The 72,089-nt window shown below is 42.9% G+C and overlaps 1 protein-coding gene and 1 long non-coding RNA gene across 2 annotated transcripts; one reads left to right on the top strand and one right to left on the bottom strand.

Moving 5' to 3' along the window:
• Window positions 1-9,638: 9,638 nt before the first annotated feature.
• On the top strand, window positions 9,639-11,330 carry LOC128315435 (uncharacterized). The gene is made up of 3 exons (XR_008298181.1): window positions 9,639-10,084; window positions 10,876-11,020; window positions 11,208-11,330. It is a non-coding gene; the product is annotated as an uncharacterized LOC128315435 (long non-coding RNA).
• A 19,118-nt stretch (window positions 11,331-30,448) lies between these two features.
• TMEM170B (transmembrane protein 170B) lies at window positions 30,449-67,570 on the bottom strand. Its single transcript, XM_027040292.2, has 4 exons — window positions 67,252-67,570; window positions 49,188-49,358; window positions 35,306-38,489; window positions 30,449-35,260 (listed from the first exon to the last, which is right to left on the bottom strand). Exons 1-3 carry the CDS (start codon window positions 67,568-67,570, stop codon window positions 38,359-38,361), a joined length of 621 nt encoding a protein of 206 aa, XP_026896093.1. The 3' UTR covers window positions 30,449-35,260; window positions 35,306-38,358.
• Between the last annotated feature and the right edge of the window lie 4,519 nt (window positions 67,571-72,089).

The following is a 72,089-nucleotide window of genomic DNA, read 5'->3' as shown; positions in this document are numbered from 1 at the left end:
ACACACAGGAACTTTAATCCTCTGTCTCTGGCTACAAAGAAGGGCTATTCTCCTTTGGGGTCTCTCTTCCTCAGCCACGCTCCCCTCCAAGTTCCACGACCTTCTCTCCTATCTTTCTTCTTTCAGACCTGCAGCACAGATAAACCATGTTTCTTGTTCACATCACAGTGCTGAGAACCAAGGGCTTTCCAAGGCATTTCTGTTCCACATGGAGACTGAAAACTGGAGGGGAGCTATTGGAAGGAGCTGATGTCATGGGTGAAGTGAACAGACATCGGTCCTGACGTCCTTCGTTCCCTTGCTTAGACCCAGCTTTTTATCTGGTGTTTTTTGCCTTCTGCCTGCAGGAGTTCCTTGACCATGTCTTATGGCGCGGGTCTACCAGGGATGAACTCTTTCAACTTTATATGTCCAACACAGTGTCTATATTACCTTTGTTTTTGAAGGTTATTTTTGCTGGTAGAGAATTCCAGGTCAACAGTTACTTGTTTCTTTGCTAGTTTGTTCCTTCAGTACTTTAACGTGAGGCTCCATTGTCTTCTAACTTGCACTGTTTCCAAAGGGAAGTCTTCTAAGATTCTTACCTTTGTTCTTCTGTATATAATGTGTATGTTTTTCCTTTGGTTAATCCTAAGCTTTTTCCCTTTACCAAGATTTTTTTAATCTAATCTAAATTTTCAAAATTTTCATGGATTGTGCTCGCTTCAGCAGCACATATACTAAAATTTTTCATGGACTTCATCCCTACCGCGAGTAGAATTTGATTATGATGTGCCTTAGAGTCTTTTCTTTTTCCATTTTTTTCTGCTTGATTTCTGTTGAGTTTCTTGGCTCTGTGAGTTGACAGTTTTCTACAATTTGTATGAAATTTTCAGTCACTTTTTATCCCCTCTTTCAACTTCAATTCCACATGCACGAAGCCACTAGTGGTTGTCCCAGGGCCCACTGATTTTCCGTTGATGTTTGTTCATCTTTTTTTTTCCTCTGTGTGTTCCATATGTTTCCTTTTTTAAAAGTTTATTTATTTATTTGTAGAGAGAGAGTGAGTGTGTGAGCTGGGAGGGGCAAAGAGAGAGAGAGAAGGAGAGACAGAATCTCAAGCATGCTTTATTCTCTCAGCACAGAGCCTGATGCGGGGGTTTGATCTCACGAACTGTGAGATCATAACCTGAGCGGAAATCAACAGTCAGATGCTTAACCAACTGAGCCACCCAGGTGCCCCTGCTCTCGCGTGTTCCATTTTGAGGTTATCTACTGCTGAGTCCCTAGGTTCACTAATATTTTCCTTCACTGTGTCTACTCTGCTATTAAAGCCATCCAGTGTAATCGTGTCTCAGACATGGAATGTTCATACCTAACTAGGTGACTCACATTTTTAAAAATATTTTTTAATGTTTATTTATTCTTGAGGGAGAGAGAGACAGAGTGCAAGTCGGGGAGGAACAGAGAGAGAGGGAGACACAGACTCCGAAGCAGGCTCCAGGCTCCGAGATGTCAGCACAGAACCCGACGCAGGGCTCGAACTCACGAACCGCGAGATCATGACCTGAGCCGAAGTCAGGTACTTAACCGATTGAGCCGCCCAGGGGCCCCTCATCTTTTTTATTTTAAACTAAATGTTGCATTTTTCCTTCCATACATTCATAACTTCTTCTATCTTCTTAAATTTAAGGAATGCATTTCGAATGGGAGTTTTAATATCTCCTCCACCTCTTACTTGGTGTGCCACCCTTGCAAGGCCTGCTACTCTTTACCCAGGCAATTTTTCAGGACTGTTTTGAAGCTGGTCACTTGAGAAATGAGTCAACACCTCTTCCTGACCAAGGCACGAGATATCTTACTGTTTGTAGTGGATCCCCTACGTTCTGTGTCGCTTACCATACAAACCCCCCAAGTGGCATCCATCTGGGCCACGTTGCGTTTCCTTGGCGAGAGGTGGCCTATGTTGTCTGCGACACCATGGATGATAGGGTCCTTTTTCTTTGAGCCGAGAGTCTCGTAGCTTCTGCCGGCATCCAGGAGACACTAACAAACTAATTTGTCAGCTTGTATATATGGTAAAAATCAAACCCCAGGCCCAGCAGAATGCAACGGTGAAAAGTGAATAAAGAAGTAAGACGTGGGGGCACCTGGGTGACTCAGTTGGTCAAGTGTCCGACTTCAGCTCAGGTCATGATCTTGTTATTCATGAGTTTGAGTCCTACCTCGGGCGCTGTGCTGACAGCTCACAGCCTGGAGCCTGCTTCAGATCTGGGTCTCCCTCTTTCTCTGCTCCTCCCCCCTCGCCCTTTGTCTCTCTCTCTCTCTCTCCGTGTCTCAAAATAAATAAATATTTTTAAAAAAGTAAAAAGTGGTCTGGTCTTTTAAAAATGTCAAATGAAGCTCAGGCAAGTGAATGCACATGTACTCTCACACTTTGTTCACTTAATATGAACTTTTAAAACCAAATTGATTCAGAAAAAATGGACTCCTCCTCTCAACGGCATTGGCTCAACCGCTACCTTTTTACCAACATTACATTTCACAAGTGCTCATGTGCATTCACCAAAAGCAAAGCATGAGGATTTGCTGTGTACCTGGCCATCCACGCGTATTTCCTGTTGACTCTCTGTATAAGCGATTTCCTGTCCCCAGCTAAGTTCCTCAATTGCCACTGCATTCCACAAATCCCCCCATTAGTGCCCCAGGCCAGGAAGGCAGCTGTATGGTTGACGTGGGACACACTGAGCCAGAGAAGCTGGAGAGGGAAAAAACAACAACAAAAAAAATGGAAACAGACACTAATGCCTGAAAAGGCAGAAAACAAAGACAGAAAATGAAGCAGATGAAGACGAGAAGACACAAGATAGAGAAAATGAAAAAAAAAAAAATCAGTGGGACAGAGCAAGAAAGTGAAGTCAGGGAGGATACTGAATCAGAAGAAAGGCGAGCAAAGAGCACCAGGAACTCACTAGAATGCGATCTCGGGAAGAAGACCACAGAACGCGGCGTTTCTGAGCCACAACCACACAGCTGCTCTTGCCTCTGCTGCAACCAAACCAAACACCTGGCTGCCGCGGAGGAGAAGAAGGTCAAGTCCCCGGTCGCTCTCCTGCTTGAGACACAAATGAAGAAAGTGGGGGTCCAGCTTCGACATTTTGAGGAGCAGGAAATGCATGGACAGAGAAAGAATCTTCAGAAGGACAGAGGAGCAGGTCTTTACTGCGTGCCACAACTTGCACGTGGCATGGCAGGCATACCCCGAGTCGTGAGCTCGGCAGCCAAGGGATGGAACCCTCAACAGGGGCACTGGCGCTCAGCAGGACCTGGCCCGGCACCACTTGGAAGAGCAGGGCACCCTGGCATGATGTCCCATCAGCAGCCCCCTCCCTACCCTCTGATGCATCACCAGATGCCACCACTCATCCTCCCCGGCCAGGTCAGGTACCAGGTCCCATGATGCCTGGACAGCCCACACCAAGCCCCTCAACTCCCATCACTGCAGGCATCTCGGCCCCTCCTGGGAGCGGCCCTACGCCTCCCGCATTCCCCCAGCTCCAGTATACATCTCAGAAGTCCAGGTACCCCACATAGCATCAGATAGTGTGTGTCCTGACATAGTTTGGGCCTGTAGTTCAGAAGCTTGTGGGGGACCCACCAGGACCATCCCCCCCTGTCAGCAGCTGCCTCCAGTGATGCTCTGTGGCCCCGGGAGAGTTGGTTAATCAGCAAGAAATCATTGCTCCCCTATTCCGTGTCCAGCGAGGCTGAGCACCATGAGAGTAAGAAAAGAGGACACAGAACTTACCCAGGAATGAGCTTCTCATGTAAGTAAAGAAATAAAATTAAGAGAAATCCATTAAAATACAATGAAGGTTTCAAAACACCGCGAAATCAAACATAATTAAGTTCTGGATGGGGGGGGGGGGGAAGGTCAAAAGTAAATCAGCTTGGACCTGGACATACGTTGGGCCGGTATCAGTCATTTATGCCCCAGTGGGATTTTTCGGGGGGCTGGGCAGTATATCTCAGACCCCTGGGTAACTGGGGCATTGGGAAACCACAAGCCAGGCCAAAGTCATCAAAGACTAAATTCCTCATAAGGTCCGACGCTGGCCTTTGGTGAGTGGCACAAAGGTAAGATTCTCTTTCCAGACCTCCTGATGGACTGCGGGCTCTCCTTAGCAAATCTGTGCTAGCTACACATGAACTCGCAACCTCTATTAGGATCCACTGTATTTCTCTACTGTCCTGAAAGTTTCATCTCATTCTTCACAGAAACACATATGATGCCATCATCTAGGACCCCTCTCTATAAGGACTCTTATGATTGTGTTTTTCTGAAGCTTCATCCAGGCAGAGCAAAGATTCATCATTGTTTTATTTTTGTCTTTTTTTCTCCACCGGTCTCACTAGTCATTTTAACAGGTATCTCTGATCTGTATAGGATCTTTTATTGCTTGACGAATGGCATAGATGCTGTTGGTACCCTTCCCATACCTGCAATACTCTGTGATGGTAGCCATGAGCAGAACAAGCCAGAAATTATATATAATTAATGGTCCCAAGAATAGCCTTCCTCTAAGGACAGGTGGAAAGTTGAAAGACAAATACCCCAGCTCCCTTGGTCTTCATCTGGGGTAACTGTGGGATACCATTTTCTCTAGGGGTTCCCAGCAGGATCGAATTCCAGTTCCCCACAAAGGAAACTAGTTTGATAGCATATGGTTAATTGCCTCCATTCTCTCTCTCTCTCTCTCTCTCTCTCTCTCTCTCCCTCTTTCCACACTCCTACACTTCCCTATTGGTGTTTTCAGGGATCATCTTCCAAATACATCACTTCCACTCAAATCTTTATCTCAGGGTGTCCTTCTGGGGGAATCTAAACAAAGACAATCCCTAAAATGAAATCCTAACTAAACGTGCTGTGAACATTATGATCAGGGTTGAATCTAACAACCACATTAGGTGTTTCTACAAACTTTTATATTTATCATCAGCTACCTACTTGGTGGGGCCCAGAGCAAAATGAAAAAAAAAATTAATGTTTATTTATTTAAGAGAGAGAGAGAGAGTGAGCATGCACATTGGGGGAGGGGGAGAAAAAGAAATAGAGAGAGAGAGAGAGAGAGAGAGAGAGAGAGAGAATCCCAAGTAGGCTCCAAGCTGTCAGTGCAGAGCCCAACATGGAGCTTGATCTCATGAACCATGGCTTCACGGACTGAGCTACTCAGATGCCCCAAAATGAAAACTGTTTAAAAGCAAGGGGGGAAAATGTTGTTTAAGGTACTATAATATAGAGCTTTTTCTTTTCTTCTGCAATCTCTCAACTTGCCATGGTGTTTTTATTACTTGTTTATGTCACCGTAATAAAGAAAAATGAAAACTTTTCATTTTTAGCCTGAATTTCACCATTCTTCTTTATGTGTGCGATGCCAGTTTTAAATGCAAATGTAAGAGTGTGTAACTCATATGCAGGATCACCAGAATTACATAATTCATAATTTGTAGTTCATTTTGTTCTTCCCCAAACAGTGGAAATGCTACAAAAAACTAACTCAACTGTCTCTATTTCTTCTCATGACATACACAGATTTTCCCAACAGTCCAGACCTCTGGCTTACTGGTGAGTAAGAAAGAACTGAAAAGAAAAACAAGTATCACTTGCTCTGTCTTTCCAATTCCTTCTCTGCCTTCATCGTCAGCCCAAGTGTTGGCTAATACGGGGAAGAAACAACAGTAAGAAAGGACATGACATGGTTCTGTGCTCATTTGTGTTTCTTAGAAAACCACTGCCTTCTTCCTGCATTGAATAAGTTCTGTGCCCACTTGGAACGGTCGGTGCCCCTCCTCCTTTCCTGCTCCCAACTTAGTCATAGGCATGCTTACCTCCTATTTGTTTCAAGTCTTCCCTGGGCTCTGGCACATCATGAATCCTGTGAAATTCCATGATCATGGGGGAATCTCTAATGGCACAAATAAATAGGCAGTAAGAACAAGAACCAATGGGCATCCATATTGCATGTAACTACTCAGCCCACATGAATCCTCTGCCATCCGATTGGACTTCATTTACAAAACGCAAGTTCAAAGACAACATTATTAAGAATTTCAAGATGGTGGGGCATCTGGGTGGCCCAGTCGGTTGGACGTCCAACTCTTGACTTCAGCTCAGGTCATGATCCCCGGGTCCTGGGATTGAGCCCTATGTTAGAGTCTGTGCTGAGCGTAGAGCCTGCTTACGATTCTCTCTCTCTCTCTCTCTCTCTCTCTCTCTCTCTCTCTCTCCCTTCTCTCTCCTTCTGCCCCTTGCCCCAACTTGCATGCTATCTCTCTTTCTCTCTCAAATAAAAAAGAAATGACAAAATTAAAGAATGAAAAAAAAAAATTCGAGACGGTGACAGCAGAGTGTAAAAACAGAAGGTGTGGGTCCCTTCTGAGAGCAGAACCTGGACCCCGGCACCGGTCACCTGCCCATGACACCAGCACTCATCACCAGCCCGAAGAGTGGATGAGGCACACTGAACACCTGAAATGGGCATCATAGTTCTGCATCACAACCAACGGATGACCCAACAGTTGACCAAGGGCAAGGCACAACTTTTTGGTCATCAGAGTCCTAATAGTTTTTGTCGTATTCTAGCAGGTCTCATTTAAGACCTAGGATGAATTTAAAGAACCCGTCTCTCTCTTTGGGGCTCCCCTCACCCTCACTGGTCCCACTTGGAAAAGTGAAAAAAGCCTGGCAGCTTTAGAACATATTGGACAAGAGCAAAATGCTACCTAGATGCTAAGATAAGTTCCGTGGTTATGTTTCTCTGAAATGCTTACACTTTGCCGGCTTTCCACTGAGTAGTTTTCAAGCCTGAGCATACCCACGAGACACATTCGTATGCCCTTGGCTTTGTTTAAGCGCCCACATCCGCATGGCGGGGTCACTAAGGCAGCTGTGCCTGTGGACACAAAGCTTGTTGTGTTCTCTGACTTCCAGCTGTGTTCCCTGCACCTGTCTTTACCTTCTGTTCTGGACGTTGCTGGAATGTCTGCTAGTTTTCCGTATCAACCCTGTGGAGGAACAGAAACATGTTGCCTTTTCTGAACGAGACTTTGCGTGTGTGTGTGTGTGTGTGTGTGTGTGTGTGTGTAACTTCCTAGAAACCAGAAATGTTTTCTCCTGCCAGGCGCCACAGTGGGCCTTCCTGCGCGGGAGGTCATTTCAATAAGGACTCGGAGCTTAGTAAGTGGAGAAAAGAAGGTCGTTCTCAGACAGGATGTTGGGAAGACGCCCCGAGTGAGCCTTGCTGGGCAAGAGACGCCAACAGGACCAAGAATGTGGACCAGTCCCCCAGGAAGTTATTCATGAGCCTGCGCTGGATGATAAACAGGCAACCAAAGCCTTTCTAAACAACAAAAGTCACAATGCTTCAAATTCCAGAAAATCCTTGAACAATGACTGGACATTCCTTATCTCCGATCTGCTTATTTGTGCACTAAATACTTTCAAAGAAACCAGAAAGTGGGGTTCTGACTTGGGGTGCAGAGCTGAATGAAGCATACAAGGAGATGTGTGGCCAATCGCCCTGCTCCCCTGTTCCATCCTCCTTTACCGGGAGCACGAGTCTCCTGTTGCTGGGCTAGCTTCTCCCCTTCCTCCCCTCCCCGCCACCCACTCCCTGTTGCCTGGAGTTACCTTTGCCCCCAAAAGCCACCTTGGGCTGAAGGCCAGCATGAAGTTGCTTCAAGCTTGATCAGCAGAACAGGGTCAAAGGCAGCAAGTTGCCTCTGCTGTTCATGTTACCAAGAGATGTGAGCTGATCGTGTTAGCAAGTTCTTCCGGAAGAAACAAAAAGACAATTTGGGCAACTAGAAATTTCATATATATGGGAATATATATCCACCTGATTTGAAAGAGGTATCAAAGCGCCTTGATGGTACATTTAAAAAAATTTTTTTTAATTAAGTTTATTTATTTTTGAGAGACAGAGAGAGACAGAGAACGAGCAGGGGAGGAACAGAGAGAGAGGGAGACACAGAATCCGAAGCAGGTTCCAGGCTCCAAGCCGTCAGCACAGACCCCGACTCGGGGCTCGAACTCACAAACTATGAGATCATGACCTGGGCCGAAGTCGGACGCTTAGCCGACAGAGCCACCCAGGAGCCCCGATGGTACATTTTTAAATTAAATTACAGCACATGTTATTATGTATATGTATATGCATATACATATATGTGTGTATATAATCATGAAATGATATTCTGAATATCGTTTTCTAAATAAATATAAATATCTGCAGAATATAAAATTTGATTCTGCAGACAGTGATATGTGTACCACTGCCCGATACTTGTTTATTGGCCAGACCCCAATTCTTCATGACAGGGAACATCAATGCTCATTTGTCATTTGTTTTACAAGTTGAGTTCAAGTTGCACTTGAAAATGTTACTACATTTTTCTTTTCCTGAGCCCAAATGTCCATCAACAGGTGAATAGATAAAGGAGATATAGTATATATATATACAATGGACTATTATTCGGCTCACAAACAGAATGAAATCTTGCCATTTCCAACAACGGGGATGGAACTAGAGTGTATTAGGCTAAGTGAAATCAAGCAGCCAGAGAGAGACAAATATCATACCATTTCACTCATATGTGGAATTTAAGATACAAAACAGATGACCGTAAGGGAAGGGAAGCAAAAATAAGATAAAAACAGAGAGGGAGACAAACCATAAGAGACTCTTAAATACAGAGAACAAACTGAGGGTCGCTGGAGGAGTGTTGGGTGGGGAGATGGGCTAAATGGGTGGGTGATGGGCGTTAAGGAGGACGCTTCTTGGGATGAGCACTGGGGTGTTACATGTACGTGATGAATCACTAAATTCTACTCCTGAAATCATTATCACACTATATATTAACTACCTCGGATTTATATTTTAAAAATAATAAAATGATAAAAATTTAAAAATTTTTTCCTTTCCCCACTCCCTCTGCCCACCAGATTCCCCTTTACCTACTCTAGTTTTGCTTCTGTTGTCTTTCTGTAACTTCTAATGTGCCACCCAATGTCTTTACGGTTTATTGTTAGCCATCTGTCTCCCACACTCCCCTCCCTCCCTTATAACGTGAGCTTTCACGGCAACAAGTTTTGTTGTTTTTCCACGTGTTTCAAGTGCACAGGCCAGTGACCGGCACATACTAGACATTCAAAATTAATTTATGAGTGAAGGAATACATGAATGAATGAACTGAATGAATGACTGACTGAGTGAATGAATGAATGAGTGAATGAATGAACTGAATGAATGACTGAGTGAATGAATGAATGAGTGAATGAATGAACTGAATGAATGACTGAGTGAATGAATGAATGAGTGAATGAATGAATGAGTGAGTGAATGAACTGGATGAATGAATGAATGAGTGAGTGAATGAATGAATGAATGAGTGAATGAGTGAATGAATGAACTGAATGAATGAGTGAGTGAATGAATGAATGAATGAATGAGAGTGAATGACGGCATCTGTCTCACTTTCAAAATCCAACAGCTTCAGATACTTACCTGGCACCGGTGAAGACAACTGGTCAGTGTGGAAATACATGGAAGGTGGGGTTGGTACCGGATGGGGTGGGGGGGTTACTTTCTGGAGGATGGACGGCTCAGCCACCCAGGCACTAATTAAGATTTGACAAAAGAGGTGTCTGTAGAGCAAACGGGCAGATTTTACGAGGGCAGGGGGAAGAGCTTAGATGACAGGTGTTTAAAACTAAAGCCATTTTTCCTGGGATGGGCACCCATCCTGGCATTCAGCCCTGGCACACTGATGAGGAGGTACAGGGCTTGAATCAATAGCTGTGGGCTTCTGTTCGGAAACCCTAGGGCAAGCCCAGAGATCCCCTAGGAGGCATAATGGCCTCATTATTATGTTAACCAGAAGGCTGAGGTTTCTGAAAAGGGCACCTCCCTTTCCTGGGTTTGTTTCACCCAATTCCCTGCACTCAGCTGAGCGCCCTCGGGCACTGTCTCTGGAGGGCAGGCGACCCACTGGATCTTAAACCAGCTTGTGGCCTCTGGACAAAATGTCCTCGAATTAAAGGAAGGTAAAGGGAAGGGGGAGGGGAGGACGCTGAACGTCGGTGCAGAGTTGGTTGACTCAAAGGTTAACCACCCACTGACACAGAGGAGAAATAACCTTTCTGGAGCCCAGTTTTCACTAGCTGCTTGAGCTGCAAAGGAATAGAGAGATTGCACGGAGTCAGAGCTGAAGACAGCCTTGATTCGGTTCACTGGATTCTAGCTTGCCAAAACAAGCTTGCCAAAAACAAACAAACAAACAAACAAACAAACAAACTGAAGAGGCTGGGGGTGAGCAGCAGCTTTTATAGAGTCTTAAATGTAAAACCAACCTGCCACGTATTGTGTTAGAAACATGCACGCCTTGGTAGTTCTGTTGCCATCTCTGTTTCAATGGTCAGCATGGCCCATTTCAAAGACCTGCCCCAGTCCTCCCTTGCCCCAGCCCCACTGCATTTTTCTGAATAAACCCTGTGCCCAGGGTCCAGCGCGCCCTGCTCAGAGCGAAACTTGAAGAACTCGAAGGCAATGACTTCTCTCCTCTCCCTCTTCTGGCTATCTAGCTGGCCACGGATTCTCAAGTTTGGCTTTCACTTGAGCTGACCCAGGTCTTGTTTTCCTGGGACTTACAGTTTTTTTTTTTTTGCAGGTGGTTCCCCAGGAAGGCCTCCAGTGTTTCCCCATTCGTGATAGCTTTCTATTCTATTTTCAGCCTCTGCACCAATAACCCTTTTTGTTCTCTCTGGAGCCCCCATGCTGACAGGGCGTCCTTCCTCCTTTATAATCTGTCTGTCTTTCTGTATATTTATCTCTGCAGGAATGTAACTCCAAAGAAAGAAAAGTCAGCTCCAGGTTTATTCCCTGCAGCTCAGCTGGCTGTTTATGTCTCTACAAAGCATTCACCCCAGAAAGGAATGTGTACAGCTGGAGGCATCACAGAAAACAACACACCCCAATGTCAGGTAACTGAGTCAGGTACACCGGGAACTCAAAACAGATCTATTTTTCCCTTTGTATGAGGACAAATGGAACCGTGAGTGCCCAAACTCCAGTGGGAGAAAGCGGCTGCGGGGGGGAGAGGGGGTGTTGGGAGAAACAAAACAAGTGGTGTTTGGATCTGTTTTTTTTCTTTTTTTTTTCCTTTCCCAGGGCTCCTGCACCCCGCCCTCAGGGCAGCCAGGCCAAGAACAGGAGTTGATTCTTGACGGGAAAGCTCCAAATGAGACCGGACCTTGAAGGTTCTGCCCTGGAGCGCTGGAGGCTGGGGCGGGGAGGGGAGGGAGGGGGGGAGGGGGTTGTGTGAGTCCTATCTGTGGCTTTGGATGAGTCCTTTGTAGTTATGTTACCTATTCCCAATTCCTAAAATAAAGGTGATTAAGAGATTATTCAAAAAGGAAGCTTCTGGAAGCTGATAAAAATTGACTGCTATAAGCTTAGAGGCAGAGTGGGTCTTTATGCTACTTTATTCTTCCACAGAACCTTTTAAATAGGCATGGTAAGATTTTAAAAGGCAAGGTCTAGGGAGTGTAATAGGCGAAAACGCTCAGACACCCTCCTGCTCTGAGCCATTTTCTAACCCTGACACCTGTCAAATGAAGCAATGCAGCTCGGATTCTGAGCCACCCATTTTCTCCCTTCCCATTTCCCCTTTCCCGCTCTTTCTCGCTGTCCCGGCTGGCCTAAGTCGTCCTGGTCACCTTGCTTTTCTCAGGGCTTACATTCCTCGCTGCAGACGGAAGCTCTCTGGAGGCTACTGTCGAGGGTCAGCCTTGGCCTCTCCGTGGCGACACCGTCCGCTAGGTGTGCCCGCAGCCCTCACCTGGACCCACGCTGCTGGGGCAGCCCCCACGGACACGGCCCTGACCTGAGCCAGTGTTGTGGCCGGACTGGCTCTCGTGGTCCCTGTTACGATTACAAGACGCACCTCAGCAATGGCCGTCGAGGAACTTTGAAAAGAAAAAAGTTTAGGACACACACATCCTAGAGGGTACAGAGCATGCCCAAGACCACAGAGTGAGATCATGGGGGGGGGGGGTGAAGGAGGGAGGGAGAGAGAGAGAAAGAGCAAGCCCAGAACTGGGGTTTTGCTTTATTGGGGTCAAAAGTGGGGTGCCTAGGGTTTCTCGGGTTCACCCTTTATTGGCGAGTTTAAAATAAGAGCAGAAATCAAAGCACGGGAAGGGAAAAGCGGGGTCACTCAGTCCGTTTCTTTGGCACTTGGGGCTTTCTAAATGGGGAATTCATGGGCGGGGTGGCCTGGTTCTTTATCTCGTTGTGTGGTGGGCAGTGCGTTTATCCGAGATGACCATCTTTGAAATGGAAGCCTCAGCAACCAAAAGCTTAGTGTCAGGGACTCAGACTAGAGCTACCCTGTGAGAAAGAGCTGAGCTCACCTCAACCCCAGTCCCCCACGACTGGGTGACCGTCCCGATGTGCCATCAACTAGTGCGGACAGCTTCCGCATACTTACGCGGACAGTCTGCCCACCCTCAGACGGTGTCCTACACGTTCCATTGGCACTGTCTTACCACGATACGGTACAAGTCATTTGGCCACTGCCTCCGTTCATGAGGACAAATTCCTGATTATTCTGTTCCTTTTCTTTGTCACTTCATGCTCTGCACTCCTGATTAGTTGGTATGAGCTCTGACCCAGCCCTCCAGGGTAAGCCCTGGAGTGTCCCTTACCTTTACGTCTCTTAGACAACTCCCTGCCTGGATCGGGTAGCCAGAGTTTAAGACCTCAAGGTCCAGCCATGGACAAGCCACATGGCACTGTGGGTGAGCCATCATGCATGGCAACCTCCAGCCTTTGGATTCCATCCAGATGCCTGTGCATCAACCTGAGTGAAGGCTTGAGAATGGGTCTTGATGAGAATGATCTCAGAAGAGAAACCGGATTCCCCATCGCCATTTTCTGTCTTGACATAACAGCTTCTTGCCTCCCCCCACCCCTGGGGGTGCAGAAAGTCTGTCCCGGGAAGTGACTTCGGTGGCAGACAGACCCCAAGAAGCAACCCTCGGTGTCCTTTCTAAGCCACAGTCCAGATCCAGGGTTCCAGTCAGCACTGGAAACAGACATCCCTAGCGGTCTGGCTGTTGCCACTGGAACTCACACAGGCAAACCTGGAAAAGTTCAATACTGCACGCGTGTTCAAACGAGTGCAGTGATGAAATCACCGGTGACTTCCACAGCCATAGCCCCGAAGCAGGTGAATTGGGTAACGTTTACATTATGTCCATTACATGCACAGTTTGGCCCTCGCTAAAGGCAGCAAAAAACCCAACAGTTCCAGTGATGAGGATAGATATATACAAATAACTGTACTAAAGAACAGCATGTTTATGAATAATCATACGTTATTACAGACCCAAATAAAGTGTTGTGGGAGCACAAAGAAAAAGAAGACAGGACTTCCATTGGCAGCAGAAAGTAGGAAGAGATGGGGGAGAAGGACTTCATTTCACCTGGGACCCACAGGGCTGGGTCTTAAAGGGATTCTTACTGAGTGAGCCAAATGAGAAGTCCTTCAGGGTAGCTGCTTCCCCTGGCTCATGGCTGCTGCCCCAGAGCCTGTTCTCTCTGAATGTATCGTGAGCTTGAGATATCCTGGAGAAAGGACTCCCAGGCAAAGACTGATATTCTACCTATCAAGTGACCAGTAAGGCACAGGCAATAACCAGTGGGAATGGACATACTGAGCAGGTGCGTGCCTGCCAACATCATTCCCACATGCAGGGGTGCAGCTGGTGGGGAAGACAGAAGCAAGACGTCAAAGAAGTTTGGGACTAGAGAAAGGTTTGGAGAAAAGCAGCCAAAGGAATATTATAGCAACTCCAATGCCTGGCAGGGTTTTTGTTTTGTTTTGTTTTTCTGGTGTGTGTGTGTTTGTGTGTGTGTTTTGATTTTGGTTTTGGGTTTTTTTTAAGGGAATCTTTGAATATGTTTTTTTTAAACTTTATTTATTTTGGGAGAGAGAGACCATACAAGTAAGAGAGGGCCAGAGAGAGAAAGAGAGAGAGAGAGAGAGAGAGAGAGAGAGAGAATCCCAAGCAGGCTCCACATTGACAGCACAGAGCCTGATCCAGGGCTGGAACCCACAAACCGTGAGATCATGACCTGAGCCAAAACCAAAATCGGATGCTTAACCAACTGAGCCACCCAGGTGCCCCTCTTTGAATTTGTTCCAATGGGTATGTCTTGTTTTTAACATTAAGTAATAAAGATACGAAAATAATCTACTAATATTACGAGAATATTTCAAAATATCCAAAAGGGTTTCAAAAGGAGACTGTGGAACTACTTCATACCCATTAGGATGGCTACTATTTAAAAAAAGAGAAAGAGGGGTGCCTGGGTGGCTCAGTCTGTTAAGCGTCCAACTTCGGCTCAGGTCACGTTCTTACGATTCGTGAGTTCGAGCTACGCATCGGGCTCTGTGCTGACAGCTCGGAGCCTGGAGCCTGCTTCGGATTGTGTCCCTGCCCCTCCCCTGCTCGTGCTCAATCTCTCTCTCTCTCTCTCTTAAAAATAAACACTAAGAATTTTTTTATAAAAAGAAAGAAAATAACAAATGTTGACCAGGATGTGGAGACATTGGAATCCCAGTGCACCTTTGTTAGGAATGTAAAATGATACAGTTACTTGAAGAGCAATATGGCAGCTCCTCAAAAAAATTCAAAATAGAATTACCCTATGAGTCAGCAGCTCCACTTCCGGGTATATACCAAAAAGAATTGAGAGCAGGGACGAGAACAGATGTTTGCACACCCGTGTTCATGGCGGCACTATTCACAATAGCCAAAAGGTGGAAACAACCCAAGGGTCTATCAGTGAATGCATGGGTAAACAAAACGCGGTCTATACAAACGATGGAATATCATTCGGTTTTATACAGGAGGGAAATTCTGACACCTGCCACAACATAGATGAACTCTGTCAACATTCACATTTGTAATATACATATTCTTAAAAAGTTCATTGAAAAGGAGGGTATTGCAGACAGGGGGACTGTTTGTGCAAATCCTGGAGGGGAAAAGCAGAGTGCACGCCTAGTCCCGTCGCGACACCCATGCGGCCTTGCCCGGGCCCCACACTGGACATGAACGGTGAGAAAGCTGAAATATTCCATTGAGTCAGATGGCGAAAGCGCATGACGTCAGAGTCAGGTAAGTTATTTTATGGTGATCTGACAGTTTTTGAGGAAGTGGGTGAAATGACTAACAACGAATTTCAGGGAAGTATCTGTCAACAGAAGTATGTGGGGTCATTGAGTGAGGAAGAGACTGGAGGCCTCGGCGCAGAAGAAAGGGCTAGAAGAACAGGGGACTCTTTCAGGGGAACAGCAGTTGGGGAAGGACAGGACAGATTTTGCAGAGGGGGAGCCCACGCGAAGGATGGGCCAACGAGAGCAGTCAGCTACGATGTTATGGAAGCTTGGGAGAAAGATACTGATGGGACTTTTCCTGACATCAGCACGGAAGGGGCGGGAACCCCTGCTGCCTGAAGTGTCTGTCACAAGGGGACATCTCATCAGGCGGAGATGTGAGCAGACAAGAACGGAGCAGAGGTGAAGAGCTGGCAGAAATGCCTGAGGCTCCATCACATGGGTCCTGCAGACTCTGCCCCGAACACTGTCCCCACCCTTCGGTTCTCCAGCTTGTCCAGAGCTTCCCCTCAAGGCTGCTTCCTTAGGGTAGGCCTTACGTCATCTTCCCCAGCCCCGTGGTGATGTAGATGGCCCTCCCAGGAGCTCTGTACCGAGATGCCCTGTACCTCTCACTGCCCTTGCCACGTGTCACCGTAATTGCTCCTTCGATGTCCCGGTACGGTGACTGGCCCACAGAAGATGCTTAATAAACACCTGTTGACCAGACGAGAGGAAGGGAAGAAGTAAGGCTTTAACGTGCCCATCTAGATGTCATGGACAGACGGCAGGGAGGGGACAAAAGAGTATACAGAAAGAAAACAGAATGTATGCCAGGACAGATGCTGTACATTGAGAAGGAGGAAGAGAGAAGAGAACACAGCAGAAAAACAGAATGATCTCGAGAGTTAGAGAAAAAATCACAGTGGAGAAGCACCACTGTAATGGGGAAAGAGAAAGTTTCAGGAAGGGGATACGACAGCGTAGCAGGGATGAGATGAGGATAAGGACAGTGACCCAGAGCGTTTTGGGCTCGGCATCCTGGAGGCCTGTGGAGGCAGGAGAGGGATGTGAGCTCAGCAAGAGCGGGCTGTGGTGCAAATACCACCTCTAAGCCCTTTGTGGTCGGCAGGGAGAGGGAGGCTTGCAGCCTCTCAAAGGAGGAAGGGGCATGGGTTTTTCCCCTTCGAGAAGACTGCACACATGTGAGACTACTCGTAGTCATGTGTAGGGAGAGCATCACAAGACAAAACAGGAAAAGGCACAGATAATAGAATCAAGTCAGGGTTTGCAGGAGGACTCAACGTCAAGGTCAGAGACTAGGGCTTTGGCCTTCAAAAGGCAGAGGAAAAGGTCGTTCCTTAAAAGAGGGGAGAGGAAGGAGGAAAGGACAAGCAAAGAAAGCAGGCAGGTGAGGGGGGCTGAGGGGGCCCCCTTGGATGGGCCAAGGTCAAGGATGAGTGAGAGGGTCAGATAGGAGGGCCATTAGAGGTGAGGCTGGGTTCTTGGCAGGTTTGGGGAAAAAAAGGGCTTGGAAATCCCTACCTACTTCAAGAGGAAAGAATGTTAATATACACGGAATATCTAGACCCCTCAGAGCCCTTGAAATCCCAGCACGCAAACCCTGAAGGGTCACTCCTTTCCAGCCGCCCTGGTGAGTTCAACGAGACTTTCCGAGAAGAGGAAAAGACTTTGTATCCATTCCAAGAATTGTTCCAAGCAGCAAAGTTGGACTCAGAAAACCCCCGGTACAACCAGATCACTGTCTCAGGATGGCCTGTCCACACTCCCACCTCTGCTTTGTGACCTGTCTGGCTTTCGGCCCTGCGGCCCTCTATGCGGCTGCGGGTCTCTTGAGAGTCCCGACCCCGGTGTGGCGGGAGCCAACCTAACTGCAAGGGAGAAAGGAATTCCTACGTGATGGGTATAACTGGGGGTGTGCCAGAAATGTGCGCCTACCATTTCCCTGGAAGAGGTGTGCCTTCCACATCAAAATGAGATGACAGGCCCCAGGAAAAGAAGGAGGCCGTTCATGCGGTCACCTGCGTGGATTGGTCACCTGCAGATCTCCTGTCCCAGGAAATGACAGCAGGGGCAGGCTGCCTGGAAAGGCCATTCTGGAAAACGAGGAAGAAGACGGAACTGGACAGGGTGCTTCAGTAAAGGCGTCTAGACAGCAAGACCCCTGGGTACCGGGGACAGGGAAGACGTGGAGAAACCTTTAGAAAGAGGAGGTAGAGAGGAGCAGAAACAAAACAAGAGCAGAGCCAAGCCCCATATGCGTCATAATTTCACTTGGCGTTGGCTTTGTTCCAGGGCCAGTGGCGGATTTTGAGAAAGAACCTGTTAGCAGAGAATGTGGCCGAAGCCAGAGTGGGATTAGCTCAGAGTTTATTCTGTCAGAGCAATCCACCCAGGTACAAGAGAGTAAAGCCAGGGCGTGCTGGCATGAACCCAGAAAGCACGAAAGGCAAATGAGAGCCGGATGGGGCGTCCCCAGCAGCTGGCTTATCTCCTACTCCTCTCGCCTCGAGCGGCCGGTCAGTCTGGTTTCTACCGAGCTCCCCTCTCTGTCCTGAGAATTCCCTCGTACTGTTCTCTCCTTTAACCATCCCCAGCCACCCTGTGAGGTGGGTAGTACCATCCTTCCCAGCCTGCAGATGAGGAAACGGAAGCCCGGAGATGTTAAGTAACTTACCCAAGGCCACTCATAGAGTAGGCAGAGCCTGGACTCAAGTTCAGGCCATTGTGACTCTCACGACTGTGTTCTCAAGACCACCTCCCAGGTGCTGCCCTTTCCTGAACACAGTAAAGAAAACTGAGTAGAGGAAGGGAGGGAGGGAGGGAAGGAGCTGGAAGGGAACATTTGAGAACGGAGCCGTGCTTCTGAGACACGTCCCAGCAGGGCCAGGGAGGCAGTAACACCAGATGCAAGAACAGGGCCCCAGTATCACCCAGTTCAGAAAGATGGGGTGCTGCGCCCCCAGGCCCCACAAACATGTACCATGAACTTGGTTATTTTTACCTCTGGCTTATTCCCGCTCTGGCCTCCCTTCCAACTATTAGTACCAGAACATTCTTCGGGTAATTTTTCCTTATAAAGGAGATACTACTCTTACAAAAAAGGTCAACTAGCTAAAAATATTTTGCTTGATTTTCCATGTGCTTTTCTGCATGATTTCTTTGCTTCAAGACCTGCCTCGGAGAAACTACTAAAACATTTTCCACATGCAGGGAGTCATGTTCCAGTCATTTTCCAGTGCCAAATGTCTCTTGTCCTTCTTCCTTCCCTGCTTCACCCCCTTCGGTCTTCTCCGTAACTTCCAGAAGAACCAAAAGAAAGATTTTATTTTTAAAGGAAGAGAGAAACATTCCTTTGACCTTTAAAACCACAGGGCCAAAGTTCCTTTTTAGTAAATCCCTTTATAGCAGCAAGGGCAGGGCGCTGTTGCATGCGGGGCCGTGGAAATGAGCATTTCCCTTGGGGCAGGGTCTCCAGATGCCCATGCACCTGACCCCCCGAGGGTAGACATAGCAGCTGAGCGCCCCATTGAGTGATTTGAGGGGGACCCCCAAATAGTACCTGGAGTCCCTACCAGCGGAATTACTTGCTTGAGCCAAGACATGGAAGAACCCCATTCAAAGTTCTCCTCCTCAAATATTCTTGCCTCTGTGTCTCTACTTGGCAAAATTCTGCCCCTTCTTTAGTACACAGCTCAGTTTACCTGCTCAGAGTAAATGCTCCTGTCTTCTGGATTCCCACAGCAGCTGATTCCAACCACCGTTACAGCTCTTAACTTGCCATTTACTTGTTTGCACGCCTGTCTTCCCATGGAACACTCCCTCTCCATCCAAGCTGGGACCTGTCTCAGCATTTCCGTAAAAATAAGACCTGGGACCCAAGGTGTGCTGTTAAGGAGAACATTATTCGGATGCTTGTTAAAATGGTATGAAAGCTTTTCTTTTTCCCCAAGACTATTGCAGAAGGGAGAGCGAGACTGGGCTCCACTCTGAACAAGGCAAGGACACATGAGGATTTATACCCAAGGAGCGAGGGCGGAGGGGAGGGGTGGGTCGATATTACTCAGAGGACATGTCAAGATGAGGGCACTCTTGCCAGATGACCTCGCAGGATTCTTTGCTAAGTCTGGGCTGGGAAGGCCAAATCCAGGAAGGGGGCCAATTTGGAGGCCTAGTCGAAAAGAGGGCTCAGAGGAGCCTAACTGAAGTTTGGTCAAGGTCAGTCTTGGCAGTAAAGGGTGTACAGAGTAAAAGAAGCTAATTGCAGAGAGTAACTCATTCTTGTCACTCAACTCAATTCACATTATTCTTTCTGTAAACCACTGCTGGCCATTTGACAGAAGTTCTCTTGGACCAAACTCAAGTCCAGGTTCTCCTGAACTCTCTTCTCAACTAGGCTTTGACGTTTGGGCTTCTGTGTTTGTCTCTGCACCGTCCAAGGTCAGCAAGGATCCTGCGAAGTCCATGAAGCCAGACACCGCCCCCCCCATTCTCATATATTTTCTCCTAAACTACTTGAGGGTAGATTGTACGCATTACGTCCCTTTACCCCTGAGGACACCAGTGTTTGCCCGAGAACAAAGCTACCCTCTCAGGTAACCACAGTGTTGTCAAATTCAAGAAACTTCCATTGATAGGATACTGTTATCTAAATCTACGGGGCTCGTAACATATGTCTCTAATGGATCCCCAAGGTCTTAGTGCAGCTTTAAGCTGTTTAATGTTTGTAATAAAACAGAGAAAAATGTTCTGTGCACCTACTGCGGAGACCATTCCTGAGGAACTTTCCACCAGTTTACACTGTAAACAAATGATTTGCTTCGTAAACTATTTATTGATCCAGCTCTGTGTAGTTTGCTTCTTGCCTAGCGTTTGAAGGCCCTTAAATACCTATTTATAAATCCACAAAGATATTCTAACAATCCCGCTGGTATCGAGCTCATTTGAAAGATCTGATATTTCATTATAAATGCAATTAATCAGTAGGGACGTTGATGAGACAAAACACAGCCTGTAAAATTTTAGCGGGATTTGGGCTTCTGGGGGCACACAAGAATGAAAATGTCGACTTGAAATGTTCTTTATGAAAGTTACCCCGGGCCCCATAAGACCAGAAAATGCACAGTCAACAGGCATATCAGGGGTCCTGAGTGAGATCACTGAACTAAGCAAGACCCAACCCAAGCTCCAAGGCTCTTCCTTCTTAAAGGCAAAGAGATTGCCATTCTCCACTGGGAGGGTGTGTCTGGTGATTTCCTAATAAGGTGATACAGATATTGTATCAACAGTACCTACTTTCCTGAAGACACACACAGTCTTCTATCCCTTTCTTCCATATCATTGCAAGAGACACCTTATAAGGCCAATGCTTTCTCCCTCTCCAACCATGTGCGACCTTCTAAAGGCTATCTCCTCTCTTTCCTGCTTTCCTCTGAGACTTTGCCCCAACAATCCCTCTCCCTCCCTCCTTTTGTCTCTCTCTCCCTCCCTTCTCTCTCTCTCTCTCCTTCTCTCTCCTCCTCTCCTCTCCCTCCCTCTCTCTCTTTCCTTCTGTCTCTCTCCCTCCTTCCCTCCCCCTCTCCTTCTCTTTCCCTCCTTCTCTGCCTCTCCTTTCTCTCAATCTCTCTCCCTCTCTCCTTCTCTCTCTCTCCTTCTTTCTCCCTCTCTCTCCTCCATTTCTCTCTCTGCCTCCCTTCCTCTCTCTTTCTTTCTTTCTTTCTCTCTCTCTCTCTCCCTCCCTCCCTCCCTCCCTCTCCCTCCCTCCCTCCCCGTTTCTGTCTCTCTTATCTTTCCCTCCTTCTCCATTGGCTTTTCCCCTGTAACTCAGAGCCTACTCAAGTTCCTCAAGACCAAGTCCGGGCACAGCTCCCCTCAGCCCATAGGCTACAGTGTTGGGTGCCGTGCTGGGAGGGTGTCAGACACACAGGAGCGGGAACAAGGGACCAAAGAACTTGATAAAGGGACCAAAGGGACTTGATAAAGAAGCTACACGTGAGGCGAGAGTAAGATGAGGCCTTTAGTTCCAGAAAGTGAGAGTCTGGGGTGAGGGGTTAAAACCAATTTTAGAAAAATCCCGACGGGGGGAGAGACAGGATAAGAACAGAAGGAACGTAAAATGTTGGCTGCTAATAACTACTTACGAAGTGTCTTTTGTTTAAAATAAACCCTCACAGACGAGAGCCTACTTTTACTTATTTGTAACACCTTGGGCCCCAAGTCGTGTCCGGGTGACAGCTATTACAGACAATTCCCATCCGGTAGTCCCTCCCCCGGCTAATGAACTTCAGAAAAAAGGAAGGGAAAAGCCACGAGGGAATTTCAGTTTTCCAGTTCTCCGCAAAAACTGCTAGGTCGGGGTCAATTGGTTTCACCTCCCTCTGACTGTCTCCTTTGCATGGGAGGTAATTGGGCAGATTGGGTTTTAAGAAGTCATTCCCCAGAGCCAGCCCAGGTGGCCGCTTTTCTCTTAAGGACAGCTCAGGCTGCCTCTCCTGCTAATGTAGAAAGCAGAGAGTGGAGGGGCTCCTGGGCAACCGCACTAACACAGCAACTCAAGAGGAACAAATACCCCAGCAGCAGGATTATCTCTGCCGTGGGCCCTTAGGGCTGTGCGGGCTCAGGGGGTCCCACGGGCCAGCACGCCCATCGATGTCTCTGGAAAACGGGGCTGTGCAAGCTGCGGACGCTGGCCAGGTGCACAGCTTTCCCAGCTACATCTGTAGCCGTGGTTTATTCCCAGAGCACAGTCCCTTTTCGAGGCCGGAACTCGTCCCCCCGACAAGAACTAGTCTCCGACGAGGTAGCTTGAAATCGTTTCACACGTGCGGAAACTGAGGTTCTGAGATAGGAAGTCATTTTCCCAAGACCATACGCTAAGTGGCAAAGATATGAAGTCATTTTTCCAAGACCATACGCTAAGTGGCAAAACTAGGAGGGACGCGGTGGAGGGTTCAGACCCAAAGCCCTCGCTCTTGCCGTCCAGTAGCTAGAAGCAGACACAGGAAGGATGGGAAGGCACCAGGACCCCACCCCTCTCCTCCCCTCTCATTGCAGATGGGCTTTTATAGCCATTCTCAGAAAGTTTCCGTGGCTCCCTCTGCCTAGAGGATACAATTCAAGTTCATGGGCCCAGTTCAGGGCTCTTCTGTGTGGTGTCCATTAGCCTCCCAGCCCTACCTTCTGCTGCCTCCTGCTTCCCCCGCACCTGTCTGCAACTCTCTTGCACATCCCGATCGCCACCTGGGTTTCCACTCTTCTTCCCCCTGCACTATCCCTGTGCATCCTTTTCCTCCTCACGAAGCCGCCCCTGACCTTCCCAGCCCCTGGCAACGCTGTGACATTTAGCCTGCCCCCCTCACTTGACATTTGCCAGATGCAACCTTGAATTTTACATGAAGGTCCCATTGAATATGAGTAGGTCACGGAGAGTAAATGCCAGCCAGGGGACTGGGGACAGGGAAGCCCCAGAAGGACATACAGGTTAGGAAGTGCCTGACATACATCTGGCAAACATGACATCGTAAGGCCCAGAAGGAACCCACGGCCAGAGACCGGGAGGAGGACCAGGAATCGGAAGGTCAGCATATACCAGAAGCCAGCAAAGAGCGGCACTGGGTGGTGGGGATCAAAAACTTAGGTTAAAACTCAGATATTAAATCTCTACTTCATATTTAGTGTGATTGAGGCAGACATCTTTGGGATGAGCACAGCAGATAGAAAAAAAATTTTTTTTTAAGTTCTATTTTTATTTTTGAGAGCGGATGCGTGAGTGAGCGAGGGGCAGAGACAGAGGGAGAATCCCACGAAGGGCAGAGAATCCCATGCAGGCTCCACACTGTCAGCATGGAGCCCCGACCCGGGGCTGGAACCCACACCCCTCGAGATCATGACCTGAGCCCAAGTCGGATGCTTAACCTACAGAGCCACCCAGGCGCCCCCCACCAGGTAGAAATTTAAAAATGTTTGGAAGTGCTTTCCAGAAGACCACAGAATCAGCTAGTGAGATTTCTTCTTATTGCCCTAGACACTTTTCAGAACATTCATGGCAACAAGGCAAAGCCAAATAGGGTTCTTAAAGCTTTGCAAAGTCCTTACTTAATATGCTTGTGTGAGTTGTGACTCTCCAAGTCAGGAATACAGAGGCAAGTTTTATTGCTTACTTGTCCAGGGAATTCTTTTTCTCAAGAGCCTCTCCCAATTAGCAATTTTTGGAACACACTTAATAAATGCTATTTATATTTATGTGAAACCCATGTTTCCTTGTGGCTCAAAAAACTGCAAGACTGGGAAATTTTAGAGAGATTGGGCCTTATTTCACCAAAGTTTTACTATATGAAAAGCCCAAGTTATAACAGAAGACCAGAAGGGGGTAGGGGAAGGGGGGGGAAAGTTACAGAGAGGGAGGGGGGCAAACCACAAGAGACTCTTAAATATACTGAGGACAAACTGAGGGTTGATGGAGGGTGGGTGGGGTAGAGGGGAAAATGGGTGATGGGTATTGAGGAGGGCACCTGTTGAGATGAGCACTGGGTGTTGTATGGAAACCAATTTGACAATAAATTACATATAAAATAAATAAATAAATAAATAAATAAATAAATAAATAAATAGATAGATAGATAAATAAATAATTATTTTTTAAAAGCCCAAGTTATTGGTAGCTTTGGACAAAAGAAGTCCAGGCTGAATTATCCACAGCCAAGATAACTACAGAACTCTTTTTGAGGTGCACATCCAAAAACTGCAACCTTCCCAAATGGTTTGATGTGTTTCTGAAGTGGACATCGGATATTTTCTAACAATAAAGAGACTAAATGGATAGCTTAAAAAAAATTCTTATTTCTAGCTTGATTGTTCTCATTTCAGCATATGGAAAAAGCCCTGATCCTATGACAGAACCCGTTTCTCTCTCTTTTTTCTAAGTTTATTTTATTTATTTTGGGGGGGGGGGGAGAGAATGCGTGCCCATGAGAGCAGGGGAGCGGGCAGAGAGAGAAGGAGAGAGAGAATCCCAAGCAGGCTCCACACTCTGCAGAGCCTGACACGGGGCTCCTCGAACTCATGAACCGTGAGATCGTGACCTGAGCTGAAATCAAGAGTTAGACGCTTAACCAACTGAGCCATCCAGGCGCCCCCATGACAAAACCTATTTCAAGGGCTTATTTTGTAAACTTTTGGGGACTATTCTTTTGCCAAAAAAAATCTTATCTTCTTGATCAATCTCAATTCTGTATTCTGCATGGAAAGAAATCCTTTGACACTGGACCACTTCTGCCCCCGCTTCCAGAGACGGCAGCGAGTGAAGACAGTTGATGTGCATTTGAGAAAGAAATGCTTTAAGAGATAAAATATTTGTAAAGTGGTGCAAATTTCAATGTCAGGCAAAAATTCCTTGGGACTTATTCACTGATTTATGATCTCTGCCTCTTGTTTCCTCCCATGTGAAGGAGCTGACAGAATGTTGAGCCTATCTTTATATATGGGCACTGTTGTAATCTAAATTCTGGTTCGAGCTTTTCATAATTTTCCCAACGCTGTTTCAAATGCCACAAACGGATTCCTGATGTCACGGGTGGATATGTGTTCACTTAATCCTGATTTGTGCTGTCGACTCTTCCTATCAGAGCCAACGAGCCCGCTGCTGACATCCTGAGGCCCTGATCTACGGATGTCCCTGGAGCACGGATGTCCCTACTTCCCATCCCTATGATACCCAAACTACACCTTTGTCTTTGTGTCCCTTTTGAAGGCAAAATGTCTAGGAAGACTCAATGTTTTGCTTTGACGTGGCAACTTTTCCAATCCAGGTAATTTGTGGCGTGCGTTGAACCCGTTAAGGTGAATCAAGAATCTTTGACAATCACGCCACTTTGTTTATGAAAGTCATGGCCTGCTTGGTTGAGCTAACTCTTGGGAAAACCTTAGTTAAAGATGACGGCACTTCTACTGACATGAGCATTCTATCAACACTGGTGCGTGAGTCTTAGGACTAAACACGTTCATCACAAGGGAGATATTTCTGATGGAAGAGAACAGGTTAACTCCCCAATAAGGTCTCGAGTGAACACATATGGGCCTTCTGCATCCTTTCTTAAAATGTCTTAAGCCAAAGCATTGTGGAAGAAGAATGAGCTAGTTGTGGGTTGTCCAAGAAGTAATCAGTTTTCAAGGGGATCTCTTTGGGCCTCTGAGGATTACCTGACTCCAGGCAATGAGGATGCTGTGGCCATTCCCAGTCTGCTCTTATCAGCATTCGTCCAAAGAGCTGCCCATAAAATACCTGTGTTTATTCAGGTAAATGGCTTTGACTTAAAAAAAAAAAAAAAAAAGAAGACGTTTAAAAAAATTAAAGCATTTTATCTTTTCCTCAAATAAGAGCAAATTATGAGGATAAAGTGAGATCATAGGTGTGAAAAATGGTTTCAGAGTAAAAGTTGAATATCAACATTATTATAAAGCTTACCCTAGGGGCACCTGGGTGGCTCAGTCGGTTGAGCGTCTGACTTCAGCTCAGGTCATGATCTTGAGGTTCATGAGTTCAGGTCCCATGCTGGGCTCTGTGCTGACAGCTCAGAGTCTGGAGCCTGCTTCGGATTCTGTGTCTCCCTCTCCCTGGCCCTCCCCCACTTATGCTCTCTCTCTCAAAAGTTAGTAAATAAACATCAAAAAAAATTTTTTTAAAAGATTATCTTATTAATAATAAGGATTTACGTATTTCCTCCAAATACTTGTAAAAAAATGTTATACTTCAGGTTTGAAAATTTCTTTTTTTACAAATGTTTTTTATTTTTATTTATTTATTTATTTTTTATTTCTTTTAATTAATTTATTTTTGTTAATGTTTATTTATTTTTGAGACAGAGAGAGACAGAGCATGAACTGGGGAGGGTCAGAGAGAGAGAGGGAGACGCAGAATCTGAAGCAGGCTCCAGGCTCTGAGCTGTCAGCACAGAGCCCGACGCAGGGCTCAAACCCATGGACCGTGAGATCATGACCTGAGCCGAAGTCGGACGCTCAACCGACTGAGCCACCCAAGGCGCCCTGACAAATGTTTTTTATTTTGAGAGAGCGTGCACGTGGGCGGGCAGAGGAGGGGCAGAGAGAGAAGATCCCAAGCAGGCTCCCCACTGTCAGCATGAAGAGCCCAATGCAGGGCTTGATTCCATGAACTGCGAGATCATGAGCTGAGCCAAAATCAAGAGCCGGGCGCCTAACTGCCTGAACCACCCAGGCACCTCTAGATTTGAAAATTTCATCCCTTCTCCTTCATCTTGCAAAAAGCCTCCCAAGTTAAACAAGCTCCAAATAAGAAATCTAAAGATGAACTAAAGCTTGGAACTACAACAGATATGATACGGCAAATGTCAAATTCGTGACTCCAAAGTCATCTGGATCCGTGAAAGTCCGTGAATGATGGATCTATACTGATGCTGTCCCCTTGAAAGTTTCAACCTGCATTTAAGACAAGACAACAGAAGCTGATCTGTTTCCAGAAGAAACTGGCATAGAGAGATGGGGCCTCATGTGCCCAAGGGGTCAGAACCGGGGAGAAGTCCCAGATCTGATCCCTTCCCAGTCAGTCAACATGCACAGAGCTTTCCAAAGTCCCAAGTCTCTCAAAAATGTCCCTCCCTCAGCCCTGCATCTCCCACCATCTCTGTCCCTCCTCCTGTTGGCGGCATCAAAGATAACACAAGTGTCTAGTATCCCAAGTTGGGCTCACCCCCCAACGCCAATTCCCGCGGAAAAAAAATAAGCAAAGGGAAGGGGAGAGGTGTCTTTTTATGAAAATCTGGTTGGTACCTTCTCTGGTCACTGAAGTTCGGTCTTGATTTCTCAAGGACTTTGAGCGCAGGGGCATGTTTCTCTGCATGGCTTCTGCAGACCACCCTGTGTAAGGAGGCTTTTTTTTTTTTTTAAATATAATTTATTGTCAAATGGGCTAACATAACAGCGTGTAAAGCGTGCTCTTGGTTTGAGGGGTAGATTCCCGTGGTTCACCGCTTCCCTACAACGCCCAGTGCTCATCCCGACAAGGGCCCTCCTCAGGGCCCGTTGCCCATGTTCCCCTCTCCCCTACCTCCCCTCCATCAACCCTCAGTTCCTTTTCTGTATTTAAGAGTCTCTTATGGTTTGCCTCCCTCCCTCTGTGCTCTTAAGGTCCGAAACTCTAGAGCTGAAAAGCCCGACACTTCCCTGAGTTTGAACTACAGGCTGTCTTTACAGAACAATAAACAAAGCCACGAATCCCCTCTCACAACAGGATCTGAGGGCTCTGGGCACAGCCATCGTAGGTGGGGGGGGGGGGGCAGGGATTTAATTTATGTTGGCTGCTTTGGCTTCCTCATCTTGTACGTATTTGGTTTGCGGAATGCAAAGAATTTGCTTGCTGGGCAAGTTTAGCCATTCTTTCTTTCTTTCTTTTTTTTTTTTCTTCCTAACCAGGCTCTTTGCTACTGAGGTATGTTTCTGAAAAATTCCCTCAGCAGATTGCTGCCAAAGCAGCACACGGTTCCGTGGGACAGTTTCAACGTGAAGGAAGCCCTCTCTGGAAATGCACTGTGTGTTGTACGCAAACAGAATCCGGCTCCGACTTTGAAACACATAGCTAGCCGGGCTTACTACCAAAACTCAGCACAAAGTCTAGAAGGACATCCCCTTCCTTGTGCACTCAGTACACAAGAGGGAGAAGCCAATGGGACAGAGTGCTGAGCACCCATCATGTGCAACATGAGAGAACTAAAGGTCACAGAAGTGAAAACCCTTGGCCAAGTTCAAATACTCAATGGCAGAGCAGGAATTTTAAACCGAGTCTCATGATACAAGGCCCATAGCGTTACGCTGGTGTATTTGCTTTTTTTTTTTTCCAACAAGTTGACCAACCCTGTAACTCTTACTACAATATTGGCTATTAGATTAAAAAAAAAAAAACATTTTGTGTTAAGAGTCAGAATAACAAATTTGAGAAAAATACATAAATCAAGGTCCTGACTGATGACTTACCCAAATCGTACAATTAATGTGCTTTTCTGATTTGCAAATAACCCCTGAACGCGATCTTAACGTTCTCTGACAAGTTAAATTGGTTGGCGATAACCTGTAGCTCTTGATTGTTCTCATATTTAATTTCCTCACGCGTATTTTTTTCAGAAACAATGAACATCAGATGTATCCTACGGAAAGGAATCCAAAAGCGCCCGTGGAGTTTGCAGGTAATGGCGAAGACAAAAGCAGGGGAAAATAAGATAGAACCACTGCGCCACCTAGTGATGAAACTCTCGCTGCGCAAGAAAACCAACTGATGGGATTCCATTTTGCCAATCAGTCCCCAGGATTCTCTGAGCCTGAAGGCTCTTCACAAAACTGGCCGAAAGAAAGATGTTTGATAACAACGAATAATGGAGAAATTAATGGCAGGTCAACAAGCACAGTGGAATGGGGAAGATTCTTCTGTTAAGATTCCCTTAGAAGCTGGAGGTGAACCCAAATTCTACTCCTCAAAGATCTGTCAACAGGTCCCGCTAACCTTTCTCCCTGTACCTTAAAACGAATTAACAAGGGTTCAACTTTAAAATATGGGTGGCATTAAGTACCTATTCAGTAAGTCTGGGCTAGTCTTCCTCCACAAGTGCGACCCCGACCCATTCTCTGTCATGGAGCTCAGTGTCATAACTGAGCATCCTTCCCCCAGGTTAGCTTTCCTTCTGCTCTTGTTCTGCACCCATGGCAATAAATCTGAAACTGACATTTTCTCTTCCATGCTCGGTAAATAGCAAAATTCCCAAAGATAGTTTACCCATTTATAAAAATACTTCAAGAGCCAAAGATAATAGAATCAAAATGAAAATGTCTTGTATTTTTAGAGACAGAGAGAGAGAGCACGAGTGGGGGAGAGGGAAGGGGGAGGAGAGAGAGAAAAAGAGAGAGAGAGAGAGAGAGAGAGAGGGAGGGAGAATCCCAAGCAGGCTCCATGCTCCACACAGAGCCCAACACGGGGCTCGATCCCAGGAACCCTGAGCCGAAATCAAGAGTTGGCGGCTCAACGGACTGAGTCACCCAAGCGCCCTGAAAATGTCTTTTTAATCTCAAGATTTATACTTTGCTCAAGAACTTTTTTAAGATGGAAGGGAATAATAATTTTACAATTGTTATGGTTGAATGAAAAAGTTATCTAGAAAAAATAAAGTACATTTCAATTCAGTAATTACATGAATATGTCAGTGTACGTGAAAAAGAAAGTTCACCTCCACTTTGCTTGCACAGTTTTTAAATTTTTTTTCAACGCTTATTTATTTTTGAGAGAGACAGAGCATGAGTGGGGAAGGGGCAGAGAGAGAGGGAGACACAGAATCCGAAGCAGGCTCCAGGCTCTGTCAGCACAGAGCCGGACTCGAACCATGAGATCGTGACCTGAGCCAAAGTCGGATGCTTAACTGACTGAGCCACCCAGGCGCCCCTGCTGGCACAGTTTTTCAAGTTAGCTAGCTGTTACTCCTGCGGGGCTTGTAACAATTACAGTGACTGGCTCTGTTGGTCCCCATCTTTTCTCAGGCAGGAGAACAGATGAGGCTAATTGGGTACCTAGCCCTCGCCCCTAGAAATCCCTAACAAAAATTCAAAATATTCATTAAATTTGATGATACAAATCCTGAGTCGATAATTTTTCAAATCCCCAGAATGCCATCTGGTCTTGGTCAAGAATGAGATTTTATCTTACTACAGGTAGGAGCTCCCAGAATGCTCTGTAGAAACCAATATAGCACAGTGCAGAAACAATAGGTAATAGAGTGAGAAAACCCCGGCGTAGCATTTTTAGCTGTGCGACCTTGAGAAGTTTCTCAAATGCTTTGTCTGTGAAGGACTGCCATAGCAAACCTTGGTAATCCACTTAAAGAATCCCCGGAAAGTGTTAAAGAATGAACGTGAAGTATCTGAACCGATAATAAGCACTCAGTAAGTGGTAGCCATTTATTAACAAAAGCAATAGTGTGCCTTTCAAGACAATCGTTCTTAGAAGAAGATGTTTATGTGGCCTCCAACTGGTCCTAGGCAAAACTACAAAATCAGCCGAGTTTGTCTTTAGGACCTCTTGCTTACTTTTCGGTGCCCCTCCAAAACCCGCACGCAGAACCGGCCCAGAAGACCTGACAGGAGGGTACGAGAAAACATTCGTGACTACAGGGAGTGAGTTGAAAAGCTCTGTCATCAACAGTCAAACGCCCCATAAAGCTTTTAAAGGCAGGTTTATTTATATATAAGGGCATGAAATTGAATACAGAAATTTTATTAAAATACTGTATATTACAAATTTTTAATCCAGTAAATTTCATGTAATGACAACACTGAAGTTCTGGAGTTGCTTTTAACAGCTGTTTCATGTGTGTGTCGGGAAAGGGTTCGCCCTGTCTATTACAAAGAGGAGAGACACATGGGCCTCGGAAACGGTCCTGTGATTAGACAGTGGATGATACTAATTGTGCATCTTTTCTTGAAAGCAATGGGCTGGAACCTTGGTCTTGTCTTTGCAGACCAACTTTCTATAGTCACAAATAACCCACATGTTAAGTTTATTGCTGCCCTTTGAAGAAAATGAGTGGTGAAAAAGAATTTAAAACCAAGACCGACATCTCTAAGGCTAACCTGATGCTTACCACAATTGAGATAATTCAAGTTCGCTGCAAAATTTGTGTTGTCCAGGAAATTACGCTATGTACACAATGAGATTTATACATGAATTGGGAAATAAAAAAATTGCTTATATAAAATTAAAAATCAATAGTATACAATATTTACAGCTTGTTAGGTATTATACATAAACATAGTCTTGAAAATAATCCTTCAAAATTAAACGTATTATGTAAACATGCACAATACAAACACATACTCATACAGTGTAGTTTACAGTCTTAACAGAAGGGGGAGACCGTGTTCACATAATGTAGGGTACTTCATCACGTATGCCTTTGTTTTTGTGCGTTACCCCGTTCAACATGTATCCTTCCCGTCTTTGAACTTCACAGTACATTAAGTATTTCTATAGTAAAAATAAATCCCTGATGGTAAACGTATGCCTAAAGGTTACATAAAGTGTCTGCCCTTGAACTACAGTATAAAACTGACACGGCTCACACCAGAATTTCGAGTTTCCAACAAAACTAAATTTTAAAATCCCACGTTAACTTGTCTGGACTACATTTTTCTCCAGCTCAAGCTTTCTTGTAGAAAAGAAAAAGATACAGACCAATAGCACATCACGAAAGCGTAATGAGAAGAACTGTCATCTGTCAGAGTCAACGGCAAAATGGCTGATCTTTACAAACCACAAGGAGTAATTTCGATTACGCTGTCCCTAACCGCTAAGCTTCCAGTGACAATGTGCCAATCCTGAATCCTGCCACATTCACTTTGCAAACGTGTCTTAACTGCAAGGCACTAACGCATCATTTAGCTTTTAAAAACTGGACTGTTTTGCTAAATGATTCATCGGTGGTCTGAGACTTAACACAATTTGAAAGTGAGTTTTTAATACCTCTCGGGTAAACTATATTTTTGCTATTTAAATCAAGACAGTTTTGTTGGTGAACGTGAAGTTGATCCCCTTGTCCTAGAATGACTAGAGTCAGGGGTTAATACTTCATGGTAGAATCCTACAAATTTTACCAAGTTATAGGACTAAAATGAAAAATACTGTGCACTTTTGTTTGTTCATCTAAATATACAGAGCTCGCGCACGTGTGTGTGCATGTGTGTGTGTGTGTGTGTGTGTGTGTTGAGAGCCAAAACTGTAAAAAAAATCTCTCCATCGTAGATGCATCTGATATCACAAATACCAAGAAAGTGTAGACCATCAACTCATCCAGTATTGAAAGTAAATCACTTTTAATTACTTTTCCAACAAGTGCCTCTATTTTGCTCTCCGTGGAGAAAACTTTTAAATGTTCCTTCCCCCAAGATACTTAGTGATGATGTGCAAATATTTTCATTTAAAAACAAGAGTAACTTAGCAGCAGCAATACTACCAAGTTCATATTCATTCGTACAGGGCTCTAAAACAAGAGATGATCGTTAGCAATTATCAGTATGTATTTAGGAGAAAACGTGTTACCGTTACGGTAAGTGTGAATTATAGTTCCTCTTTCTATATGTATGTGTGACACAGCTTTCTAGTTTCAGTTGCACACCTAAAGACGTTCCCCAAGAGGGGACAGTTATGTTACCACTGAAGGAACATCTACATAGGTGCAGAGTGTAATCTAAAACAACATGTAAGAGGTTCATGCTCTCTTGGCTTGCCTGTAGCATTTATTTTTCGGTAAGGTTACAGCTGCATACCTACCCATAAGGTGTTAAGAACATTTTCTTCTAAACCAGCTCTTTTGAGTCTATGAACACACCGTACGTACATTTAAACTATAACATATGACATCTGTATGGAACGGAGAGGGAGGTTTTTAAGAAACTCAAAATTAGATCTCAAAATCCAGAAAGCGTTATTATGTAAGTTCAACATATGTGCAATGGCCGCAAAGAATGTAAAAGTGAGGCCTCTAAACGCGGGAGAGGAGACAGTTACAGCTCAGAGCTCAGTTCACTCAAAGAATGTGGGCGTTCCTGTCCATTAATAAAATATTAACTGGTACATCCCCACATTTACTGAAAATCCTTTGTATGTTAATCACTACTTCCCCAAACAAATTCACAGATACGTTTTTAGATAACTATTTCAGCAGCCTCCTCAAAAACACTGTATTGCCTACACCGAACAGAGACCCTTTCATGAGAAAGGAAAACCTACCACACACACACACACACACACACACACACACACACACACACACGTACTAGGATTTCAAATGCTCTGTGGCCAGTTAAGCCTCACAAATAAAGAAACAGCATGTTTCAACGTGCAGGAGACAGACTCACACAGTGTAGTTTACGACCCTAACACAAGGGGGAGCTGTGTTCACATCACATAGGGGCCTTCATTGCGCGCACCCAGGCTTTCCTGCGTTACCTCCCAGCTCTTCTTCCCATCTTTAAACACCCCGCTGCTACAAAATGCTGCCACGTGCTTGAAAAACTTTCTCATCTTTAATCAAATAATGTCCTTTTGCACCTGAAGAGTCTCCCTGCAAGACGTTATAAGAAGGACTGGGAGTTCAGGGACATTATGAGCCACCTGGTCTGACGGATGACCAGCCAACTGTCAGCACCGAGAGTCTCACCTCTGGTTCTTAAAAGGAACAACTGATTCAGCTGCCCAGCAAGTTTATTGCCAACTTCCCCGTAATTTGGGCCTACCAGAATTTCTTCCTAACTTTCCGTGTTCTTCACATCTTACAAGCAGGTAAGGACTCTCTGAAGAGATTCTGATTAAGACTTTTCTGAGAGGGAAGCAGTTTAGTAGCAAGAGTGAAGTCGTTTGAGAATATTTCAGACAATATTCTTAGCATCTTGTGACTTCCTGAATTATAAAGTGGACATAAATGAAGAGCAGCAGTATTCCCTTGAAGTTGGAAACAAACAGGCTGGGCGTGAGCACCTTTGGTCCGTGGCAGGAAGGACTTGGCGGGCACTGAAGCCCACTTCTCTTTCCGACACAGGAAGCCCAAAGGCCAGGGCGGCAGCTTGGAAAGATGGGACTCCTAAAGGACACCCTTTCCCATCCCTACCAGGATAGTAAGCTGCAGGTGGGAGAGATTCAGTGAATGTTGCCTGAATGATCCAAGGGAAGTGAGCAGGATAAGGCAAAGGAGTCAACGCCGGTTACCCTCACCCTTTTCCTCTTTTAACTAATGGTGAACACGACTGGCAATTTAGCCCTGCTGGTCCTGGCCATTCCCACCACCACCAACTCCTAGAAGTGGTCTTAGAGGAGTATCTGCTGATTTTCAAAATCAAGACGGGGAGAGGGAGGCGCCCGGGGGACTCAGTTAAGCATCCAACTCTTGGTTTCAGCGCAGGTCATGAACTCGCGGTTTGTGAGTTCGGGCCCCGCATTGGGCCCTGTGCTGACAGTGTGGAGCCTGCTTGGAATTCTCTCTCTCTGTCTGCCCCTCCCCTGTTCACTCTCTCTGTCTCTCTCTCTCTCTCTCAAAATAAATAAACTTTAAAAACTTTTAAAGAGAGAGAGATGGAGAGGAGGTAAAGGAAGCAAGTTTATTAAGAGACATTTTTTAGTTTCCTTCTTAAAATATATGCACGGAAAAGGTGGTGGAAATTGAAGAAAATAGATGAATTTTATAAAACAACATATTCAGTTGGTATTAAAAAATGTAATTAAAAAATTCTAACGACTATCTATTGGTCATTTGCTACCAGACATGTACTGCTTTGCGTTCACAAACAAAACATCAACGAGTGCTGCGCCCTGGATTGAAATCGATGTTGCTGGCTTAGAGGCTAGTATTCTCTCCACTCTGCCCCAGTAATGAGATCTCGGTTGCAGATATTTCCTTTGGTGGATAAGCTGGGAAAAACAGAATTTGAGGGGAGGGAACAGGACTTAAGCTCTCGAACAGAAACTCGGGAAGCCAAGTGTCCCAACCTTTTTAGGATTTGTAATCATCTTGCCGGCTCTTGGAGGACTCAAGGGCAGGATCCATCTCGGTCATCCCTGTACTTACTACAGGAAATACTCAGCACAGCGCTTTGAAGACAGCAGATCCACCAAAAACATTTACAAAATTGAGTCAGTTGGTGAGTGTCGGCTTCACATGGCGGCCCCGCTCATGTCTTCATTAGATGTTCTCTAACAAAGACCTTTTGGACAACACTGATTTTAACTTACCCTCTTCCTTCTATCACAAATGCATGCTATACAGGGCAGCTCATCTCCTTAGCTCTCACTTCAAGTACAAACAAAACCCTTACTTTAGGCCATGGAAACCTACGTTGCAAATACTAAGAAAGTATACTGGGTAATAAACTGTAACACTGGCTACTATCCACTGAGATCCAGAGTAAGGGAGACTAAGCCACAAACACCGAACAGGGCCGCCTCCTGTTCCTCCTCCTAGCAACCAGTAGGAGTCACCTCTCAGTGCAGAAATCTCCTCCTCCAAGCAACCAGTAGAGTCACCCCTCAGTGCAGATTCATTGCACCTCTTGCATTTAAAAGGGTGACTTACTACTTGTAGCTTAGATGGCTCCGCCACCCTGACTAATTCTGCTCTATGGACAGTTCTCATCAGTCTGTTAAATAAGAATTTGTTTGGGCACTGGGCCAGAGGTCTCTTCTTTGGGGAACTGATTTCACTGTCAGTGGTATTTTAATAAACATTTTTTTTAAAATAAGGAGTGTAAACGCTGAAGGATTTCCCCCTTCCTTCCCTCATATGTCACATAGAAAGTTTACCTGCTAGATCACATACAAATTTTAAGAAGGTGTCACCCAAATACATCAATAAGGGCTTCTGTCATATCATAAAAAAGGGTCTCCAGCATGACTAAACCAAGAAAAATTTCCCCAAATTCAAAAATCTCACACATCCTTACCTATTTAAAAGATCACTCAACTGAACAAACAGACAAAATTCTCCACTAGAACATGAAAAGCGTTCACTGAACAAAAGCTTCCCAATTAGACTATATTCATATATAGCAGCCTTAGATATATGTATGTAATGATATATACGTGTGTGTAGATACATATCGTCAAGCGTCTATTGTCTCTGTAGGAAAATCACCGATTAAAAAAAATCTCGCCATAGAAATAGCTATTAAGACAATTTCATCAATTCACTCTATTCAGCTGCATTTCAAAACATCAAGAGAGGGACAGTTGCACAAAATCCCAATGAAAAGAACTAAAAACAGCAAAGAAACCAAAAACTCCCCTAATGTTTCAAAGTACACACACACATACACACACACACACACACACACACACACACACACACTTCATCACGTAAAGCAACCTGATGGGGCAGCTGCAGACTAATTATTCTCCATCCAATTATACTTCCATTCCAGAGTAAAAACAGGAGTTAAAATCTCTTTGGTCCACACCTTGATGGATTTAATGTGGCTAATTTTGGATTCCAAACCATGAGCTCCCTATTCCCTTACCATGATAACTTTCCTAAATCATGAAATAACCATATGTTGAAATAAATACCCATTTTGTAGATAGATCTGAAACAATGTAAACACATTATCAGTAATTCCTCTCAAAGAATATGAACACTTGAAATTATTGACAGAATAGGCAAAGTAAAGAACACAATTCAAGTCTGAAAGAAACGGAGAAATCAAACCGACTTGGGAAATGTATGCCTACATTTAATTTGGGAAAACATCAGGAATAGAAAGAACACATGAACATAATTCTAGGCTTGTACATAATAAAAAGAATCAATTTTAAGATTTACTCCAAAGATCTCTAGGGATGCATAGTTGCTTATTGGTTTTTTTTAAAACAGATTTCCAAGCCACAGCATTAGTAAACCCCCCAAATTGGCCTCCATACTGGTAAAAGTATCCCCTACCCCAATTCCTTATTGGTAAATCATGCATACATATTCTGCTTTTTGGTGGACAGAAGTAGTATGGGCAATGAAGTTCTTACATTTGAACAGGACCTAATAGAAAACTACTTTTTACCAAATCATTTATAAAACAGTGAGGCTAGAGTATGCAGATTATTTTCTGGATTGCCCTTAAGATATTTTCTGCAGTGGCTTTTTGAGTTAGTACATTTGTAAGAATACCTGGTATTTTTAAAAATCTCAGTAGGAGACAAATTCAACCAGGCTCTGTGTTTTCCCTTATTCCTGTACTCTTAAAAACGATTACATCTTGCCAGAATCTCTTAAAGTGTTGTATGCTCAGGGCTTTTTCATTCTAGTAAATTTAAATAATAGCATAAAACAAGAACTGAACAACAGAATCACTCTACTACATGCTCAGGACTGTACTGATATGCTGAGATTAACTGCCAAATTTTAAAATTATGTACTATATACCCCAATTTTTACTTAGCGAAATCATGTTACCACATGCCCAAAGTAAGATAGTTTGTTACTCTTCGTATATAACTTACTTGTTACTTATCTACAAATGAGGCTTTTTGTTTTCACAGCCTAATTTAGGCCACTCTTTAAATATAGTTAATACTCCAGAATGAAAGATTAAAGATTGTGTATGTTTTGTCAAAAATCAAGATATGTGCAACAAGTAATATAATCCCACCAAGATACTAGTTATAAAGATGTTTTCTCCATGACTCACATGGCAAAAACTTTCTTTAGAAGGGTCAAAGAATGCAACATGCATTTCAGACTTTTCTTACAAAGGTTATAAGAAAATTTTCAAATTATATTTTCATGACACACAAACTACAATCAACGTGTGTGACCCATAAAGTTTCTGAATTCATATCAACAGAATAGTTTCGTAGGAGGGAAACTATTAAAAGAGTGTTATTTAAGTGACTGGAAAGGATGCACCCTACAGGTCTACTTTGAGTCCTTAAAAGAGTTTAGCTAGTTTTCCATTAAGTATTATTTTCCACATAAATTAAAGTAAATAACAATAATGCCTAAACATATTAAAGCCCTAAATCCCAGAAACGCTCAACGTGAAAAATCAAGTAATTTCCCTATCATATTAAATGATCCGGTATTCAGCACTCATACGGGATTTAGCGTTACACGACAAAAATCTCACTAGTTACCTGAATTCATGTCGGATGTGGTTCACAGCACTCGTCTACATCTACACTTGCAAATTGTCACATGATCAATGTTAAAAAACAAAAAAAGAAGAAGAAGAGGAGTTTGGCACATATATCAATTCCTCCAAACGTCCCTGTAACTTAAAACAACACTGTTAACAACGGTGATTCAACACCAGTGTTAACCTGATTGGCAGCTAAACAAGGTGCTTCCTCTCGTAGCTTCCGGTAGTGTAATGCGCCTGGCCCGGGACGGAGGCACGTAAGGTGCAGTGCGGTAGTGCAATCACTTGAACACCAGAGGGCGATCTTTGCACACAGCTCAAGGCCTTCCTTCGCTTGTGACCCGGCTCCTTCCACGTTCGGGTACCATTTCACTCCCGCTCGTTAACAACGCCATTTTCTGAGAAGCTGTACATCTGTTTCCTTCGGTGACGTGAGACATTCCCACCGAAACCTCAGAGTGTGGCGAGGATCCTTGAAAAGGAGATGATTAATGTCAATACAGTCTGTCCCACGCCCCACACCAGCGCTTCCAGGGGGGCCATGTTCTTCCCTGCTACTCTGTAGATGCCGGCGACGGCTGCACCTGGACGAGAGAGGGGCAGAGAAACAAGATCACACACGCATTCCGTCCGTGACCCCCTGCTCCGAGGCGACGTCGGTGTTTGCATTTCAGCAATCGATCATTCTCATTTTGTGAACCGTCCGCGGAAGTTTCCCTGGGACTGGCAAAAGTCACGCTTTACCACGTCACGTAACTGGAAGACAGGCCTCTTATTTTCCTATTCAACTGTAAAATACGTATTTATAGTACACGCTGTCACTAGGCACCGAACAGGTTCATAGAAAAGGAATAATTTGCTATTGGAATCTCTCACCTGGGCGTAGAACTGGCCAGACATCACCACTACTTTTATCAACATACAATGCAATGTATTAATAATTATTAGTGAAAAGAGAAAATTACAGAAGTTAATCAAAATTCTGAATTAACTAAGACATTTTTTAAAAAATTAATTCTTCGGTGTCCTATAAGATAATCAGAATAGCAGACTGCTACATTTCAGAATCTACCATATAAAGTAGTTTATTGTAGTTCTTAATAAAGCATACACCTGTAAAGTTATTTAGAAACTAGTATCTTGACATCTAATAAAAATGGAAGATGAACTCAACACCTGTTCTGGGAGAAATGTTCAGATGATGCACACTTCTGAGAATGAGAGAATCCCAGAGATTCTCCAGGAGAATCCCTGAGAGAACTCCCAGGAATCGCAGAGCCCATATGATTGAATACTTCACCTTATTAATATAGTATATATAATGAAACATTTAAGTTACAGTATGCCTTCTTACAGATTGAGATGGCCTTAAAACTTTCCTCTAGAAAAAAACTGTCTCTCTATCCTAGAATGACCAAACAAAAAGCAAGACCAGAAGTAGAGGATTCAGAGACATTGAAATGACCATTATTTGAGATAGAAATCCGTTCATAAAAATTAGCTAAGAATTATCTCTGTACTTCTCTTAAAATCTCCCAAATAAAAGGAACCATATTTCTCTAAAGCGATACACAAGGGAAAAACAAATTATTAATCTAAGCCAAGGACTTTATATGCACATTTTTAAACGTTTGCTTATTTTGAGAGGGAGAGAGAGAGAGAGACTAAGCTGGGGAGGGGCAGAGAGAGAGGGAGAGAGAAATCCCACGCAGGCTCTGCACTGTCAGCATAAAGCCCGACGCGGGGCTGGAACTCACGAACTGTGAGATCATGACCTGAGCCGAAACCAAGAGTCGGATACTTAACTGACTGAGCCACCCAGGTGCCCCTAGACACATTTTTTAAGAAGGAAATTAAAATGTGTATCATATTTCCTACATACTATGTTTCTTGATAGTACCTTTACAAATATTACCTGGTTTAAATATTCACACCACTCCAGGGTATTATTACCTAAAGATAGAAAACAGAGGTTCACAGAGGCTCAATTACTAGCCCGTGGAAATACAGTAAGTACAAGAGCTGGAATTTCAATCTAGGTGAGTCTGGCTGTAAATCCCCAAAGCAGTCTATCATTTCACATTGACACTATTTGAAAGAGAGAACAAGGAATTCAGAAAATCATAAAGTGAATAATTATCATCTCAACATTAAATAAAACTTCTAATGGCACCTGTATTTGCTTAATCAAGTAATAAACTTCACTAGTGTAATTGGTGATATCCTCAAATCTTAGAATTGGATAACAGTCTTTAAAAATTGTAAAGATCTGGGGCACCTGGGTGGCTCAGTCGGTGAAGCGTCCGACTTCGGCTCAGGTCATGATCTCACGGTTCGTGCGTTCAAGCCCCGCGTGGGGCTCTGTGCTGCCAGCTCAGAGCCTGGGGCCTGCTTTGGATTCCGTGTCTCCCTCTCTCTCGGCCCCTCCCCCGCTCATGCTCTGCATCTCAATAATAAACAAACATTAAAAAATTGTCAAGATCTTATGCTTTCTCTGTTATCAGAAATTACATTAAACCTGAGAAATACTCTGCTTTTATGAGGATTTACCCCAGATTTCCAAGACTATCGTCAATTTTAAAAACACCATTTGGCCTCCGTCCTTCCAGCATGAAGTTTTCAAAAATGATCCAAAGGAGAAGAAGCACTGAGCACTCAACTAGCTCCAGCGGCCTAGGGAATGGGAAGCAAATCTGTCAAGTCAAACTTCTTCACACGTTTACATGACGCGAAGAGCGTGGGTTCTGGAGCCAGACCTGTGGATTAAAGTCTGCGATCCACCACCTTCCAAATGGGCTACCCACGGCAATCACTTCCCCTCTTGTGTGCCCTGTTTCCTCAGCTGTAAAATGGGCACGGGTGAAGACGAACAGGTGATGCTTGGTAAGTCTTGGGAGAGTGACTGGTCCTAGGATGCGCTCTCAACTTTGGCTGGTAGTTGCCACAGTAGTGGATGAGACAGGTGTTTCCCATGGGTCATTCGGCATTCGGCAAATGGTGCCGGAACACGTGGCTGCCACTGGACGCCATAAATCTAGGTCCCTACTTCAAACCGCTCCCCAGAATAAATTTCAGATGGGTTAAATAACAAAATGTTAAAAACGAAACTACGAATGTAAATTTTAAAGTATAAGAGAATATGGGGCGCCTGGGTGGCTAGGTCGGTTGGGCATCCGACTTCGGCTCAGGTCATGATCTCACGGTTTGTGAGTTAGAGCCCCATGTCGGGCTCTGTGCTGACCGTGCAGACCCTGGAGCTGCTTTGGATTATGTGTCTCCCTCTCTCTCCCCCTTCCCCGCTCATGTTCTCCCTCTCTCTCTTTCTCTCTCTCTCTCTCTCTCAAAAAATAAATAAAAATGCTAAAAAAATTTAAATATAAGAGAATATATTTATGATCTTAGGAAAAGAGGACTGCTGAAAGACTACACAAAAATAAGCAGAACCCATCAAGGGACAGACTGGAACACTTGATTAATATACTTGATTAATGTCCAGAATACAGACACACATATACACACACAAACACACATAGAATAACCGAGGCAGTACTTTTGGTAAAAGCAAACAGAACAAAACAAAACAAACAAAAAAACAAACAAAAACACAAAAAAGAACCCTAAACTCCACAAAGTCAAAAGCAAGAACCCAAGTCCATCAGCCTGGAGTGGTTAAACTATACCAAGTCCACACCATGAAACCCATACAATTTCAAAGGAAAAATATAAACTTTATGAACCAACTCAGAAAGGACCTAAGACATGTCATTTATGCAACAAAGACAATGGAACACAAGACTATATATTCTCCACTAGTACATACACCCGCAAGTAAGTGCACCTATATGTAAACATGTCTATAGGAAAATACAAACAAATGTGATAAGTAAATAGAAATCTGGGGAGATACATACCAAACTGAAAGTAGGGATTACAACTGAGCAGAGCACTGATTTGGGGGTGTCATCAAAAGAGTGTTATGCAGAGAATAAAACAAATGAGAATATAAATTTTCATTTTCTTTCCTGTTGATAATCAGCTAGGGACCAGTTTGGAAGTTACCACCTCGCTCCAAGAGAAGCAGATGTGCAGAAGTCCTGTATGATTTCACACCCAGAAGCACTGGTCAGAAAAGACTGCGTCAGTGGAATTCTCGATCTAAAAGATCTGCAGGCAAACAATTTCGTGTGCTTCTTAAATGTACTTGGGAACACTGCTATTGAATAGTGAGCAGATAGGAAACAGTATTTATAAAACTACACGTAGGTTGTAAAATAACAAATTCCCAAGTACTGTTATCCAGCTGAAGAAAAGAAAGTCTCTATTTCCTTTGAAGTTCCCGTGGACTCTGCTCAGTCACGTCCCATTCCCTCCCTGTATTTGTTTTGTTTTGTTTTTGTTTTTCTATCATTCCTTTGCTTTTCTTTGGTTTTACCACCTTCCTGTGTCCTAAAAGTACATATTACATAGCTTTCTGAATAAACTAATTTTTTGTAACTGGATACTGTACGTACACCTTACAGGTCTGAAAGGTATCGTGTGTGTGGTGTAGGTATAATTCATGCATTTTCGCTACTGCATAGAATTCTACACATGAATATACCACAATTGATCCATTCCACTGCCAATGACCTTTGTTTCCAATACTGAGCAATGACAAACACTGCTTCTGTGAACATCCTTGCGTGCAACCCTTGGCACACAGAAGCAGTCAAAAATTTCTCTTCATCACATGGGTGAAAGTAGGACGGCTCCGTCTCATGTTATGGGCATTTTCAACTTGGCTAAGGTGATGCTAAACTGTCTCCCAAAGAAGTTGCCCCAATTTATATTCTAGTTACTCCATATCTTCAGAAGCAGTTGGTATCTTTTTTTTTTTTTAATCTCTGTCAGTCTGATGGGTAAAAGGTATCTCTGTGATTAATTTGCATTTCCCTGATAATAATTAATGTGACTGAGCTTTTCTTCACATATCAATGGCCAGTAGGATTTTCTACTTTTACAAAATGTTTGTCACATCTTTTTTTTTTCTAATTTTTTAAATTACGTTTCTTTCTTTTTGAGAGGCAGAGAGAGACAGACAGAGTGTGAGTGGGGGAGGGGTAGAGAGAGAGAGGGAGACAGAGAATCAGAAGCAGGCTCCAGGCTCTGAGCTGTCAGCACAGAGCCTGATGGGGGGGCTCGAACTGATGAACCCTGAAATCATGACCTGAGCCGAAGTCAGACGCTCAACTGACTGAGCCACCTAATCGCCCCATAAAACATTTGTCAAATCTTTTGTCCTTTTTTCTACCAAGTTTTCTTTTCTTATTTGATTCGTAGGGTTTCTAGAATATAGTTTGGATATTAATCTTTCTATATTTATATATGCTAAGAAAGGTCCTCCCCCCAACTTGAGCTTTAGTTTTTACTCTCTTTAAGGTCTATTTGGCTGAACACTAGCCAGTTGAAAGAATACAAATATTATGGTCTTTATTTTCTTGGGGAAATACAAGGCTAAGTTATGCAAGAATGAAGAAGACACAAGCAAAACAGGATGTTTGAAGTCAATGATACATGTTCAGAACTGCCCCTCCCAACAATGGCAGACAGAATCAATTAGAAATAAGGAAAGACCCCATGAGGACCAAGGGACTAGCGAAGGCTGGCAGAGTGAGGATGAAGTGGGGAAAGCAATGCTGCGATGATGTGGAGGCCAGTGAAAGATATGAACCTACAAAGACAGGAGAGACTAGACAAAGAGCCACCAGTGGACAGAAGATGTCAATATCCAACAACACAAAGGGCCCACGGCGCCACACCAGTGAAAGTGATTCGGGTCGCCCTCCATAGTTCCTGAGAGAGAGAGTGGACGTGAAGGCCAAGGCAGATTTGGTTTTAACAGTGTGGGTTCCGTCAGCTTGTGCGGTCGGATGAGGGGCTGGCAAGCGATGGTCCGTAGGTCCAGCCTGCACCCCGCATCACATGGACGCGGCATGGGAGCTAGGAATGGTTTCACATTTTTTAATGGTTTTGAAAAAGTCAAAAGAAGAATATTGCACGATGCATGAAAATTACACAAAATTTAAATTTCAGTTTCCATAAATCGTGTTTTCCTGGCATACAGCCATAGTCATTTGTGATCCCAAATTATCTCTGCATTCCTAGGATAACACTCACGAGGTAAATGAGCCCATACCCTCATATTCTTGTGCACTCTTTATGCTGCTTACCCAGATTACTTTGGCTTCAGCAAATAAGCTGTGCACAGCTTTTTCTCTTTCCGTTTCTGCAATAATTTGGATAAAACAGGAACTAAACCGTTCCTTCAAAATTTGGTAGAACTCCTCTGTGAGCCCCGTTTGAGCCTGGAGTTCCTTTGGGAGGAGAAAGTCTTCAACATGTCAATTGTTTAAATATACTGATTGTTCCATTCATATTTTCTTTTTTCTTATGCCAATTTTGACAGTTTATATTTAGGAATATATCTCTGTTCAAAAAACTTTTATATTTCTTCTACATTATTGAGTATGTAGTTATTTATTCTATTTTGTCTATATTTTACTTTTCTGCCTTCAACTTTTTTAAATTAGTTTGCCAGCAATCTATTCATCTTAGTATCTTTCCAAAGAGCCAGTTTTTTGCTTTGTTAATCTTTCAGTTAATTCAGAAAACTGAACGGTGTTGGAATGCCTGGGTGGCTCAGTCAGTTAAGCGTCTGACTTTGGCTCAAGTCATGATCTCATAGTTTGTGAGTTCGAGCCCGCCGTCAGACTCTGTGCTGACAGCTTAGAGCCTGGAGCCTGCTTCTGATTCTGTGTCTCCCTCTCTCTCTGCCTCTCCATGTTCACGCTCTGTCTCTCTCTCTCTTTCTCTCTAAAGTAAGTGAATATTTTAAAAAATTAAAAAAAAAAAAAAAGAAAATGGAACGGTGTTTCTCTACACCAATAAAACTAAGCAATGTCCTCAAAAGATACCAAGCACAACCACCATAATATAGGAAGAGTCTGAGAATTAAGTTCACCAAAAGTATTCAACCCCCTTGTTGAGAAAAACATTTTTAAACTCTAACAAAAGACTAGAAGATGACCTAAATAAATGGAAATCTATTAGATGTTCTTGGGTGGAACAGTTTAATATGCCAGTTCTTCCCAAAGCAACCTCTCCATTCAATTAAATCCCAATAAAAACCATAATTATACTTTTTGAGCAACTGAGTAGACATATTCTAACATTTATATGAAAGAATAAAAGCCCATAAATAGCTATGCCGACTTTGAGAAGGAAAAGAAATGAGCGGAATCTAGCTTTACCAGATACAAAATACCACAAAACCGTAGCGATAAAGAAAATGTGACCTTGCTGCAAGAACGCATAAAAAAACTAACAAATCAGAACAGGGTTCAGAGACAGACCCTTGTACCTTGAACATAATACGCAAACAAGGTGAATCAGTGTGGAAATGATGCATTTTTTTCCAGTGGGTGGTGTGGTAGAAACTGACTTACTATGTGGGAGGAAATACCTGGAATGCTGTCTAATACCAAACCCAAAATGAGACTCACCAGGACCCAAGTCAGGAATTGATGAAATTATGTCTGAATGCCAGGCACCTGTTTTTGTAAATAAAGTTTTACTGGAAAAAGCCATGCCTATTCATTTACACACGTCTATACTTGCTCTCACACTACAATGGCAGGGCCAAAGACCTGTCACAGAGACCACCTGGCTTGCAAAGTTTAAAATATTTCTTATCCAGGGGCACCTGGGTGGCTCAGTCAGTTAAGCGTCTGACTCTTGATGTCAGCTCAGGTCATGATCTCACAGTTCATGAGTTCAAGCCCCGCATCGGCTGACAGGTGGAGCCTTCTTGGGATTCCCTCTCTCTCTCTCTCTCTCTCTCTCTCTCTCTGCTGCACCCCCCCCCCCACTCGCAGGTGCTCCAAATAAATAAACAAGCAAACATTAAAAAAATATTTCCTATCTAGCCCTTTAAGAAAATGTTTACTGACTCTTGTTTTAGATGAAGTAAAGTTCTTTATATCAGAGGTAAAATTATAAAATTAACGTTAGAAAATATATCAGCATATATTTTGACCTTGGTGTGGGGAAGAACTTCTTAAATTAAATCATAGACCATAAGGCAAAATGCTCTTTGAGCTGATCACATGGAAATTAAGGATTTCTAGAGGAAGGTAACTGATAAAGGACTGAGAAGTTCCTTGTGCAATCCAAAACCAACAAGGGACCCGTATCTCAAATGTGTAAGAAACCCCTGTAGTTTAATGAGAAGAAAAGAAGAACCCCCAAGAAAAGTAAACACATAACTTAAGGAAGCAATCTGCAGGAAAAGAATTCTAAATATATAAGCATGGGAAGAGAAGTTCAAACTCATTAGTGATCAGAACAAAGACATGTCACTTTATACCTTCAGATTTGCTAAAATTAGCTCTACACTGCCAGCTGATGGCATTATATGGAAACCCAGTTTCTCCCAACTCTCATTAATACCAACTAAGATGAGGGGCGCCTGGGTGGCTCAGTCGGTTGAGTGTCCGACTTCGGCTCAGGTCATGATGTCACCATTCGTGCGTTCAAGCCCCACATCAGGCTCTGTGCTGACTCAGAACCTGGAGCCTGTTTCGGATTCTGTGTCTCCCTCTCTCTCTGCCCTTCCCCTGCTCACACTCTGTGTGTGTCTCTCTCTCTCAAAAATAAATAAACATTAAAAAAATACCAACTAAAATGAAAGATCACTGTATTCAGAATAAAATCTAAGAAGTAGCAAAATTTAATAGATGTATCTATATTCAGCCTATTTTCCCATTCAGAATAGATATTAATCAATCGTCTGCAGACCTGAATATACAGCTATGAGTGCACAGACACAAACATTGAGAACATAAATATAGTTAAAATATTCACACTTCGGCTAGTTTTCTTAATTCAAGTATCTCCAGGTCAAGAGATTAGCCAGAAGAAATTTAAATGTTTTATTGCTAACCTGGAATCTTTACTTGAAATTATGCCAGACTATTTGTGTTTTTAAGGGCGTAAAATATAAGACTGCCGTCTCTAAAATCATTGGCTTATTTTATTCTTGGATGAACTGCAAGTAGGTAATACATACACAGATGCATCATTAGAGATAAATGGAAATAGAAGGACATTTCTCCTGCTCTCTAACCTTTTACAATAATTTGTGCCAGTAAACTCACGTATATCCACACACTACTTACAACCTCTGAACAAGCTATCCCTTCTTCCCTCCTCTGGTGGTGGGTCCACGATTATAACAGTGGTGCACATCAAAAACACTGGCAGTCCCTTTCAAGCCTCTCTGTATGACACCACAGTGAATAAAACCAACTCGGATTTTTTCCCTTTGCCGTTGTCCATAGGTCATCTCCAACCACAGCTAGTTTAGATCCCAGGCTCAAGTTCAGATCGCAGTTAATGCCTCTCAATCCCTCTTCCTTCCCCTTGTTTCTCCCTTCTTCTCTCCCCCGTTTCTTCCTCTCTTCCCTTTGCACTTCCTCCCCTACTCGATCTATCCCCCCAACCAGTATTTTCTGAGTATCTATTATGATCCGGGTACCCTTTCATTGTTGTTGGGAACCCAGTAGGGACGAAGGCACTTTCAGAGTGCTCTCTCGGTCTTTTACACATATCATCTATTAAAACAATTTTTTCCACTGGACTGCTTTGTTCCTTGCCAACCCCATTCAAGACTCTCGTTTTCCATGCCCTGCAGGAAAAAAGGCCCAAATTTTCTGGCTCACCTTCCAAGATCTTCTAGGATTTGGCTCTACTGGGTCTTTCCAGCTGAATCTCTACTCCTTTACTATGCATATCCTGTGCTTCAGCTAAACTGGAGTACTTGTTTTAAAGCCTCTTTGCGGCAGGGGTGCCCGAGTGGCTCAGTTGGTTAAGTGTCCAACTCTTGATTTCAGCTCAGGTCATGATCTCACAGTTTGTGGGTTCGAGCCCCACATCAGGCTCTGTGCTCACGGTGCAGAGCCTGCTTCGGATCCTCTGTCTCCTTCTTTCTGGCCCTCTCCCGCACCTGCTCTCCCTCTCTCTCAAAAATAAATAAGCATTAAAAAATGTTTTAATAATCATAAGGCCTCTCTGTGGCAAAATGGACGACATGCCATATGATAAAGTTATAGGCTGCGGGCAGCAACGACGAAAACCTAATACCGAATAACACAGAAAAACCAGACAGTAAATGAAGGATGAAAAAACAACTATTTCGTGACTGTCATATCAGTGCCACGGGACAGAGGCAGAGACATGGAAACAGGGCTCTCCTCCCAGGGTGCGAGGTATGCCGGTCACTCTGGGAAAAGGTGACGGTGGGATACAAAAGGAGGCCTTCGAACTACAGAAGGAAAGGACTCACTCTTCTCTCCAGGGCTAAGAACCAACCAGAGAGTTCGACATCCTTCTTGTGGCAGCAGTGAGCCGTCCCAGAGGGACGGATGGAGGCCGGAAACTAAGGGCAACGGGAGCCCCCACTATTCACTGGTTGTGACAGAAACCAACGGCAGCAGAGCCCAGCAGCCACTGTCTGCAGGGCCCTGTCCTGGCAGCGGCTGCAGTGTCCTCCGGTCCCAACAGGATGCAGCTGAGTCCTGGCTCGACCGGTGCAGGAGCTAGAACTCGCTGAACCAAAGGCAGAGGCTGGGGCCTCCATCCAGTGTTAAGAAACGGCCGGAGGGGAGGCACCTGAGGGCTTGTAGGAAACGCACACGGGGCGGTGCACTAGCAAAGTTGTACGTGGCCAGGGGACCTTCTCAAGGGGCCAATTTCTACTAGGTCAAGGGACATTCGTGTCATAATAACTTGTGCTTCAGAAGAAAGTGCGGTTTTATTTTGTAGTCACAGGCAGAAAACGTGAAGGACCTACGGGCTATATTTTCACTTTTTTTTTTTTTTATGACAATTACCAAAGTCAAATTTGTGTGCCTACCTCTCTCCCTTACTAGACAGGGAGCTCCTTTAAAGCAAAAACTACATCCACTAGACGAGAAATTTTCCCGTGAATTTCTTCGCCCCTTGCCAACGTTTACAAGTTTTTCTATTTCCCACCAAACCTTGCGTAACGAGTCTTCACCCAGAAGCACAAAAACTATCTGTTCGATGAATAAATGAACTGATCTTTCCTTCCAAAAGTGTGATCAGGGCTGAAAATATTCCACACGGAAGATTACACTACTGTCACATGCATCATAAGAACAGAGTTACTAGAACCGTTAGGTGCACATACAATTAGGTCCTTGAACAAAACAAAATCAACTTACTAGTGATCATCGCTCCAGTTACAGAAGCCAGAAATCCGATGCTGACTGCAATGACAGAGATTACTCTCCCCTGCCTATGTCTCTGCAGCATTACAAACATCAACACTCCTGCAGCACCGTGGACAAACAGAGAGGAGAAGAGAGCCCAGAGAAAGATCCAGTACCACATCTCTGAAAGGAAAAGCAGAGTGTTAATAATTCAGTTGAAAACACCCGGGAAAATTCGGTTTAACAAACGGTGAGCCCCCACGGTCTGGAGGAGGGTTAAGTGAGGTAACAGGTATAAAAGCGCCCAGTACAGTACCTCATACATAGTATTACTAAATACTAACACTAACCACTGCTTGGCAGTTATCATCGTCACTAATGCTTGCTGGGGAAATAGTTCCAGGACTTCAGAAGGTTAAGGCTACATTCTAATTTCCTCTAAATGTCTCCATCATTGAGCTATAATCCATCAATGTGTCTGACGAACCCCTGATATATTTGCAGAGCTCTTGGAACAAAGTTAACGAATTGCTGTTTGACATGTCATTTTCTATGTTCTACACTAAATAACAGTGTTAAGACATTTCTGAAATCTACTCCTTAATTCAAATCGTTCCGGAAATCAGTCAGTGATTCTCTTTTATGATTTTAAGAATTTCAGGCAATTCCCCTCTTGGCTTTCAACTTTATATACTAAAGCATCACTCGGAATTTTTTTTTTTTTAATTCTTTGCCTCAGATCATTTTAACGGTCCTTACCCAGACCTTTCCAAGCACCACTGTCCTTTCTTCAATGTGGCCTCGGTTGCTGTCCATTTTAGGTTACAGTTGATAAGCACACCTTTCATTCTGTCTCTCTGCTCACTCCCTTTCTTTCTGGCTACCTACTGCCTCCCAGTCAATCCACACATCTCCTGATGGCTTTGCCAGGTCCTTGCATTGACTCCATCTCCCTAACCAAGTCTGTCATGAGGTACATCATGGCAGGCAACTGGTCCCAGCTGAGCCAATCATTCCCTTCCCCCAGGAATTCTGGATTGGGACCACGAGAGCATCTCAGTCATTGGGTGGCCGAAGGTTTTGTGAACAGCCATTTCATCAGCACATGAGGAAAGCCGCGATACAGGATGAAAGGAAAATGGATCCCTCAATGAGACAGCCAGTCCCTTACTCCCGTGATTTCTAAGGCCTGCCACATCACTACCCTTAGATTCAATGTAGCACCTCCGTTTCTTATAATCAAATTCCCTTTTTACTTAAACTGGTTCAGGCAAGGTTTCTGTTACTCATACCAGAAAGAGCGGACATCAAAATGCTTGGATGACACCTTGAGAATCATCCTTGGTGCGCAAACATTCTATAATGCAAAATATCTGCTATTTGTGCTAGCATTCACTAGCAAATGTGAAGGAAAGGCCAACAAAACAGTCATGAAATAAAGAACAGAAATGGAAGAATTAAAACTTGTTCATCCCAACATCATTCAAGTACAGGTATACAGTGCTGATGGGAAAGGAAAATGGTGCAGCTGCTATGGAAAAAGGACGGTGGTTCCTCAAAAATTTTAAAAAAGGACTACCATATGATCCAGTAATTCCACTTCTGGGTATGTATCCAAAAGAATCCAAAGCAGGATGACACCCGTGTTCATACCAGTGTTATTCACAACAGCCAGGAAGTGGAAGCAGCTCGAAGGTCCACCAGTGAACGAATGAATGAACGAACAGTGGGCTGCACGTGCACACGGAATATCATTCAGCCTTAAAAAAGGAAAGTACTCCTTTCCTGGGGAGTTGCTGTTTAATGGGTACAGAGTTGCAGTTTTATGAGATGAAAAAGATATGAAGATCTGTTATACGTTGATGTGAATGTACGTAACACTACTCAGGGGTACACTTAAAATAGCTAAGATGACCGGGGTGCCTGGGTGGCTCAGTGGGTTGAGCGTCTGGATTTGGCTCAGGTCATGATCTCGTGGTGCGCGAGTTCAAGCCCCAAGACAGGCTCTGTGCTGACAGCTCAGAGCCTGGAGCCTGCTTTGGATTCTGTGTCCCCTCCTCTCTCTCTGCCCCTCTCCTGCCCATGCTCTGTCTCTCTCCCAAGAATAAATTAAAAAAAATGTTTTTTAAAAATAGCTAAGATGATTAAATTTTATGTGTTTTCACCACACTAAAAAATTAAATAAATTTTTTTAAGTGTGGCTATAAATTTAAAAGATGATTCTTTTAAGTCATGCCCACAAATGACTAGAAACAAGCAAAAAGCTCGTTAAGGAAGGAAGGTGTGGATGTAAGAAACTAATACTAGGGACCTTTGTGGCAATGGAACTATTCTGAATTTTGACTGCAGTGGTGGATACATACACAAGGGATAAAGCTGTACAAAAATATGTAATACACACACATAAGTAAGTACACATATACACGTAATCCTGGTGAAATGTGACTGAGGTTCATGGATCAATGTCAGTATCATGGTTTTGAAATTACACCGTGGTTTGCCAAGATGTTCCCATTGTGTAAACTGGATAAAAGGTACACGTGTTTTCTACGTATTATTTTTTACAAATGCATGTGAATCTATAATTTTCTCAAAGTAAAAAGTTTAATTTTTTTTAAAAAAGGATACACAAAAAACAGATTTTAAAAACAAAATCATTTCCACCCTGCCAAATTCTTAAGAATCAACACTCAGAATGGACTCAGATAATGTGAAATCATTTGGAGAAAAAGACAGCAGGTGTATTTTCCAGTGTGTGGTGAACTGCCGGGCCTGCTTCTCAACGGCATAAGAGACAGATGCTGGTCATTAAAGGAAAAGTGGACAAAGCCTGCCTTTTAAGGTTTTTCTCTGCCAGCTTTCAGGGAAAGCGTGCTTCCGGACTGTCACTCCCAAACAAACGGCTTCAGCTGATAATAAATGCTTTAAGGACACAAAGGCTTCACCTGCTCAGAAGCATTTCTATTTTAAAATATATAATTTTCCGAAGCGAACCTAATAAAGCGGGAAGAGAAAGGAATAATAATATGGAGCAGGGCATTTTCATCAAGGGAGCTCAGAGATAAGGAAAGGTTCTACAGCAGCAGGCACATACTCTTAAACAGAAGTCAATAATCAGCCTCAGATCCCAACCCCCGTTCGGACAGCTTACCAGATCTATGTTGTTCTTGAAATACAAACAGAACGAAAAATTTCTTGACTATATTTAACAGTATGAGTGAGGGATTATTTGACATTACAAGTAATGGTGTCTGCCTAGTGACTATACAGTTCTCGGCCTCAACCATAAATTGACCTAATCATTGGGGAATGTAAATTTAATGTTCTATAAAGCCCCAAGATATCAAAGACATTATACAGCTAAAATAGAACCTCAAATGGTCCTCTCATGACCAGTCTAGGGTTATCGCTTAGGCAGACTGAGCACAAACTATATAAACTCAAACTTATTTTCACATTTCTCACTCTTTTTTAAAAACCTTATTATTCATCGTGGAAAACACTGAACTCCGCTGAGAATATCTACAACTAACCTAGGTTTCAGGTTACTACTATTCTTGTCAGTTCCCCGCTAGATGCACACAACCCGGTCAGCGGACAGGACCTAAGACCTTGATCTACTCTGCATAAGGCAAGTCTGTCTAAGGCCCCTGCTCACTATTGGCAAACTCAGGAAACCTACTGGGCTAGTTCAGGCAAAGAGAACTGCAGTATCCTAAGAGCAGAGCAAGAACATACATCCGTGAGGCCTAGAGGAAGGACAGGTACTAAGAGGACAGGTGTGGAATATCGCCACCTTTTCTTAAACTGCCCGGGTCACACAGCTAACGTAGACACCCACGGGCCCACTGGTCCATCTGCCGCATCCAACCTTCTAGAAAGTGAGCAACAGTGGAAAGAGGATGCCAGAGGGAGCCTTGGCTGGTGCTAAGCAAGATGCACAACAAAATTTTAAAAATACAATGCACAAAACAGAAAACTCTGAAGCATGCCATTGTACAAATCACCTTAATTCACTGGAAGGAAATATTCCTTCTTCCTGGGCACACCTCCTGAAGTCCTCTCGTTATTTTTTCCCAGTCAAGGCTACCATAAGCTTCAGCCTAGATGAATTTTGCCTGGATTGTTGCACTGTGTTTGTTGCCGGAGAACTGTGATGTGTCCCGGCCTCCAAACGAGACTAGAAATAGCCCTGCTCCCAGTCTCTGTCTCTCATCAGCCCCCGTTGCCAAGTTGCTCAAAATTATCTTCTGTGCTTTTGTTTTGAATCCTTGGACAAAATTATTTATGAGAAATGGTTTTCTCTAGATGTTTAAAATATACTAGCTGAGTAAAAACAAGTCAAAGAATGGTACCTACTGTATGATCTTATTTGCTGAAGAATGTTTGTACATGCACAGAAAAATACACAAACAGAAAACAGTGGCTATCTTTTAGAGATAAGAGATGGGTTATATTATTGTATACATTATTTTTAGCACCTGCCTGAATATATATATATGTATGTATATATATGTGTATATATATATATATATACATACATATATATATATATAAATTTTGCTGCAAACATACTGTCTTTAAAAAAATAGTTTTGATTCTAAAATTCATCAACGAAGATGCCCCACTAGGCCAAAGGTTCTCAAACCAGGCTGCTCGCAAAACTTAACCTATAGGAAAGGAAAGCAGCCTCTGGAGGTAGGACATAAACAGCAACACTGCCGTCAGCTCTATCAATCACAACACGAGACAGAGATAGAAATCACTACTCTAGGCTAAAGTTGCTTAAGAGATATTTATTAAAACATCCAAAAGTCCTAGAAACAACAAAACCATCTCATTAGACAAATACTAAACACATTTTTTAATCCTCTAGAGGATATATGACCGTTCTAATAAAATCATTAACCAACAGATACTGAGCCCTAACTGTGTACTCAACATAGTCTATGCCCCAAGCTGAAAATATCATACCAGTAAGCCCATAGTTTGAAACTGTTCATGGTTTCTACCTTCTTTATAGAAATGGTGCACATTACTGGGCGCCTGGGTGGCTTGGTCAGTTAAGCGTCCGACTTCATCTCAGGTCATGATCTCACGGCCCATGAGTTCGAGCCCCGCGTCGGGCTCTGTGCTGACCGCTCAGAGCCTGCAGCCTGTTTCAGATTCTGTGTCTCCCTCTCTCTCTGCCCCTCCCCTGTTCATGCTCTGTCTCTCTCTGTCTCAAAAATAAACAAACGTTGAAAAAAAAATTAAAAAAAAAAAAAGAAATGGTGCACATTATATGTTTAAACAGTCTGTGTTCACATTAGGTTATCTCAAGCTTTGTTCTCATTCCAGCAAACCTAAGGTGTGGAATCCACAGCCTTTAATTTCTAACATCAGTGACTTCTCAGTTTGGGGATATGTCCCATATAGGTGGCTTATTAGACTCTCTGGGGGATGATGCATTTAAAAGTTGAAAAAGTCCCCTCAATCAGACGTCAGCAAAGTATGGTCCATGAGCCATAGTTGGCCCACCACCTGTTTCTGTATAGCCTGTGCGCTAAGAATAGTTTTTACATTTCGAAGTGGTTGAAAAAAAATCAAAAGAACAGTATATCACAACACATCAAAATTAATCCGAATTTGAATTTCAGCGTCCATAAAGTTTTACCGAAACACAGTCATACTCATCCATACTGTCTATGGATACTTTCATGCTATAAAAGCAAGCTGAGTAGCTATGGCAGAGATAATATGGTCTGCAAAGCTGCAAATATTTATTGCAGTACTTTAATTTTGTACAGTACTTCCATATATTAGCAAGAGCTGACACTTTGAATCTTTAGTTAATGGTACTTCAATGGGATATATTCTAATACCTCGGGCTCTTCAGAGCACAATAGGTAGTCGATCTTACGGGAAACAGAGGCCTGAACAAGAAGAACAATGGCAAGAAAGGCCCCAGGAGAATTCACTGCAATGTCTGAATTAAAAAAAATAAATTTAATTTAACCAAATGATAAACATACTGGAGATAGAATGAGGGTAAAGAAAATAAGAAAAACAATCTACTGTCAAGAAATAAAGCAATCAATAGAACCAGACTCAGCAATGATCCAGATTTTACAACAATCAGACAGGGATGTTGAAATGACTGTAATTTACACGTTAAAGGCTCTCATGGAAAAGGTTGCAAACTCATATAAATACATGGGGAATTTTAGCAGAAAAATGGAAATTCCAAGAAAAAGGCAAATGGAAATGCTGGAAATTAAAAAAAAAAATCATCATCAACAACAACAACAAAAACCACGATATCTGAGATGAAAAATTCCTTCACTGGTCTCATCAACAGACTTGACACAGTTAAGCAAAGAATCGGTGAACTTAACAATGGAATTATTCAAATTATGATAAGAGAGAGAAAAGAATAGGACCAGAGGAGGAGGAGGAGGGAAAAGAGGAACCATCCATCTAAGAGCTATGGAATGATTTCAAATGGTTTAACATAATGTGTAATTGGAGTCCCAGAAGGAGAAGAAAAAGAGAATGGAGAAGAAAAATATTTGAAGGGATAGTGGCTGAAAATTTTCTAAAAATAATGAAAGATACCAAACTGCAAATCTAAGACTCTCAGAGAATCTCAAGCAAAGATAAAGACTTCCCAAAATAACCAAAACAAAATAAAATAAAAATAAGCGCCCCCCACACCTAGATACATCACAGTGAAATGAATAAAAACCAAAGATAAAGGGAAAATATTGAACATAGTGAGAGGGAAAAAACACATGACATACAGAGGAAAATAGATAAAAAGTACAGCAAACGTCCCGTCAGAAACTATCAAACAAAAACAATAAAGCGACATTTTTTAAAGACCGAAAGAGGAAAAAATATAAACCTGTAAAGCCAGATATCTATATTCAGGAGAAACAGCTTTCAGAAATGAAGACTTTTTCTCAGAAAGAAAAAAAGCTGGGAGAATGAACCACCTGAGCACCTCCATGACTATTAGAGGAAGCTCTTCAGACAGAAGGAATATGATACTAGATGGAAGCTTAACTCTACACAAAGAAATGAATAAAAAAGGTTAAAATGAATATAAACATAGAATATATTTGTCTTATTTGTAATCATTCTCTTTTTTTAATTTGGCAGTGATGTTTTTATTTTACTATTTTTTTCAAATAGAATTTATTGTCAAGTTAGCTAAACATACAGTATATACAGTGTACTCTTGGCTTCAGGAGTAGATTCCCGGGATTCACTGCTGACATACAACACCCAGTACTCATCCCAACAAGTGCCCTCCTCAATGCCCATCACCCCCACCCCATCTCCCCCACCTCCCCCATCAACCCTCCCTTTGTTCTCTGTATTTAAGAGTCTCTTATGGTTTGCCTACCTCTCTGTTTTAAACTATTTTTCCCCTTCCCTTCCCCATGGTCTAAAGTTTCTCAAATTTCACATATGAGTGAAAACACACATCTGTTTCTCTGACTTATTTCACTTTGCATTAATACCCTCCAGTTCCATCCATGTTGTTGCAAATGGCAACTGCATTTCATTCTTTCTCATTGCCAAGTAGTATTCCATTTTGTATAAACCACATCTTCTTTATCCATTCATCAGTTGATGGTCATTTGGGCTCTTTCCGTAACTTGGCTATTATTGATAGTGCTGCTATAAACATTGGGGTACATGTGCCCCTTTGAAATAGCACACCTGTATCCTTTGGATAAATTCCTAGTAGTGCTATTGTTGGGTCTTTGGGTAATTCTATTTTTAATTTTTGAGGAACCTCCACACTGTTTTCCAGAGCAGCCACACCAGTTTGCATTCCCACCAACAGTGCAAGAGGTTCCTGTTTCTCCACACCCTCGCCAACATCTGTTGTTTCCCGAGTTGTTGATTTTAGCCACTCTGACCTGGATAACGTGGTATCTCAATGAGGTTTTGATTTGTGTTTCCCTGATGATGAGCAATGCTGAGTATCTTTTCATGTGTCTGGTTGGCCATCTATTTTTAATCACTCTTAACATATTAACCAGACTTAAAAATAAGCTGCTGCATTTGTCCACTCGAAACCTCATTTAACACAGAAGTTACATCTACTGTAAATATTTAATAGCTGTCTGCTTCTGCTTCTTAAAGAAAGCAAAACACTAGTTTTTAAATTTAATTGTGACATCTTCAAGAGCTGCTTTAATATATCGCCCTTCTCAAAGCTTATAGCAACACTTGTGTTATTACCCACTTCTACGAAATTACCCTTTTTCCAGCTAATTATATAATTTCAAACTGTAAATTATAGTACTTATCATTGAATACTAAAGAAATTTCTTAGAAAAGCAACTTCTTAATTTAAAACAATCAGAGTATCATTGCTTTAAAGAAATCAGGTTAAGGCTATTTAAAATAGTTAAAAAACTGCTCTATATTCAAGTCATAGCACTGTCTTCCTAAAAGATGTCATTAAATTTGTTCTTCCTCATAATTGATTAGCTACTCAGTTACAAAAGTGTAAGAATTAAGTGTCAAAATCTGAATCTGTTATGAAATTATAACACAGCATTTTACAATGGTTTTAATTGTCATCACTTGTGGGTCCTCAAGTATCTTAAATTATACATGCCACACCAAAAAAGAAAAAAAGTCAGTAACAACATGTTTGTTTGAATCAGTTACTAATCTAAAACATCTTCTCAGCAATTGCCAAAATGTTTTACAATCTCATGATACAGTATTTCCAAGGGATTTTGACACTGAACACTGAAAAATGAACTTTTTACATCAACGAGCGTATAATGAAATTCTCAATATAAACAAATTCCTAAAGTTAAATCTAAATAAAGGACCAAATGAGTGACAGCTCAGAAATAAAAGCACAACCAGGAAAATTCAGCAAGTAAGTAATGGACGTGCATGGTCAGGACTGTCACACTGTGGCTACATCACTGACAGTGATCCTGAGGAAGCAGTCATACTGCACAAGGATAAACAAAACAAAATAAAACAAAGACATAATTTCAGAACTAGAAGGGATCTTCCAATACTGAATCCAGAGTTTCCTAAACCAAGTTTTAAGAAGGCCTAATTTGGGGTGCCTGGGTGGCTCAGTCGGTGAAGCATCCAACTTCGGCTCAGGTCACAATCTTGCAGTTTGTGGGTTTGAGCCCTGCGTCGGGCTCTGTGCTGACAGCTCAGAGCCTGGAGCCCTGCTTCGGATTCTGTGTCTCCCTCTCTCTCTGCCCCTCCCCTGTTCACACTTGGGGCCTGTCTTTCTCTCTCTCAAAAATAAACATTAAAAAAAATTTTTTTTAAATGGCCTAATTCTATCACTTACGTAAAACACCCAGTGCTCATCCCAACAAGTGCCCTCCGTAAATTCTACTCCTGAAACCATTAGTACATAATATGTAACTAGTGTGAATTTCAATAAAATTTAAATTAGTTAGGTAATTAATTAAATAAAATACTCCAGACTCTCCCCTCCCCTATGAAAAAGAAAAAGTGAATCAAGATTAGCCACATTTTAATAACTGCTGAAAGGGGATGATGAGTATGTAGGTCTTAGGATTCCCATAATAAAAAATTATAAAGTAGTTGGAAAAAAAGATAAAATTATCACTAAAATGAGACAGTAAATGTCTAAGAATGAACCTAAAAACAAAAAAAAAAGGCCTAATTCTAAGAGTTCTTAAATGATGTTCCAAGAACAAAGAATTTCTAGGTCCTAAACCTCACCCTATTAAAGGCCTGAAGAAGCTCTGAAGAAATTTAAAAATCTTTTAATTTTAAAGATTAAAGAAACAAGTTTATATGCAAATGGTAAGAGTTTCTCTTAACTCATAGTTACTAAACTTTTCTCTCATAACTTTCTAATTTTTAAATCAGCCTTCCCTTAACATCAACATGAAAACTGCCAACATCAGACTGTATTACCAATGAAGAAACCAAGGCCTGGGAAATAATGTGGCTTGTCTAAAGTACAAAAACCAATCTGTAGCATTTAAGGATAAAACCAAGTTTCTTGACCCATAAATTTCGAGATTCTATTGCTTCTTTAGACTCTATTTGCATACAAAAATCTAACAGAACCCCACTTATTCTGTAGGGGAAATTCCAATAACATTATCTAAGTGTTTACATAATTATTGTTAATGTTTAATTCTCTCATGTACTTCAGATGTAACATACATAAACCACCTCGAATTTTCAAAATCCTATCATTTAATAGGAATCATTCTCTATTGCTAGTAGTACATATAAAGAAAACATCACTAAAACAGTAAAATATTAATAATATTAATAATTAATAATATTAAAAGATAGTCACTTTTTAAAAATTGGGTTTGAGCAACCTCTTGGAAATAAATGAGTCATTTATATTGAAAATTTAATAAGTCTTTAGTTATACTAAATACTCCATATTAATTTGCTTTATATATCACAACACAGCTACAAACTGATCACAACGAAACTTAATTTTTAAAAATCGGATGTCCCCAATCCTTGAGCTCTCAATAACAAAATCACCAGAAGGGCTAGCTATAAATGTAGTTTCAGATTTAAAAATATAGGCTTGCTCCCCAAATCCCAATTCCATAAATATGGACCGGGACCCTGGATCTATACCTTTAACCAGACCCAGGTGATTGTGATAGGCAGCAAGGTTCAGAGCTATGTTGTATCAAAGTAATCGACCGTAGGAAATGGGAGAAGGGAGGAATTTTATCATGAAAATCCAGTGTCACAACCCTGACAAAAACATCTTAGCTAGACACTTTTATGCAAGAGTAGTTAGCATACAGGTATCCCCTGCTTTTCAAAAGCTTCCATTATACCACTTTACTTTTACAAAAGACCTCCTAGATCATATCCCAAGATTTGTAAGAACGCATTCAACAGGACCCACGTAAAAGTTTGGTTCTTCCTACTTGTACCAAGTTTGGTGAAAAATCTCCTTTTCAAGTTTAATCTATTTAGCTAAGGTTACTGGAATTTGAGAGTCTAATGAGATCTTTTTCAAATGGTTCCACTGCCACTGTTTATTCTATGACCAACTTTTATTGCTGGAATACTTAGTCACTAAAAACACAACCAGCCTATGGTACCTGATCTAATCGTATACATTTAATAAAGCAGTAAGTTACAAGGCCACTTCAATTATAAGAAAAGAGATGCATGCAAAATGCTTTGCACAGTATCGGGCCTGCAGTGAATATTCAATGAACACAATTATTTAAGACTTCTGGAATTTATTAGAATTTTTCATCTGATACTATGGTAAATTCAACACGCTGTATTGGGGTGGGGGGGGTTCTCTTCGTACATCTGACTTTTAACTGAAGTGTTGTTGACACACAATGTTACATTAATTTCAGGTGCACAACACAGTGACTGGACAAGTCTATACGTTATGCTGTGCTCCCCCCAACTGTAGCCACCATCTGTCCCCATACGATGCTACTAGAATACCATTGGCTATACTCCCTCTTCTATACCTTTTGGCTGGTGACTTACTCATGCCACAACCCGAGGCCTGTATTTCTCGCTCCCCTTTACCCATTTGTCCATCCCTCCCTCCTCTTCCCCTCTGGCAACCATCAGATTGTTCTCTACATTTACGGGCCTGTTTCTTTTTGTTCATTTATTGGTTTGTTTTGGTTTTAGATTCCACATGTAAGTGAAATCATATGGCACTTGTCTTTCTCAGTCTGACTTATTTCACTCAGCGTAATACCCTCGAGGTCCATCCATGTTACCACAAATGACAAGATCTCACCCTATTTTTATGGCTAAGGAATATTCCACTGTATACATACACACCTTCTACATCCATTCATCAGTCAGTCCATCAGTCGGCCAATGGACACATGGGTTGCTTCCACATCTTGCCTATTGTAAATAAATGTTGTAAATGATGCTACAGTAACAATAGGGGTGCGTGTATCTTTTTGAATTAGCATTTTCATTTTCTTCAGATAAATACCCAGTAGTAGAATTACTAGATCATCCAGCATTTCTGTTCTTAATTTTTTGAGGAAACTCCACAGTTTCCCGCAGTGGTTGTACTCATTTACTTCCTACCAACAATGCATGAAGGTTCCTTTTTATTCACGTCCTCACCAACACTTGTTATTTCTTGTCTTTTTGATTCTACCATTCTGACAGATGTAAGGTGATGTCATTGTAGTTCTGATTTGCATTTCTCTGATGATGAGTGATGTTGAGCATCTTTCCATGAGTCTGTTGGCCATCTGGATGTCTTCCTTGGAAAAAATGTCTATTTAGGCCTTCTGCCCATTTTTTAATTGGATTATTCATTCTTATTTATTATGTTCTTTATATATTTTGGGTATGAATCCTTTAACAGGTAGATCGTATGCAAATGTCTTCTTCCATTCAATAGGTTGCTGTTTCGTTTTGTCAATGGTTTCATTTGCTGTACAGATGCTTTTTATTTTGGTGTAGTCCCAACAGCTTGATTTTGCTTTTGTTTCCCTTGCCCAAGGAGACATAGTTAACATGTTGCTACAGCCCATGTTAAAAAGATTACTGCCTCTGTTTTATAGTTTACATCTAACTATTCTTAATCCCAATTTCCTTTCCTGGCTCCAGTGACTCCTCCCCATCCCCGACCCATCCTTCCTCCTCTGTTTAGGCTTCCTTTCTACAAGAAAAAATAGCTCTAGTCATTTTGACTCCTCCTTGTGAATTATCTTACTTTTCCAGTCCTTCCTTTCAATTACTAAACAAAGCACAGATAAGTTTATATTCTGGTAGTTAGCTACGAAAGAGTCACAATTACAGCTTACCCAGTCCTAAGGCTTGTCCTGAAATTGCTTTAGGTTTAAGAAATGTCACCTGGATGTCAGACTTGGTATTGCCAGAGGATACGGATGCATGAGTCAAAGATAATGAGATGGAAATTAAGAAAGAACCTGAAGATGACAATTCCGGTTTTTGAAAAATTACAGTAGCTTCTTTCTCAATAAGATACACAGGTAAAATTTCCAAAGAGCAAAATCCTATAAAGTACGAATCATACCACCACTAATTTACTGGCTCTGTACCACAAAAGAGTAAGGAATTTTTCACCTATATTTCAGGAAAAACCTCCTGTAGTAGAGCATTTAGGAAGAACTTAACCCAATGAGAAGCTGGGGCACAGGGCACCCCGGAAGATGCATACCTACTTGGGAACATACTGAGGGTGCTGGCTATACATGTGAGTGTGAACCATTCCAACTACGTACAGTAGATACAAACTACCCCCCCTTTATTTTTTTGCTGACAGTCAGTATTAACACTACAGTAGCTTAGCAACTATAAAATCTAAAAGGGAACTTACTGTAAGTGTATGTTTAACAGAAAAATGAGCACATATATATTTTATACACAAAGACATCTGACCTTCTTTCCAGTTTGAATCCCCAGCTTCTCAATGTTTGCACCAACAGAAAGAGAGGAGCACCCGCCCTACATCTGCAGCTGGCAGTGAGAAAGGAGATGAGCCTGAGGCGAGCCTGTGCCTTTTTTCTCAGGGACCAGTTATCCCTCTCCCAATACCAGCCTGGCTCTGTGTTTACCCACGGGCTTAGGGATCCTGCCTTGTGGTAAGCAAAAAATTCTCCTCTAAACTCTTAGCAACCAAATTTGGGTCAGAACACAAAGTTGGAAGCCAAAGTAGATGAAGAAAATAAAAGTAAAGCAAAGGAATGCATGTCATTGTAGATTATTTTTTTAAGTCAAATTACCCATAAAACGGAAAGAGTACATTCATAGACTATAATTTTAGATCGGGGGTAGGGGGGTTAGAACATATGGAGAGAATGAAAAACTATTTCATAGGGGAAGGCATTTATCTCTACTTTGGTAAGCTGAAGAAGCATCTAACCTACACACAGTTAACAATTTTGGAATCTTGTGAATTACACGGTTTGGGAAGTGGCGAATACAGAAGAGAACTTTAGCAATGGCGATTTACTGAAGGGATGGGGTCTCCAGATACGAATCTGTTCTACAGGCAATCCCTATACTAGGTCTTCAGGAAGGAGAAAAAACAAATAGACCAAATTTGGTAGGATTTCTAAAACCGGATATATAATAAATATGGATCACTAACTTTTACACCAGCAATCGTAACTTCAAGTTTGGGGAAAGCATTATTACTCAATCATATCTTCCATATTCCAGTATCTTTTATTTGCTGGCCAAAACTTAGTTGCATTCACACACTCTTGGGCTCACTGGGGCGAATACTGCCAGACTATTCTTAAGTATATTAAGATTTATCATCAGACACGCCAGAGTTAAGAATCTATGTGGAATCAAGTGAGAGGGACAGAACTAAAAGTCAGTGAACATCATCCCAAGGCCTGTCTCTGTCACTAACTGCCCCAGCCATGTCACTACCATGATGATGTGTCACTATTTCTAAAATGAAGTAGTCAAACTACATAACTTCTAGCTCTAAAGTTAGTTCTAATTTCTGGTTCTTATTATCACTTTTTTTTTATTATCACTTTTTAAAAATTTTATTTCTATCAAAGTAATACATACACAAGACTATTTTCTAAAGGTCTCTAAGAAAAATAAAAGTCAATACAAAAAGGCGTCCCTGCTGGGGCGCCTGGGTGGCTCAGTCAGTTGGGCATCCAACTTCAGCTCAGGTCATGATCTCACAGTTTGTGAGTTTGAGCCACACGTCGGGCTCTGTGCTGACAGCTTGGAGCCTGCAGCCTGCTTTGGATTCTGTGTCTCTCTTTCTCTGTCCCTCCCCCATTCACACTGTCTCTCTCAAAAAAGAAAAAAAAAAAACATAAAAAAAAACCAAACTTCCCTGCTTCACGTCTGGGATAAAATACAAACATAAGAATAAATAACACCTGTCGGTTTGTGTAAAGAAAAAAAAAATAGAAATGAGAATACGTTCTCCTTTTGTTTTTTGTTTTTAATTAACCAGAATTCCTACTAACCAGATTTCTAGAAGTCTTTCACACAGTCACTTCTTAAATCCAAATCAGTCTGGTTCTACACTACGCTTTTTTCTGTATTAGCCATCTCAGTTCCAACTTTATATGCCTTCTGAGTTAATGTGTTACCATAATCTGAAAAAAGGTAATAATTTTTCACATATTAGCTATCAGAGCTAACCAAATTATTCTTGGCTTCAATATCTGAATCCATAAAATAAGGATAAACAATCATCTTTCTCCAGATTACTAAAAAGATTAAATAAAATATAAGAACACATGGTAACTAGCCCAAAAAAGTGCATTTAATAGGCATATGTGTGGTTTAAAGGTATGGCCATCTATCCATAAAAGTTGCTTAAATGACTCATTTCCTGATTAACAGCACATTCACTCCAACAGACGTGTCTGGAAAATAATGCAACTAGAATGTTTAAAGCATGCAACTGTTAAGTATTATTTTAGAACTGCAATTCAAAAAACATGCATTGAGTATTTATATGTACTAGGTAGAATGTTAAAATTCCAGAATTCCGTTGATTATGACAATGACCCACCCTCCAAAAGCTCACAGTCTAGTAGACACAAAAATTATAATATAACTGAACAATATAATAATAAAGGCATATACATGGAGCAGAAGTAGCAGGGGGAAGCAAGTAACTCATTCTACCTGAAGAAAGTAAAGAGGAAGAGTAAAAGTCACGTGAAAAGCGGAAAGAGTAATTCTGTGGACAAAGCCTCGGGTTGAAATCCTAGTTCAGCCACTTATTAGCAACAGGATTTGGGGCAATTTAATTTCCCTCTCTGGGCCTCTCTGTAATTCTACTTTGGAAAGTTATTAAGATTAGAAATCATATATATGTTAAGTGACATATATATATGATATATAGCAGGCACTCACTAAGTGGTGGCTGTCTTGTTCTAGGAGGTGTATTTGTTTTTAGTAGACCAAATTCTAAATGGCACTGTAGGGAGCATCTCTTGACTAATGACCAAGCTACATAAGGGATCACTAAGGTCACCAGCATGAAAAGGCCATAAGGAACCACATCACAATATTACCACTTTTAGAATCCACTTTTTTCCATGTGAAGTGATTCCTAATATGTGGTATGCCGACCTGCTGGCAAAGAAGACTTCTAATCTATTATCTCCCTCTATTTTTATCCTCACAAACTGAATTTTGCACATTCAGACTCATTATTTAGGAAATAAAAGAGGTCCCCGTGTTCCTCAGTCCGACCTGAGGAACTAGTTTTGGATGTTCAGCATATCTTGCATGAAACAGCAAAGTCTGATGAGAAAATGATTATTGAGATTATATTAGGGGGAAATGAGAGCTAATCCTGGGTTGAAACTGCTATTATCAACCTAATGGGGGACTTGAAGAACTGGAAGCCACTATAATGACTGGAATCTTATTAACCATTTTAAAAACATTGTCAAATCTGGCCAAGTGGGAAGTTACATTTACACTACTCCGTGACTCCCCAAACTAATTTTCTCTAAACAAATGATGAGCTAAGCCAGTCCTTAACATATACAAATACAAACTCTTAAGTTCTTTTCACTTCACTCCTACAAACACTATCAATACAATATTTGAGAAATTAATGGTGGATAAATACAAGCAGAGCCAGAAGTAAGAGAACATAAGGTATCTCTAAACTCAACTGAATCATGAAATGGTCTTCATGTCGATTTTTTTTTTTTTTTTGAAATAAAAACGTATTTCTGACCCTCAACCATCATGTAAGGTCAGTTTGCTCCAAAGCAAATAACCACAGATTCAAAGTGAGGACACCATGAATCAATCCAGAACCGATGTTAATTTTATAGTTGCCACATTCAAGAAAATCAGTGTCAAAAAAATCAGTGCTCAAGAAAATCTGTGGTATAAAATTCCATAAATTTTCTTTTCTACAAATATCTGAGAAATATACAAGACAATATACATAATTCACACATGTGTATCTTGTCAGGACAGGTTATATTTGTAAAATACTCTCCACACTCTTAACCACTTTGACGTAATGGATTTTAAAATACTAATGGTCTACCAAAATTAGCCTTATATGTTTTCAAGAATTAAATCCTGAGTATGTTTCTAAGTTTTTCTCTGAGAAGCAGAGAACTGAGGAGTCGCCAAATTGCAACCGAATTTCCTTCTTGTAAACACTCATCTTTAAAGGGTATTTTTAAAACTCAGAACTCAGAGTGTAAGAATCTCCACCTTAACAAACCTGGAAGTTTCTTCACAAAGCAAACCTACAGATGCAATAAAAATATATGGGCATTACTGCTCACTTTTGCAACTACAATTTAGGTTATTATAATGTAGTGAACTCCAATTCCCTCCTGATAGCCTTGACGAATGAAGGGAAATACAAAAAATGATAATAAATAAATAAATAAATAAATAAATAAATAATCAATCAAATGTCACAGAAGCGGCAGCTTGAGGCCAGAGGGAGAGAGACAGACAGACAGACTCTGGAGACAGACAGGAACTAGGAGGGAGGAGATAATACGGTCAAAGCTGAAATGCTTAGAATGCACTAGACCTTGGCCCAGTCTCTGGCCCACTATACCCTACTTCATTAGTCATCTACAGCAACAAAAATTTAACAGGTGAGGCAAACTGATCTTGATCATTGTGAACAAAGAATTTAAGCCCTGTATCCCGTCTGAGATGTGTCAGAAAGAAACAGATCTAAGCATCAAGAAGCGGAGTGTGCGTGCGTGTGTCTATGTGCGTGCGCGCGTGGATGCGGGGCTGGTAAATCCACGCGAACTGTGCCCGAGACTCGGCACTAACGCTATTCGGCGCGTACTACACTAGGCAGCGCCGTCGGGAGCCCTCCCCGAGCCGAGCAGGAGGCGGGGGTCCGGGATTCTCCGCCCGCGATCCAGACCCTCGCAGCGCCCCGGGGACCGGCGCGAAGTGCACCCAGTTAACACCTTCCTCTCTGGGACCAGGGGCCGCGAGCCGGAGAGCGGGGCGCGCACGGGGGTGGGGCGGCTGAAGCGCGGCCCCTCTTCGGGAGGGAGAAAGGAGGCAGGGGGCGGCACCGCATCCCCGTCCCCACCCCGGGCGCATCAATTACCCGTGAGGTTCCTCAGCACCGTCCCGTGGGCCCAGAGGCTCAGGACCTGCTGCACCGACAGGTTGATCATGGAGTGATCGCCCCCTTCCGCCTTCATCTTCCCCGGGGGGCGCCCGCCGCCCTCTCCTCGGGCGCCGGGTGGCGGCGGCGGCTGCGAGGCTCCGGGGGCGGCGGCGGGTGCGCGGCTCCTCCAGGCCGCCGCCGCCGCCGGGGAAGGCTGCGGGGCGCCGGGCCGGGCGCTGCTGCTGCCGCCGACGGGCCTCCGGGGGGGGCAGCTCAGCGCGTCTCCCAGGCAGCCCCCTCCCCGCCGGGGAGACATTGAGGACGGCGGACGGGGGAGGGGAGGGGGCCGGGCGCTCTCCCCGCGCGGCCCCCGAGCTTGGACTCGGGGCGGAAGAGGCCGCTGTCGCTCCCTCTCAGGGGCAGCCCCGCGCCGCGGGGGCCGGGCACGCGAGGAGGCCGAGGTCACGCAGGGAGGCCCGGGGTGATGGGCAGACGGCAGGTGCAGCCCCCGACGGGGCCCAGCTCATCACCGCCGAAGGACGAAGAGACCCGAGACCCGGAGGAGTCTGCGGCGGCGGCCGCGGCGGCACCTGCCGCCAGCCTGCCCACCCTCCGGCCGCCGACACTCGAGGAACCGCCCCCTCCACCCGCGGCCGCCGGCGGGCCGCTCGTGCGCGCGCGCACGGGTCCCCACCTCCCCCGCCGTCCCTGGAGCCGCTGCGCATGCTCACTCTCCCCCTTCTCGCGACCCGCCGCCCTCCGACTGCCGGCCGGCCCCCAAAGCCCTCCTCCTCCCCCTACCCCGCGCGCGCGCGAGCTCGCGCGGCTGACGGCGCCCGGCGTCGGCCCGCAGTGGGGCGGAGGGAAGCGCTGCCTACGTCACTAGCGCCACCGCCCGGCCCCACTGCTGATTGGGTGCTCCGAGGGAACCGCCTCCACTCCCTCCCCGCCCCCAGGCCCCGGGGGCGCGCCTGGTGAGAGCTGGAGTCGTAGCCCGGGGAAAGCGAGGCACCGAGATGCTGCGAGATGCTGGAGCCCTAGCTTGAGGGGCAGCCCGACCCACCTTGCGGTAGCGTGAGGGGTGCTCAAACCCGTGTGATGGATTCGGTGGCATTTCAGATCTTCGGCCTCGAATAAAATGCCTTTGATAAAGATGTTTGCGTACAAGTTATTATTTTTTTTAAAGGGCGTAAATATCTCAACATTTTAGATTCATTTATTTGCGGGTTTTTTTTTTTTTAAAGTAAGTCAGGTGGTCTGGATAGGTCACTACCTGCGGAATGCATTTTTAAGCCACTTAAACAGAAATAGACCCGTTTTATCTTCATCCAGTCCTTCCCTCAGCAAGAACTTAGGCCTCCCGTCACTCTAGCGTCTGAAATCACCTATTGATACGAGGCTTGGCAGGTGTCCTACTCCTCCACGCCATCCCCTGGTCTAATTTTTTTTTTCTCCCATTGCGGTATTCTTTTTATCTAAATTGTGAAAGTCTCCCGTTATTTTTTCCCCCTACCACTGAAACTAGACTCTCTTCCCAGGGTTTGCTGCCTTTCTCTGTATCCAATATTAGCCGGAGGAGCTAAATTACAACCACAGCGAACTAAACTCCTCCTTGATGTTTGAAACCTTTTAACTTGCAAAATAAAAGCTCAGTTTTGGCGATAGCATAAATATGCACAAGGCAGCTCTCTGCACCCCTCCTTTTTCAACCCCTCCGTTGTACACATGTATGCACTACCTGCCTGATATCACAAGAAAGGGAAATTTTTGCATCATGATTTGGAATTGAGCCAAAACTCATAATGTGGAGTTTATCTTCCTCTACAATTTAGAAGTATTAGATGTTAATCAATTTAATATCATAGAATATGACACTTAAAAGAGGCTTTAACATTTTTCTAATTCATTTCACTTTACAGGTAGAGAACTCATCCTGCAGAATTAAGTGATTTGATGTAGGTGACGCCACTTCAGAGCCTAGTTTCTGAAATTCCTAGTCTATGAATTCTTTCTTGCTATGACACTACCTTTCTCAACTCACTAATTAACTCCATAATTTAAGGTGCTGAATGGGGACGTGCAGGTTACCTGGTGGCAACATTAAAAGATTTGGCATTATTTGATTAGTGGTATTAGAGAATGTGATCACGTTCCGTGAAAGGTTTATAGCAACAGCTCATTAAATTCTCACATCAGGAACTTTTAGTCAGTTAACACGGAATCAATTGGGGTTCTTATGGTTACACACTATTATATACACATAGTAGCATTCATTAAATACATATATTTAAAATACTCAGAACTTGGGGCAGTGCCTAGCACATGATGTTCAATAAATATTTGCTGAATGAATAATTGAACGAACTTCATAGAAAAGTCAGCATTTTTTTTGTTCCATATATTTTTTTTAAAACTAAATCTAAGTGACTTCAGGAATTGAGAAAGTAAGACGCAGCAATGAAGCCTCAAGTCGTGCTTTCATAACTTGACAATTTTCCCACCGCTTTTCAGCTCAATTTAATAAGCATTTATTTGGCACCTACTATCCATAATGTTCTATGCTAAGCAGAATCTATAGGATTCTAAGGAGACTAAGGTCATTACTCTAGGCTAATGCATTGCATTTTACTTGTCTTTGCCTTGATAAAGGTAATGATACCTACTGTATTGGAAGCCTATGTTCTTGAGAGAATTGAACATTTTCCCAATAGCCAGAGTTATGAAACTCAAAACTGAGTTAATGCAAGTAGAGGTTGTGTAATTTCTTTCCTTGAAGATTTTTGATATTGAATAAATATAACAATCAAGGAATGACTGAGTCACATTCCTGCCAGAAGTCAGAGAACACACGAAACGAACCCTAGAGGTGTCTTTCAATCTTGTGCTCTTGAGTGTGAAATAAACAGTTCTTGGTTTATTTTTTATGTTCAGATAAGGGAACATCCATAAGTCTTAGGCATCCTATTAATTGTCCAAAGAGGGCTCAGAAGAAAGCTCTCAAAATCAATTGGAATATAAAATGATATTGATCCTTGGAGAAAAACATTATTGAGGGTTTTTTCCCTTCACTTTATTATCATCCTTTATTGCTATCCAGGACTATAGCATAGAGTCACATTATGTAGGCAACCTAATTTCATGTTCTTACACATTTCACTGGGTTCTAAACCCTGAGTGGTGGGGTAGGTTCAATAGATTGATTACCTGGAAAATATGGCTTGAACACTGGCTCCAAGACCTACTAGCTTTAAAATGGGAATAATGATAGTATCTCTCTCTTGAAATTTTTGGTGTCCTTTAAGTAACAATAACACAGACCTCCTTCCTTATGCTAGGCCCTGTGTCAAATTAAAACTATAGATTCAATTGTCACAAGGATGAGTTGAAATTTCTCAATACTATTAGACTATTTTATTTTCACAATCCATATACAAGGCTGTGCAAATCTTTGTACACACACACACACACACACACACACAGAAATGAGAGCACTGTTGGTTATTTTTTGAAGAAAAGAAAATTAAATTGGAAGAAATGACAGAAACAAAAGAAGAAGGAGTCATATTATTATTCAAAAATAACTACGCCACTGAAATTTACATGTTGCAATGTTTCTCAGCATACCTGTTAAAGTCAAGAGACATTTTCCATCACAGTAAATCAGAGAAACAAAGTACAAGACTATTTCCTTCTCAAAAAGCTCTAATTCTAAAAACAATGCCGCAAAATGACATTGTGGAAATTCACGTTCTAAATGTAGTTAGTCTACCTACTAAAATTGTATCATTCCAATTTGCCCACCTTGGGAATTTAAAAAGCTGAAATTTCTGGGACCAGGAAATACAAAGGTGTGTCCTGTTTTATTTCCCCAGTAAGATACGACACACTTAGGATGCCAAGCTACTTTATGCGGCTGCCCAGAAAAGGAAAAGCTGATCCATATTGGCAATGGATATGACCTCCATCCACAGTCATGAACGGTGAGGGGCATGTTTGAGATGGCAGGACAGACAGATAACTGCCCATGCCTCCAATTCTATTTTCCACCTTATTTTTGTGCCCTCCCTCTACCACCTTATTTACCATCCCAAGTCTTAGAAAGAGAATACATAATGATATTTGGACTCCGAGAATTCGTACTTTGAAGGTTAATATGAGCATGAGAAGAAAAATACTGCTAAAATCACACACACACACACACACACACACACTTCTGCATTTACAACATATGAGATGCAGTTTTCACCCTAAAAATCAGTGTCTACAAATTACCCTGCATATCCCTGCATATCCCCTGGTCATATTATAGATGAAAGGCCAAATATTTTTTTAAAAAAACATAAAATAATGTGTTAACTAAACAGCATCTGTAGATTTGTGATACATAATCTACACTACATTTCAGTTCTTAAATTATTTCACTATTGAGCTAAACATCAGAAAGCATTGTATACCAAGATCAAAATGGTGAAAATGGTATTTCGCTGTATTTTAATTAACATTTTTCTGATTTTCAGTAAGGTTACACATTTTTTTTATGTGTATAGGAATTTTGGATTACCTTTTCTAGGGACTTTCACCCGTTTTCCTTTCACATAATTTATCTTTTGAAAACTATATGTAAGGGCTTTTATACATTTAACAAATTAATCTTTGTGATATGCATTTCACTTATTGTTTCCAAAAAGTTTGTCGATTTCTTTTAATTTTAATAATTTTTTTATCATACAGAAATTTCTGATATTTACATTGTCAGGCTTTCATTTTATGGTATCTTCACTCATGCTTTAAAAAGTCTTCCTCTTGGGGCGCCTGGGTGGCTTAGTCAGTTAAGT

Source organism: Acinonyx jubatus, chromosome B2 (assembly GCF_027475565.1).
Source record: "Acinonyx jubatus isolate Ajub_Pintada_27869175 chromosome B2, VMU_Ajub_asm_v1.0, whole genome shotgun sequence".
In the NCBI taxonomy this organism is placed as follows: domain Eukaryota; kingdom Metazoa; phylum Chordata; class Mammalia; order Carnivora; family Felidae; genus Acinonyx; species Acinonyx jubatus.
This window is presented reverse-complemented; position numbering and strand designations above follow the sequence as displayed.

What these genes read in the sequence shown, in the direction of transcription:
- TMEM170B (XM_027040292.2), bottom strand. Translation starts at nt 67,570, where the DNA reads ATGTCTCCCCGGCGGGGAGGGGGCTGCCTGGGAGACGCGCTGAGCTGC. An exon ending in GGTGCTGAGGAACCTCACGG is followed by an intron (nt 49,359 to 67,251) that starts GTAATTGATGCG and finishes TTTTCCTTTCAG; the next exon opens with AGATGTGGTACTGGATCTTT. An exon ending in AACTGGAGCGATGATCACTA is followed by an intron (nt 38,490 to 49,187) that starts GTAAGTTGATTT and finishes TCTCTCGTCCAG; the next exon opens with GTGCAGCCGTCGCCGGCATC.